The 72,089-nt window shown below is 43.4% G+C and overlaps 1 protein-coding gene and 1 long non-coding RNA gene across 2 annotated transcripts; both read left to right on the forward strand.

The window, feature by feature from the left end:
* Positions 1 to 278: 278 nt before the first annotated feature.
* Positions 279 to 10,881, forward strand: KCNJ2 (potassium inwardly rectifying channel subfamily J member 2). The gene is made up of 2 exons (XM_051634856.1): positions 279 to 407; positions 5,373 to 10,881. Exon 2 carries the CDS (start codon positions 5,589 to 5,591, stop codon positions 6,870 to 6,872), a length of 1,284 nt encoding a protein of 427 aa, XP_051490816.1. The 5' UTR covers positions 279 to 407; positions 5,373 to 5,588; the 3' UTR covers positions 6,873 to 10,881.
* A 9,020-nt stretch (positions 10,882 to 19,901) lies between these two features.
* On the forward strand, positions 19,902 to 22,547 carry LOC127391757 (uncharacterized). The gene is made up of 2 exons (XR_007891118.1): positions 19,902 to 20,186; positions 22,055 to 22,547. It is a non-coding gene; the product is annotated as an uncharacterized LOC127391757 (long non-coding RNA).
* The last annotated feature ends 49,542 nt before the right edge of the window (positions 22,548 to 72,089 follow it).

Below are 72,089 nucleotides of genomic sequence, written 5' to 3' on the forward strand. Positions count from 1 at the left end.
TACCGGCCTTTGGGCAGCGGGCGCTGCATCCCCGCGCATCCCCCGGGACCGTCCCGGCGGGTTCCCCCCCACCCCCCGGGACCCCTCGTACTGGGCACCCGCACCCCCGACCCCAGCGGGGCACCCCCGCCCCCGCTTCGCTCGGCCGCGCTCTCCCGGCCCCGCAGCCGGCCCGGCCTCCCGCCTGCCATTGGTGCGGGGCGGCGGCGGGGGCGGGGACGGCGGAGCCGCTATTAAACATCACATGGCAGCCCGCAAAAAAGGGGCAGACGGCTCATTGAGTGGCTCAGTTGCAAGCGGTGCGGCGGCGGCCGGCGGGCACCCAGGATTGGCTTGCTGCGTCCCCCCAGCCGCTGGATCTTACAGCCCGGGAACTCTCGAAGCACGTCCCGTCGGGCCACCGGCAGGTAAGCAGCGCCTTCTCCCTGCAGGCGTTCGCGACGCCCCCGGCAAGTGGTTTCCAGGGGCAGGGGCGATGCACCGGTTGCCGTTTCTGTGCAGCGAAATCCCCGGGATGAAGCTTTCCTGCTCCGACAATCTGTTGCACTCTTGGGCACAGGCGTTTGGAGGGGGAACTCCTGCATTTCTCATGCACCATCCCCGAGCTATTCTCAGTGCCTAAAATAATTAGATAGGTATGCTGGGAACACTCGAGCATCTGCTTGCAGCATCTGTTTATGTTCATAACTTTCCATGCACCAGCTGCTCCCCCCCTCTCCACCCCCGGGATATTTTATTCTGGGGAAGGGCTGGAAGTTCGCATGACAACTCCGTGTTGCTGAAGTCGCATCCCTTTCCATTTTTCTTGCCTGTTGTTTCCTGGACAAGAGAGAGGTCAAAAGTATCAAGTGTTCGAGATCAGATGCGTGTTTTTGAAAGGAGCGTCTGAAATGTTTTAGACGGGTGTGAAATTAACCTGTAACTCCACTCCCTGATGTTATGGAAATGGGGGAAATTCTTTATCTTTAGTCACTCTGCCCCAAAAAATAGGAAGAAAGAAAGAAAAAACACCAAACCAACATTGCAGCTGGGGAGCTTGTGAAGAAGCTGTATTGTTGCAACCTAGTTCATGACAGTGAAAGGAAAAAATACTGATAAGGAAGGGCAGGTTGATTCGCGGGGGTGCGGCGGCTGCTTTGCCACCTTCCCGAGGCCGCGCCGGTGGCCCGGGCTGAGCCGGGACGCGCATCTTTGTCCCCTCCCAGCCTGCTGCCACCTTCCCAGCCCGCAGGCAGCCGGCACTTGTTCCGTACTCCAGCCTTACCTTTACACTTGTTTGCTTTTCCATCCCCACAGCCGGTGCATCAAGTACACCCCCTGGTGATGGCTGCTTCGCTTGTAGATGTTTTGTCATCAGCTAGAAATACCCTGAACCCGTCCCCTTTGCGGGACAGCAGATGCAAACGCCACTTGTCCTTTCCTTTTTCCTATTTCTCCGCACCATCATCCTCTGCTTTTTTTTTTTTTAATGTTTTATATTATTTGTTTTATTTTATATTATTCCTTCCATTCCCCCCTCCCGCTGCCCGATCGCGAAGGACAGACCCTTCCCCAGCAGGCAGCTCTCCGCTTTGTGTAACTTGAGTCCTACCCAAACCCGTGGAGAAGCCTTGAGCAATGACTTTTAGGTAACTCCGGGGTCTGAAGGAAGGTTCCGGGGAAGGCTGGGCCCAGCAGTCAGGGAGCAGGGATGGGGGGATCTGGCAGCTCCTTTGTTCTGGTTACCCAGGGCAGCAGGGGAGGCTCAGGGTGAAGGTAAGAGCTGGAGCTCTCTTAGCAACATGTGCCCGGCTCACTGCGTGGCGTCAGCCTGGGAATAACTGCTCCAAGCGCTCGTTAGTTCTCGTCTCTCTACCCTCTCTGCTCTTTTTTTTTTTTTTTTTTTTTATTTTTTTTTTTTTTGCACTTCGGAGTTTTTTTACTCAGTATTAAACCTTTTGCACAGATTCCAATTGAGCTGCTTGTTGTAGGGTTTAGCCGTGGGATGTGAATGTCTTTCCTGGGGGGAGGTCTTGAGAGGGATGCTTGCTAAGTAGAAAGTGGGGGTCTGGGCTCCTCATCACGAGATTTGCACAGGAGTGTGTTCAGAAGTGCTGCAGGTGCTGCACAGCCCCATTTTTCTTTGCTCCTCCAAGCACCCCCTTGCAGCAGAAGAACCCCGGGGCTCTCCCATCCCATCTCATCCCTTCCCAGTAAAGCTGTGTCTGTGCTAGTGCTGGTAATTACAAGCTGTGTTGCTCTAGTCTTGTAGCCTCTCCAGGAGTAGCCTGGATTCATCAGAATAACACACCTAGTGATTGATGAGTGAATCTGCAGCTGCGTGTGTGTTTGGCTGCAGTGGGTTGGGCCCAGTTATACAAAGACTTGGGTTGGTTGTGGGTTCTGGATTGGCTTCTTTGTTTGGTGAGCATTGCAGGGCTGGTCCCATGCTAGCTTGGCATTACCAACTGATAATGGGATGTACAGAGGGGGGAAGCAAACTTGTTTTGCCTTGGAGCAGCAGGTGGATTAGCAAAGAAGTACCATTAGATTTTTGTGCCAGTTTAATTATTTGTAGGATTTTTGAGCAATCCTGTACTGAATCTAGTTGTGAAAGTCAGGGTGAACACCAAGCTGGTGTGTGAGCATATAGCCAGTGGATCTATAGGGTGTTTTACCTGGCCTGTGCTGCCATGAGCAGACCAGACCTACTGCCTTGCACTGACTGGTCCCTCCCGTCCTGGCATCCTCCCCTCTCCAAGCGCTCCCAAGGACGAGAGGCAATTTGTGCCGTAAAAGAAAGATGACAACTGTGCTACTTGCCAGAGCTGGATTGCATAAACTTCAAGCAGTCTGTAAAGGTAGCACAGGGTGCCCCCAGGCCCACCTCCCCCCCTGCCTCCGCTGAGAACGTAGGGATTGTTAAAACCAAACTGGTGCAGGATTGCCCAGGGCAGAGCGAAGGCACGAGGCTGTGCAAGGTGCAGTAGGTAGAAGGTGCTCAGCCATTCACAGTAGGAACATGACCCTGTACGATACCTAGTTCAGTTCCCAGACTTCTAAGTGCAGCCAGCTGGCTGCAGGAAGCTGCCATTATGATTTCAGTGATCTGTAGGATTCAAACAAAGAATTATGTGGGGTGAGCTGCATATTCAGACATTTGAGGCTTTGCAGTTTATCTTTTCCTCCACCAAAAATTTTCCTCTACAATCCAAGAAACAATGCAGGAAAAAAAACACACCAAAAAAAAGTAAAATAAAAACTTCAAAATGAAGTGTTTCCTATGCTGGGTATTTCCACTAACTTGGAACAATACAGATTTTGAATGTGGAAGTCAAACATGACTGTGATTCTAGGATGTGGTTTACAGAAGTGATTGATTTGCAGACCAGTGCAGTGGTTTGTCAAGAAGTTTTTTGTGTGGAAAGTAATTTCACTTTCCCCCTGTGTTCAGGTTTATAATAGAAGTTTTCTTCAGGGAAAAAAAAATAAAAAAAAAAAAAATTAAGCAAACATTTAAATGATTCCTTTGTATTTTTGAGAATTATTTTCTGATGGGAATGAGAAATCCCATGATTAGAGAGGTGTGAGGGGGAAAAAACTAATCTATACAATGCAGGCGAGACAGTCAGACCAGTAAGAGAGTAGCTACACCCTAAAGCCTCCACTGCTGAGAGCCCTGCTCCAAACCAGGCATTACCAAACCCATCCAAAACTGCCAAAATGTCTTGTACGGCACTGAAGTCACAGATGAGTAATCTGGGCAAGTAGGCATTGGGCTGCATTCTTGCACAGCAAACAGAAGAGAGGGAAAAAGAGAAGGTAAAAGTAAACCCTAAAGAGATTCTAGAGGGAAAAGCAGCCTGACTGCAACTGCCAGTGCGGTGGTGTTTTCTGTGTGTCACCTGCTCTTTTCCTGACAAGTGGTTGCTGACCTAAAGCCCTTGCAATGTGGCTGAAGGATGTGGGAGGGCTGAGAAACTGTTTTGAAATCCCTCAGGTTTTTGGAACAGTTCTGCAAGGCTTTGGGAGCTGCTTTTGGGAAAGGAGATAAACTCTTATCTCTATCTGTTGTCAGATATGAATCGGAGGAAGAGACTCAGAGTAGTGAAGCCACTTTGTGGGCAGAGGTCATGCTCTGTGATGGCTGCAGTTTTATTGGGTTTTGGACCAACTGAGATGGGTTTTGATAATATTTATTTGTGGAGAGTATCATGATTTCATCTCCCACTCCTGCAAACTGTACTGAAGTCTCCTCTCCTGTGACAAATGGACAGCAGACCGTCCTCACCACTGGGTTTAATTTTATTTCCTCCATGGGGTGCATGTGTGGATGGAGCAGTTGCATTAATGCATCTCTTCTCCTCTGCAGTGTTTCTATTACATTTCCTGATATACAGTACATGACTTAATGGATGACGCACTTGTTAAAAGCTAAACCTGGGTCTAAGCCAGACCTCCCTGAAACAAGTTTGGTGGCTTCTACCCTCAGGAAGAAGGTTTTTTAGCCTCTCTGCTGAGTCTTAATTGCTGACTTTTAAGACCCACGGGACACTTGGAACTGTTACTGGCTGGGAATGGAACTTGCTGCCTTGGGCTCCCAAGGGGAAGGAGCTGGTACTTCCTGGCAGAGGTGTTAGGAAGACACTCAGCTGGTCCAACTCCAGTGTAGACTTTTGCTGGTTGCATTACCAGGAGCACATGAGGGTCATTATTAAGTTTACTTTTCTTCATACGACTTAAGCCTAATGTGAGTGTAAAAACTGCCCAGATCTCAATGAGTTTATGGACTTAAAGAGGAACTAATGCAGCCTTAATTCCTGCCATTTGCAGAGGATACACAACTCCTTTTAAAAAACTTAATTAAAAAAAAACCAAAAAAACAAGTTATATGCAACGTAGTTTCATGGAAATCGCTGACATTTGCATTTTCCAAGTTCATTGCTTTTCTCAGTACATGTTGTCTTCCCTTTTGCACACTTCCTTATTGTAGTTAAAACAGTCCAGGAGATACATTGAATGTCACTAAAACCTGCTTCATTATTTATATTTGAACAGATGGATGTTAAGGCTCATTGTTTGGTTCTAAGTGAACCGAAAACACCGCTGGAAATAGTAGATAGATTCTTTGCATGTGCAGCTTTGAAGGGAATATGGCTTGTGTGACACGATCACCTCAGTGCTCTTGCTCACAAAGACTGAGGCCTTCTTTCAGTAATGATGTCCCTTCTGTCAATGCACAACTGCTCACATTGTGCGTTCCAGAAACACATTGTGCGTTAAGAATGGGGAATCCTGAAGTTCCACAGGAGTTGTTTTACTTAATTCTTGCAGGTTTGATTCCATATCCTCTTCCTCCCTGATCTAATACGACGTTTCTCTTTCTCTTGCAGACCATGCCCTCTCTATGACGGTTACTTGTTAAACTATCCCTGCATGCCAGAAGACTGTCCTTGGTTGAGCCAAGGGCTTTTGGGGACTCCAGCCTCTCCCCGGTTTTTCTGTGTGTGTGTGTTCCTCTAGAACTTTCAAAACTGTTTCTCCAAAGGGTTTTGCAGAAACTTAGACTGTTTTCTAAAGCAGAAGCACCTCAGTCCACAGCAGTAGTGATGGGCAGTGTGCGAACCAACCGCTACAGCATCGTGTCTTCAGAGGAGGACGGCATGAAGCTGGCGACCATGGCCGTTGCCAACGGCTTTGGGAATGGGAAGAGCAAGGTACACACCAGGCAGCAGTGCAGGAGCCGCTTTGTCAAAAAAGATGGCCACTGCAACGTCCAGTTCATTAACGTGGGGGAGAAGGGACAGCGATACCTGGCAGACATCTTCACCACTTGCGTGGACATCCGCTGGAGGTGGATGCTAGTTATATTCTGCCTGACTTTCATCCTCTCCTGGCTTTTTTTTGGCTGTGTGTTTTGGTTGATTGCGCTGTTGCATGGGGATCTGGAGAACCAAGAAAATAACAAACCTGTTTGTGTCTCTCAAGTGAGCAGCTTCACTGCAGCCTTTCTGTTCTCCATCGAGACCCAGACCACGATTGGCTATGGCTTCAGGTGTGTCACAGACGAGTGCCCCATCGCAGTTTTCATGGTGGTTTTCCAGTCTATAGTAGGCTGCATCATTGATGCCTTCATCATTGGTGCTGTCATGGCAAAGATGGCGAAGCCAAAAAAGAGAAACGAAACTCTAGTCTTCAGCCACAATGCCGTGGTGGCCATGAGAGATGGAAAACTGTGCCTGATGTGGCGTGTTGGAAACCTGAGGAAAAGCCACTTGGTGGAGGCACATGTGCGAGCACAGCTCCTCAAATCCCGGATCACCTCGGAAGGGGAGTACATCCCTTTGGATCAAATAGACATCAATGTAGGGTTTGACAGCGGGATAGACCGCATATTCCTGGTCTCCCCAATTACAATAGTACATGAAATAGATGAAGACAGTCCTTTGTATGACTTGAGCAAACAAGACATGGACAATGCTGACTTTGAAATTGTGGTAATATTAGAGGGCATGGTGGAAGCTACTGCCATGACCACCCAGTGCCGTAGCTCATATCTGGCCAATGAAATCCTCTGGGGCCACCGCTACGAGCCTGTACTCTTTGAAGAGAAAAACTACTACAAAGTGGACTATTCAAGGTTCCACAAAACATATGAAGTGCCCAACACACCCATCTGTAGTGCCAGAGACTTAGCAGAAAAGAAATACATCCTCTCAAACGCAAACTCCTTTTGCTACGAGAACGAAGTGGCCCTCAGCAAAGAGGAGGACGAGATTGACACTGGGGTGCCTGAGAGCATGAGCACAGACACCCACCCCGACATGGACCACCACAACCAAGCAGGGGTGCCTCTAGAGCCACGGCCGCTACGGCGGGAGTCGGAAATATGACTGACAAACTCTTCCTCTCTCTTTTGGTTGAAAGGAAAAAATAAAATAAAGAAGCCTATCGGTCAAAGGCACGTTGACCTGAGAAGTTGGCCCAGAAAAGTCTCCAGACAACGGTACTGTTGAAGAGTGGTGTGAAGGCAACCAGACCTGAGAAACCCAGGCTGGTTTTAGGGCTGTCCTCAGAGGAGGGACGACAGAAAATGAACTCTAAACACAAAGCACTAAACATGTCTAAGTATGAACAGAAGGCACATATGTTGTAGAATAAATTATGTATATATTTTTTTACAAAACTTGAACTTGCAGGCAAGCTTTGGTTGGGTTATTATTATTTTTTTTCAACTTTTTCCAGAATGCTTCTCTCTAGGGAACAAGAATGTTTTTAATGGCATAACAAAGGCAAGGATCTGCCTTATTATTATTATTATAATTATTTTTAAAAAAGCTGCTGCTAACTACATGAACACAAATGATTATTTTTGTTGCAGTGTAGTTTTTATTTTCTCTTGTGTAACTTAAAAAAAGAAAAAAGAAAAAAAAAAAAGTCAGTGTTGAACTTTTGGGGTTGAAAAGCTTGTGATCACTTCAGAGAGGCCGATGTTGCCAGGAAGTCTAAACTCCTTTTGAGGCCAGTAGTTTGATAGCTAGAATCAATTTCTCTTTCCAATTACATAAGGGGCATTATGTAATATTAGGCCAATTGGTAGCCTCTGGCAAAATTATGATTTTTGGGGGGAGAATTTCATTCTCTGTCTAAAGGAAAAAAAGGAAATAGAAAAGATGTATGCATAGGAAAAGTACTAAGTTAAAACTACCTAAATGGATACCAAAGAAAATGCACAGTTTTGCACAGTGGAGTTTATTTAAAAAAAAAAAAAAAGAAAAATGAAAAAAAAAAAGAAAAAAAGAAAAAAAGGAAAAAAACAGGCTGCTTTAAACAAAAAAAAAATTTCAAACCTCAGACACTTTTTTTGTTTTGATTTTTTTTTTTTTTTTCATTTTCTTTTTAAGACCTTTATTTTGCACCTTATTCTAAAAGTTTAAGACTCGGATCTAAAGTGAGGTAGGAGTCCTCCCCTTTCCCCTCTGCCCTTCTATGGGGAAATAAATTTCCTTTCTTTCTTGTAAGGTGAAATGCAGCTGGGGGAAGTAAACAAGCCAAGGTTTGTCCTCCCCGGCCGCTTGCCCAGCGGTGCCGCAGCAGAAGGTCAGTGTTGGTGCCCACGTTTCCTACTCGGTGTTGGATCTCAGCCCTGCCCTGGCCTCCTGAAAACTGAGCCATCCTCTCTGGCTGCCCCCAGCCCTTGGCTGCCCTCCTGGTAGCTCTCAATCCCCACCAGAGCCCCCTCAGCTGCTGAGCCAGGCGAGGGGCTGGGTGGGCAGGGGGACACAGCCCAGCCCAGCCGTGGAGAAATCCCTGGGAAGGGGTTTTTGAAGAGGAAGGGAGAGGGGTAATGGAGAGGAAAAAACCTCCCACTTTTACTACACAGTGCTTGGGAATGGCACAGGGATTGTGGCATTTTGTTTAAAAAAATGCTTCTCTTCAGCAGGGCCTGGGTATCAGAAAAAGGATATTTTCCAGCTCACTGGGAGAGGGATGATCTGGGGAGGATGAGGCTGCCAAGCAAGGTCCATCCCCTGCCTCTGCTCCCCACCAAGCACTGAGCAGGCAGTGGATGAGATGTGTCACCGAGCTCTGAGCAGACTTGGTCACCTTCTGTGAAGCTCTGGCTCTATAGAGGTGTTTTGGCTGCTTCACCCAGAAGGCTTTAAATTCTCTGTGCCTCTGAGATCAAGGAGAGTGCGAACCTGTGCTCCCTGAGGAGCAGGTGGAGAGAGGTTGTGGTGGGGATGAGAATCCTAGTCAACTCTTGCAGTATTGGATCACTGTATGCCATTAAAAAACAGCTTGTTCTAGGTCTAATGTCTTCTGCAAATGGATATCTGTGAAGGCCTCTGGCCCCTTCCAGCCCTGCCTAAAAGAAATGCCTGCAATGAAATGGTTTCTGATAAGATGGTATCTACAGTGGGTGGGTTCAAAACTGTGGAAATTCGACATTGTGAACATAGATTTGGCTACTAGAGAGGGCAGATGATGAAGTGCAAGTACTAAGGCTGTACTGGGGTGGGGGGACGTAAAAGAAAGGAAAGGCTGAGCATATAGAGGAGATTTGATTGCAGTTTCTGGGCCAACAGTAGTGAAGACAACCGAGTGCTGCTAGTGCTGCTATTGTGATATTCTTGTACACAGAAAATAACTAAACCAAAGAGTATTCAGTGAAACAGAGGTGCATGAAAACACGATGGGAAGGGATGGAGAAGGGAGGCTGAGTGGGAGAAAGGAAAATTTTCTCCAGGTCAGCATCCCCCAGGTGCCCAGTGCTCCCACTAAATGATACTTGAGATATATGAGGGAGGGATGAGAGATGGGGGATGGGGAATGAGGGATTCAGCTTGTTTCTTTAAAGCAAAAGAAATTCAGAGAAAAATAAATTCCCCTCCCCCCTTAACATTTCTGGTGCAGAGGTTTCGGGGTTTTTGTTTCGTTTTGTTTTTCAAGTCAGTTTTTCAGAAATATTTTTAAAATGTAAATTTTATAAAGTTTATCAAGTATTTTCATATTTAAAGCCAAATGTAAATAGAAGTCTGTAAAGGTGGACAAGGAGATGAAAAAGAAAAGGCCACAAAGAGTTAAAGTTCTGCTCGGCAGTCTCGGCTAGCTAGTACCTAGATGCTACCGGTTAGCATGATTTTTAGCAAACACTTGCAAGCCTTATAGGATTCCTAATGCTATGAACTTCTCTTTATTTATTTTTAAGCATGGACTTTTAATTTGAAACCATGTTCTAGTTACTGGCATTTTTAAAAGTTACCGGCTTTCCAAGTGCTAGTCTTGTCGAGGGTGTGCATTGAGGTAATTCATTACACTCTCTGCCACATTCTTTTTCTTTTCTTTTTTTGACAACCCTTTGTCTTTGCCGATTGACTCTTACATTGCAGAATTGCACTCAGCCTCTGGCTTCTGGAAGCTGCTAGAAAGAGACCTGCAATGTAGACTCCATGGTACCCTTCCCTCTTGTCCGTCATTTCCGTGTTTCTCAACACGCGGTGGTAAGCCTGGGAAAGGACAGACTCTTGTAGCACACTTCTACAGCAGCAAATTGGGTTAGTCTTTTTTAAAAAAATGTTATTTTTAAGGACTGCACAGTGACTGACTGCTTTTCTTCAGTTCCTGATGATCTTGGGCCAAGCTGATGCTTAATAAGGGGCCCTTAAAACTGACTGAGCTCTACCCGCAGGCTCCAGCAGGCGTTGGTTTGGCCGCTTTATCCAGGATGAAGCTGGCTGAAGTGGCTCGCACAGGAGGTTTATACTGTATTTTGCTTAGGGTCTGGGGGGGAATATGTTATTTCTGCCCTTCCCTGAAAATACTTGAATGAGACACATTGTCTAAAACATTAAACTGCGTACAGTGACGAAGAGCATTTCTGAGGCAGGTGGGGATGGATCTCTTCTTTCCTCTGTCTCTTCCGTGCGAGTTGTCCTTGGTTGAGTAGCAAGGGTAGGAATCATTACTTATTAGCTGTGTTTAATGATACTCTTTCCCAGCCACAACTTGTGTTGTTAGTTTAGCACTCGCTCCTCTCGGAAAAGGCAAAGGGTCCAGATGTTTTATTTGTTCTCTTAGGTCTTCTTTTTCATAATGGATTACAAGGTAAAACTGAGAAGTACTGTAATGTCTTTAAATTATGGCTGCTCACGACCATTGTAGGAGGGTGCTGCATAGTTGCCATCCCACAGCCAACCAGAAACTGATTTTGTAATGACTTTTGGCCTGCAGCTATTGTAAGGTGAACAACCTAGGCATCTGACAGTTGTCCATTACTATTTTCCTGTTTGCAGCCTTTTTGTATCAAAGTCTTCCTAATGTACTGCACAAATTGTGGATTGTACAGATTTTTATATATTATGTCTTATTTTATTATTTCTAAATAAAAAAAAAAATTGAGAATGATCTGGTGTGTGCAGGCTGTATGTAAATGAGCTGGGGGGCTGGAGGTTATTCTATAGCTGTGTTTATGGCTGGCTGAGCAGAGTCATTGAGGCACTTGAGGAAGAGACAGGTCGTTCTCTCCCTTGACAAAAGGCAGGAGGAAAGGTGATACCATCATTATTTCCCAGATGAGAAAGGCGACTTGCACCAAAGCAAGATCAGCCCCTGGGAGACTGAGGGACTTCTCTAAGGTCACACCTGGAACAGCAGATCATGAACAAATTGTCTGAAATAGAAAAAAAGCTAAAGTTTCTATGAGCTCTAAAGCAGGGAAAGGGGGAGGGGGGGAGGGAAATGAAAGCACAGAGCATAAGCAAGTGCATGGAAAGATTTGGAAAAGGATTAAAAAATTAAGCAGGAAACTCATCTTCAAATCCCCATGCTTCAGATCTGCCTGGACCATCCTGTTATTGAAGCGATGCTCCTCAGCTCGGGTCGATCCCAGCCAGGCTGGCTCTGATCTTCAACCATGCCTCCCTTCTGTGAGTCCTCAGTCCAATGTCACTGTGTGGAACTCGGTTTGAGTGGGATGGGACAGAGAAGTGGAATGGGAACAGGCCTGGAGTGACCCAGGAGAGCCTCAATGCCCTTATTTGTCAGGGTTGGAAAGCTCCTTTCCCACTGCTTCTGTGTGGCCTCCAGGGCAGATATCGAGGCTGCACAACTGTGACTCAGCTGGAAACTGCTGATCTACCAGGAATCTCCGGCTGGGATGGCTGTGAAGCATTTCAATGCAGTTCTGACTCCACTGCAAACTTTTTCTCAGCCTGTAATGCTATTAAATGATGCCTTGGCTGGAGCCCTGACCCCATCTAGAAGGACTCAATTTATAAATCCAAATGTAGTTTGGGAATCTAATGGCCTCTTGGAAAGCTTATAATAATAATAATTACAGGGCTGGATTTAGAGATACAGATTAGCTGTCACAGCCCAGATCTGCTTATTCTTCCTACCAAAAAGCATCCTCTATGAGAGCCACTCACTGATCTGCCCCTGGCTTTGATGTTTGCTGCAGGGGCAGCAGGTCGGGGGTCACTAGCCTTGTATTCTGCCTGGCTCCACTGCCTTGCCTAAATCTGCCTCCTGCCTGTGCCTCTGCCTTCTCCTGCTGGCCACTCCTACGGGCAGGTGGAGTCAGCATAAACAGCAGCAACACACAGAGGGTGTATTTGGGCAGTGAGTGAGGGAACAGCTAAAGTCTCCTTCCCATCCTACGTGGATGTATCAAGTACCTGCTGCAGGACACAGGCACGTACCACCTGAACCCAGGCAGTGACGGCACAGAGACAGTGTTAGAGTAAGCTGCATGAACCAATTGTTTTTTATTATTCCACAGTTTTCTCATCAAACTAGCAGTGCTTCATTGCAGAACCAGGAAAATGTCACATTTCCAGCCAAGGGAACAGGAGCTGGGATTTGTGAATTGGGCAGCTACACAGGAACTGCAGACAGGTGGGACATGGCTGCTCGTTGCCTTTTCCTTCCTGGCTTGGGTTTCAACCCGTAGATGCTGGAAACAGATTTTTTGAGTCTTCTAAAATGCCACACGTTACAATGTGAAACTGGTTGGGATGCTGTACAAAAGGGAGTCAGGAGCTGCACCACAGCTCTCCTGTCCTTGCTGGACACCCTCCTCCTTGGACCTCCCACCTACACACATTTCAGGGTAACTCAGGAACCAAGGTCAAAACCAAGAATTATGTCTTGTATTCCCAAACTTGGCCTCGCTCTGGTTATTCCTTATAACCAGGCAGCAAGGGGGAGGATCCCTGGGGAAATCCCATTCCCTCCTGCTGGAAGAGGCATGTTGGCTCCCTGAGGAGCCCTTCCCTGCTGCAGCAGGTAGGAATCCGCAGGCACTTGCTTTCCAGGACTGATATTTTACTGTTTTGTTTTTTAAAAGCAAAATGTCTTGCAGTGCATAAGCTGTATTTGATATGCAAAATAACTCATTAATTATTTAGCATCAAATACCATGCTGTGTCTGTGTCTCCTCCAGGCTCCCACAGCTGCCTCAGGACCCCCCCTGCTCCAGCCCCAAAATACTGCCCCTCAGCTGGAATTAAAGAATAATCCAGAGCACGTTGAGGTCACTACCTGGGAAATGTATTGATTACTAAGCTTTGAGAAGAATCTGGTTGCTGGTGTTGTCTGATACTGATAAACTCAAAATGATGATCAGTTTCATTTCATTGATACATAACAGGCTGTTAACAGGAAGGACAGATTTCTACAGTTTAACAGCACAGTATTTTTATGAACAGGGATACATCTCAGCCCAGGGCAGAGAGATTACCCAGGGAACTAATAATTCTTTAGCTGTATTTTTGAAGTCTTTTGATATTCTTAAATGGTGCAGTAGCTGTTGGCTGCCAGGAGGGATGTCTACCTTTAACCAAACCTTTTCCAGCTTTACCCCTGGATTTATGCCTGAGCCCGTTGCATGCACACCCGGCGTTCAGGACAGACCAGCACATTTCTTTTTTTTTCCTCTTTTTCTCATGTTGGTACTTGCACTGCCTCCACTCTTGCTGGAAAGGTAGGAGCAGATCAAAAGTTGGTATTTTCTCTGTTTGTACCTTAGGCAAGAAAGCGTTGGCTGTCTGCAGTGGAGTCAGGATACCTCTATGATCTACAGCTGGAAACACAGGGAATTCCATTATTCCCTCTGCAAGAGAGTTTGGCAGAAATCTACCCTCTAATAAGAAACCCAGCAGCTAATTGAAGGTGGGAAAACAAAAAGACTTTAAAGGAAAATAAAGTGAATATAAAGTTATGGAGCAGCTCAACTGCACACACTGCCTTTCAAAGCAAACGGGGTGCAAAAATGCTCCATCTGTTCTTTCTAGCAAGCTCAGTAGCTCCACCCAAAGGACACCTGTCTCCAGGGATTTTAGGTGATTGCAACAGCAACATCTGGACCAGGAAAGCAATTAATTCAATTGAGAAAGGCAAACTCTCAGCTGCATCTTGCTTTGCCAAGGCAGTGCTGATGGAGGCAGGTGCTTCTGCAGATTCTTGTGTCCTTGGCCTCCCTCCACCCTGCAAATCTGAAAAAAAAGCTGTGAAAAATCACCTCTGAGAGCAGCAGCAGAGTGAGGAGGCTTCAGACCACACCTCCTTCCCAGGCTCTCCTCCACCTGCCCCACTCCAGCTCGGGGCTGCACACCTTGTGCCTGGTGCTCCTGTTTGGAAGAAGCCAAGGGGATTAAAAGCAGTTAGGGAAGGCCTGATTGATCCTAGTTAGAGCCTGTACTAGAACTGCATTAGTCATTACCTTGAGTTTTCCAAAGCTATCTCCCAGCAGGCTCAGGAGTTTATTTCTGCCCTTCTCACTCTTTCCCCCTTGTTTTCTCTCTCCTCACAGTGCTCACCAGGCTTTGGTCTCCAGGACCCTTATGGCTTAGTTATTTACCTTTATAGTGGCAACATTTTAACGTAGATGGAGTGTCTTGGAATTTTCAATATTTATAGCTTGTTAACACCTGTGATGAAATCCTTCTGCAGTTCTTTACACTCGGTGTTTGATGAGGAGGGGCTGCCAGAATTGCTGTGCCTGTCCCTTGGCTTTTTATCTGACAGTTTTTCTATTGAATTAACTCAAGGTATGCATTGACTAAACATCTTTAGACCCATTGGACAAACAGACTATATAACATTCATAAATTAATGAAAATCAGCTTCAGATATGTCAGACTAGCTCCCCCAGGAATCCCTGGACCTCAGCATGTTGTGACAGTTCTTATTTAAGCAAATCTGGATCTTTCAGTGTGAATAATGAGAGTCCTTTCATCCTGAGCAGTATTACCAGTGAGACTAATGTGCCATTCTCCTTCTTAAAACTGTAGTCTCATCAGATATAAATTAAACCACTGGGAGAGCAACAAAACTGTGAGTAGCATTTGCATGTATTGTCCCTCCTTTCCATCTGCTGCAAGAATCATATCGTGGTGCCTTTTTAATGACAATATTGCAGCAAATGATTCACCAGTTGCAGTCTTTCATGTTCTGGTTTTTCAGACTTGGGGATTGTGTTACGTGTGTAAATTATTTGCGTATATTTGAAATCTATTTAATTATGTACTGCTTGAGAGCCTCATGCCGTGCTCTTCAAATCTTGCAGGTTTCCTTCCATGGATATTTCCCTGTTCCTGGAAAGACCACTTTGGAGGACAGTTGTTGCTGATGGCTGCTGAGGAGGAAACCTCTCAGGATGTTTACAGGTAAGTTTATCCGCTCTAAAGGCTCATGGAGTTTTGTTGATACTTTGCTCATCATCCAGGGGAGTGTGTAAACCCTGGGAGCTGCTGCGTCCCTGGTGGTTGTGCTCTGCCTTGCTGCAGACCTCCCTCCTGCTCTGCTTGGGTGTGTGTCTTACTCATGTGGCAGGCTGCAGATGTGCTACTTGTTACTTCCACCAGAGCTGTAAGAGCCTGGTGTGTGACTGCTGTTCACCAGGGCAGCTCCGTGCTGTGTTAGTTGTGCTGAGACCTGTGAGCATTACCATGCAGGTATCTCACTGCCCCTAACACACCTCCCTGACTGAACACGTTCAGCCCGTTCCAAAGTGGCAGATTCTGTTTCAGATAGGAGATGTCCACATTCCTCCCTTGAAGTCTGTCTCCTCCACATATCAGGAATTGTTAACAAATAGGCATAATGTATGTGCTGCAGAGCAGAGAAAGCTGCTTTTCTTTTTCTTGGCTGGCTTAATTCATGCTGGAGTTGTGTGACTTTAATCTCTGCAGTTGGAGGGAAAGGCTAACTCGCAGTGCAGTAGTATGATAAATTGTGGAAAAATAACTCTCTGGCTTTCCTAAGAAACTCTCCTTTCCAGCTCCTCCTCTCACTGTGCTCCTTCCAGCGCCCCAGAATTCATTGCATCAGTGCACGTTATGGCACCTTTGGGATGCGTTAGTCATAGGAATGGAGCTACTGGTGCTTTGCAGGCGTGTTTTAGCTCTGGCTCTCACACCAGTGCTCTGACACATCCATGTGTCTGCACAGCTGGGTAGCATTCCTTGCAGGTGCCTCCTGAGATTCCAGGCAGCTTGAGAAAGGAAACATCTCATTTATATTTGCTCAGGTACACGGGAGGTCCTTTTGTTACTCTTGGTTGGTGGTGAAGGCTTTGGGTACAGGGGTAGCGTGGGGTGAAGGCAAGAGTGATGACTCAAATGGGAGCTTTGGGTTTGTACTGCAACGTCCAGTCCTGTCCTTTCTCTTCTGAACACTGCAGGGTGGCCAGAGAGAGCCTGTGTTTGCTCAGCCACTCCTGCTTGTGTGTCCCAATGTACTCTTTTCTGGACTGGGAAAGCTCAGGTTATCCTTCTTGGGCTGGGGCAGCCCCCTGGCCCTGCTCCCTGGGGACACTGCTCACTGCACGTTGCTACTTCTGATGCTGCCTGTGACCCACAGGCATCAGGGACCAGAAAAATGCAGGTTCTAAGGGTCTGCAGGGACATGAGGAAGACTTGCTGCTTGATCCTGACTGTAACCACCAGGTACCAATTCCCCTGCGTAACTCTGCCCTTTGTGCACCAGGTGTGAACTGGGCTTGGTCTGATTCTGAGTTTTCTTCCTTTTAATTAATTTGGATCTCAGAATTAATCTGCAATTGCATAGAATTAACTCCTCCTTACAGGGCTTTCAAGCTGAGAGCTAATCAGGGGGTGCTCTATGTTACATTACGGACATTTTCTTCTGGTTGCTGCCTTGTCAGGTTCTTTTGCCTTCAAATAATGTAACTTGGAATAATTTCAGTGGTTTCAGGTTTATAAGCAAAACAGCGAGATCAAAACTGACTCTCTGACTATCTGCTTTTGTATATAGAGGAATTCCCAGTTTACCTCTGCAGGTTTAGTACCAGCCCAGCTTTGGAAAACTTGTCTTGTGCTTTTTAGGCCTGATCTAATGTAATCAGCAAGGACTGGTCACATCAAATCTCAAGGTTTATTACTGAGCAGCGTATTTTCCATCAGCATATATAGCAAGTTCAGTGGGACTTACAATACCAAGGTGTTTTAAATTAAAATACTCAGGCACTACATGCATATTTGGGCTTTTCGTGCTAAGCTTTGGCAGATAACCATGATGATTTTATGCAAAAGGGACAGGCATGGTCTGAAGTCAAACTTCTGGCCTGTCCACATGAAATGTTCTGATTTAAGAAGTTGGAGCACAGAGAGCAATCTTTTAAATTTTTCTCTCCCCCAGAACTGACCAGATAGAGACCTGGTGCACAGGCAGAGGTACAAAAATGCATTAAAAGAGCAGTGCTGTGGTTAGTAAAAGCTGTGTTAAATGAAGTGCTGTTTTTGGCTTTTTTTGCCCTTAGGGAACAATAAGAAAACTTCTCTTTGTACGTATCCCTTTCTGAAACAAGCTCTGTGACTGGTCACAACCTGTAATAAAAATGCCACATGCAGGAGAATGTATTTAATATTGGGAAGGCAAAACAGAATGATATGATCTGTTTGGGGTTTGAAGGTAAATGTTTAGACATTTTTTTCTTTTAAAATACGCTGTGATAGATGCTGGTTAGCTGACTGGGAAATGAAATCACAGAGGATTTATGCTGTTAATGACAGGCTATGATGTCAAAGACATTTGGCCTGTAGCCATAACCTTTTGTGTGGTTCTGGCTGATTTTTATAAATAAACAGGACTGCTCAGCTGCTGCCTGGGTAGAAGTCCCCATCACTTGGAAGCACTGGGAACTGGGCTAAGGAGAGCACTTAAAAATAACAAGCAAAGAATTGAGGGGAAGGGGCATCCTGGAAGAAGTGCTTTATCCCCTTAATTTCTCTGCTTGGTTTTTTTGGATTTTTTTTTTTTTTTTTGCAGGAGGGCTTGGTTAATGTTTCAAGCACCAGGTTACTGCAATAACACGGAAACCAGTGTCACTTTCTGAAACTCCACTGGGTCGTGTTGCTTTACAATTAGTCAAAAGCTCGGACGTGTTGTCAATAGTGAGTCTTGGTCCTCTCATCCCATTTGTGGTATAAAAGCACAGACTGGGCTGGCTTCTAGAGTCATGCCAGGGGCTGTAGAACCCAGCCAGGAGAGGTGCAAAACCTAGGACACCTCATTCCAGTAACCTCTAGAAGAAAGCTGAAAGTCTGACCGTAGAGAGACAGAGAACCCCCCCCCTCTATCTCATATAGTGTATATATAACTTTATTATAACTATATATATATTAATATAGCTATATTTATACATATTTATGTTTTTATGTATTTATTATAACTCTATATGGTATGTATAACTCTCATATGTACCAAATCTGTCCCCTTAAGCAGCTTAAAGGCATAATTTTAATTGTATTTTGCTAGGTAATGCACAGGTTTTACTTGTAGCCATTTCAGGTGTTTGAAAGGTGGGAGGGCTTCTTTACAGTGTCTCTGGTGTAATATTGCTTCTCACACAGAGCTATTTTCCCTTTGTATTGTATCCTCTGGGGGCTGTGTTTGTGGTTGGCTAGTCACCAGCCCCTCGGCTGGATAGGCTGTGTAGCTGCATTGCTTTGGATTATCTGTCACCCAGTTAAACCCTCTGGGGATCCAGGTCCTTTTACTGACACACGAGCAGCAATGTGCTGGTGTTACAGAGCATCTTGCAAAGGCTGAGCTAAGCAAGCTCTGGGTCCTGCAGGTGTTTGGTTCCTAAAGCCCTGGTGGCTTCAGCAGAGGTTCCAATTGATGCAGCACCATCCCAGTCTTGGAATTCAGATGAGGACCAGGCAGGAACAAAGCAAAGATGAAACAACAACAAAACAGGAAATGTTTATTGCTTCAAGGATCAGTGGAGATGTCAGGACACCTGCAAGTCAATCTCTTTGGTTAACTGCAGGCTGAAACTCTCTGTTTTGGTGCAGAGGGAGCAGGGTTGGTTATGGATGTTGCTAAGGGCTGACTCAGCAGCATCCTCTGCTGCAGAGGGGACTAAGACCAGCTCTCCCAGGCTGGAGGGATGTGGGAGCATGGGAGCTGCTCCCTTCACCCCCTGGCCATGGCTCTGGGCTCACCAGCTCTCTGCAACTGCCTGTAACTGAGTCCAGATGTCAGGGCAACGCTGCAGTTTGATGATCATATTTCAGTATTAACATATTTGTTTTATGACAGAGTAGGATCATTACAGTTGTCACATTATTCTCTTCCCTTTTTTTGCCCCATCTCCTACTGGAAGAGACACTTATTATCATTTTATTGGGGAGAAACAAGTTCTCTATGTTCTTTTGCAGTCCTAAAAATACAGGACTCTCTTTTCCAGAGGAGCTTGTAATTGTAGATTTAAATATCTAGCTAATATGCTCTAGACATCAAGGAGAACAAGGGAGTCATTATACCCAGAGGAAGGTAGGATGCCTAAACTGAATTATAATAATGTAATTATTGGTATTTCAGATCTTACAATCTACATTATTTTTAGGCACTTGTCCAGTTCACAAAAACGTTGCCAAATAATTTGAAAAGAACTTAACTTGAAGACTGTTTGTTTTCAGCTCAGAGAGCAATAATATTTCATTTGTGTTGAAAGGAGACAAAGGCTTCTTGAATATTATAACGTGGTTTACAGTGTGGGTTAAAGTTTCTCTCTCAAAGTCCTACAACTTTTCCCAAGAGATTAATTCCTGAGAGAGCACAAGTTTCTGCATAAGGGCTTGAAAGTAAAAAAAAAAAGATATTCACAGGGTATAAATCTGCCAATATCCAGGATGCTTTCTGTCTAAAATTCTGCTGTGACATTAGTGATAATTAATGGCATGAACTAATTAATAATAGTATATAAAGATGACCCCTGGTGTGGTGTTTTGCTGAGCACAGGTAACGTGCTCATGCAGGGCAAAAGGACCCAACTCGTTTCTGTGTCAAGCTCTTATTTTAAACCCCCTGAGGCAGAGACTTGCAGTTGTGCCAAGGTCAGACCATGACATTAAAGACTGAAACTCCAAGTATCTGTGGTGAGAGAAAGGAAAGAGCTGGGAAATGCCAAGGGGCAGGTACTGCGAGAGAAAGATTTAATGAAAAGGGAAAAAGCAGATCCTAATCAGGGGAGGTGATGTGCAGAGAGGAGTTCTGAAGGAAAGTGAGTGGGAATTGTGCCTTTTAAAGTCTGTAGAAACTAATGGTACATGATAAGAATTGGATTTCAGCTTCTAAATCACTCTAAGACTTTTGGCAACTATAACCCACAAGTCTTTGAATCCACAGAGATGAGGAAGAAGCTTCAGCAGGAGATTTTTGCAAAGGCTCGACAGGTAGGTTGGCATTTATTGAGTATTATCAAGATTTTTGATAGCACAAAAGTGACTTCCATGCTGTCTCATTAGCTTTTCTGAGGTGTTTTGAGCCTTATCCAATTAGAGACTGTGCAGCATCCTGAGACAGAGAAGTAATTTGTGAGGGGAAGGGAACATCATATTTCCACCTCTTTATACCATGGATTTGAGGGGGGAAAAAAAGAAATCTCCTTGAAGATGAGATAATCCTGGGGGAACAATCCTGTAATATCTGCTGAAAACTGTGTGCAAGACTGAATTGTGAACTTCCTAATTGGAATGTTTCTGATGGGAGCAGTGTCTTGCCTCTAATTTAAATTCCACTAATTCTATTCTTGAAGATTTTGGCCCTTTAGACTTAGAAGGCAGAACTGCTTTTTCTTTGTGCTTGGGAGACAAGACCTTGACAGTCTCAAAATAGGTACTTTGTTTTTTTTTATCTTAAGCAAAATATAATTACATACAAACTGCAAACCCCTCTAAACAATTCTCATCAATTGCCTTGGTTGAATTGTAAATCACTATAAAATGCACACAAAAAATAATAATAAAAAAAAGAACAAAAAAAATATTTGGGCATAAGTGAGTTTTGGAGCTGTCTAGTCTGGGGTTCTGTTAGGTAATTAAATCAAGGAGACTTTCTGATCTATAGAAGGGTCAATGTACCAGGGCAGTGCTTCGAACCATGGTCTCATTAAGACACAATTACCTTCTTCATGTCCCAGATTGTTTATAGTGGGAGGCTTATTCCTAAGCAGTCAATAACTGGAGAACATAAATCACAGCTCAGTTATTCCAGGTTTATGGCCCAGATCCTCAGCTGATATAAATCACCAGTGCCCCAGGTTTTATTTATGAGCCAGGCTTTATTTATGCAATCCAAAGATCTGTCTCATACTGTTGTCATATTATTGCTTTTACTGACTCATCCTGTAGGCACAGGTTTTCATATAGAAAATGAAGGTGGAGATAACTGAGGTATGTAGAGAGTAATTTCGTAAAATTTTCAGGGAAAAAATCTGAATTGTTCCCTTCATTCCTTCCCCCTTCCTTTTATTAAGAAATAGTTGCCATGTGAATTTTTGTCAGCTCGTAACCATGGCCCTGGGGCACTTTGCACACTTTTTTTTTTTTTTTTTTCCCTCTCCAAAATGTTCCAGTGGTCTTTGTATGATTTAATGCTGCTGGTTCTAGATTTTAATTCAATTCAGAAGGGACGTCCCCAGGCTCAGAACCCACAGAGGCAACTATGGCAGCAGAGCCCAGGTCTGTTGTTCTGCAGGGGGTTATGCCCAGAGCCTTGGACATGTTTGAGTCTGGCTCTCCAGGAGTGTGTGTGTGTAACAGTGGGGACCAGTGCTTCTGTTTGGGGGCCTTCCTGTCACCTGTGCTTAGCTATAAAAGATCACAGAAAGGTGTATCTCCAAAAATCTCCTTCAAGAGAGGAGATGAGCCTTTTGAAGCTGAACATTCAAAACTTTCCTTGAAGCTGAAGAGGAATTTTAATTAGACATTAGGAGGAAATTCTTGGGTGTGAAGGTGGTGAGACCCTGGCCCAGGTTGCCCAGGGAAGCTGTGGCTGCCCCATCCCTGGCAGTGTTGGAGGGCAGGTTGGATGGGGCTTGGAGCAGCCTGGGCTGGTGGGAGGTGTCCCTGCCCCTGCAGGGGGGTTGGGACTGGATGGTCTTTAAGTTCCCTTCTAACCAAACCATTCTATGATTCTATGATCATGCCTGAGCAGCCCAGCACAGACAGTTGGATGGCTCACCCCACAGAGATCCTCTCACAAACCCTTAGTGTTGATAACTAATTAAACTTACAAAAGATCCTTTCTGTTTTTGTTCCAGTGGTTGCTGTGAGGACAGCCTGGCAGGGTGAAGTCATTTTTATATGTCCTGGTTGTATTTCATCATGCTGATGTCACCAGTGTCAATATGGTATTTATGAAGCTGGAGGTCAATATTCAAACTGGGTTTAGGCTCCACTGGCAAAGCTGTAGCTCTGGCTGCATTCGATCCTCTTTGGCTGACATGGAGCCAGAGGGGTTTTTCCATGTCATTCAGTTAAAGGAGTTTCCACTGCCTGGCTTTCTGCTCTCACTGCACCATAATGCAGTGACAACATGCTTTTAGAATAACAAAAACAAACCAAAGCAAAATAATTACAATAAAAAAATCCTCTGAGGAAAGAGTAGGAAAAAAACAACCACAAAACCAAAAAAACCCCAAACATCAAACCAGCAAAGAGACTGAATGTGAGAAAACAGCCAAGGAATAATGTGAAAAATTGATGAGCAGAGCTACAGATACTGGAAAACAATAAACAAGCAAAATCTGCTTCCTAAGGGATGATTGTAATGTTACTGCTCTGGGTTAAACATGGTAACTTTTTTATCCACCTGGGATTTTGGCACTTGAGTAACGGAGCGTCCAGGCATTTCAGTTCTCTGCTTTTCTCTTTGTGACACTCAAAAATTATGTCCACTATTTTTTCCATGAAAAATTACCAGCCTTTTATTCCAAATTGTTTCACAAACCAAAACTGTCACTACAGCGAGGGTGAAATATCCATTGGAGCTCTACACTGTTCTCCTTCTCCTGTGCTCAGAGTAGGACAAATGCATGCTTTTAAGAGCAAATATTAATATGTTGCATTTGACTACCTTTATCTGGCACCATAGGTCTGTACCTATGGAGAAAACCCCTCTGCCCTGTGTCTCCTCCAGCCCTCTGCCCCCCTCCTTACTGACCTCTTGAAAAGGGCATGGCCAACTTCATCCCACTCTGTGTTTAAGGTGACACCTGTAGCTTCATCTCATGTGATGCCTCTGGTTGATGCCACATAATAAAACCTTCAGAACAATGACCACTGATTTGGTTCTCTAAGTAGACTTAAGTTTATAAATTCTCCTGGTGATACTTTATATTTTTATATATATATATATATTTAAATATACACATACATACACCCATGTATAAAGGCTGTCTTCATGCTCACCATCTGTAAGTGCATCACCTTCACCAATCTATCCTTTTCCCATCAACTTTCTCCAACTCACCCAAGTGATTTGGAAGACTCAAACCCTCACAAGTAGTAGCCATTTCTTCCTGAACTCATGACAGCACTTTCCCTTAACTTCCTCTAAGCCTGAAGATCTTTCTTATGCTCCTAATCTTCCTCAAACCATCATTTCTTATCCAAAGCTGCTTAAGTAGTGGGAGAGAAATGTCCATTTCCAGGCAACACGTGTGCAAAGTTGGATGGGGGCTGGTTTGCAAAAGGAGCTGCCTGTAATCCGGAATAAAATTAAACCTTAATCACTATGTTCTGAAGGAAAGATTGGTCAGTGCCCAACAAACATGTATCTTAATAAAGACATTAATTCTTGAGGAGAACAAATCCATCCCTATCCCCTGGCTTAAAAGGACACGCATCTACGTGCAGGAACTTTGGCTTTGCCCGATCTGAAACAGTATGGTGCTGGTAAGAGAGGCTTATATGTAAGTCCTGGGCACCCTTAAATGAGGAGATGTCTTTACTGCTGTCTAAATTCCCTGAGGATTAGGTGGCCACCAAGGGCTGGCTGTGTAGGTCACCTTCACGGAAAGAGCTGTTCCTGTGCCACGGGGAGCCTGGGCACCCAGCAGGCAAAGGGCAGCTTCATCCCTGCCCTGGGAAAGGAGCTGAGCTGCAGATGGATTAAAGGCTCTTTTTCTTGTGTAACACTGGAGCAGGACAGAGGTTAGCAGTCAACCTAGGTCTCCTGAGCCACTGCCCTGTGCACCAACCACCAGATCTTTTTCATCCTCTCCATTTCTCAACTGCTTGTAATTACACTTAGAAATGCTCTGGAATCCAACACAAACAAGCGAGATATTTCCAAGTGAGCTTTCAGTTTGTTATTAATCCTTCAAAGACAGTTTTGTCCACAAAGCAAGACAGAAAGTTACCATGTTGCTAAGTCCTCTCCTCTGCTGTGCGTGTTTGTGGCATCATTTCTCTCTGATGAGCAAATTTGTGTACATGCTGACATCTCCCTTTGTGGACTGGCTGTTTTTCTCTCTCACATGATAGGAAAAACAAATTCCATGCTGAATCAGAACACAGCCTGCACAACGAATATGATCTGGATTTGGTTCCAAGGCCAGGGATTTTGGTCACTCAGGACCTACCTCAGAACCAACTGGAAGTGATTTTGTGCATGTTTTTTTTCCCCCACCATCCAATGAAGTATTACCTCATGAGTGGAGCATCCTGGGGTGACAGTAAATATCCACAGATGCTGGGTATTTTCTGCCCCACACTTCCCATTGCTTATCTCCAGTTTTAATAAAGATCTGTGGGGGGGAAAAAAAAAAAGAAGAGGCATTTACTGGATATTTCTGTGTTACATTCTATTTATATGAATGTGAACATTCCAGCACCTACTCACCCTGCACTGACTCACTGGAATGTGGTTATCACAGGTGAATCTGCTAAGAAGGTCATCCCCACTGACACTTTGCCTTCTCCTTGGAGACCATTCCTGCATGACCTCATGGAGCTTCACAAGAGCTGGCTGGGCACAGTGTCCCTCTAATAAGCAATATTATCTCACCTGGCATCATAATTTACCATCAGCAGATGTTCTCTGGGAGTTCTAATTCGAGGGAAACCGATGGGAATATTTCAGCTCTGTTATTGACTTTTCTTCTTGAGCGTTGTCATGAATTCCTGCTGCCTCGGGCGGCTGCAGCAGCAGTGACAGATGAGCTGTGCTCCTTCACAAACCAGGCCATGTTCAACTGGGCATCCTACCCCACCACGGCTGGTGACTTCTGCTGTCTCTGATACAACTGTGGCGTTGTAAAGGCAGCACATGGTGAGATGTTTCCCAAGGAGGACCAACAACTAAGGGAACTCCAGTCCACAGTAGCCTGGCAGTCAGGAAAGACCCGTTCACCTCTTCTTGCCTTGTCTTCAAGCCTCACAGATTTCTAGGAATGAAACATTCAATGCCATTCTCCGCAGTTTAAAAGACTATTTCCAGCCTTTCAGGGCAATCACTGAAGAGCTAGTGAGACTTGCAATGTCTAAGAAAGAAAATTTTCACAAGCAATGCAGGTTAAACAGGAGGAATTTCTGCTTGGCTTTGAAGTCCATGAGTTGGTTGAAATGATTGGGATTTAGACCTGAAAGTCCTTTTGAAAGAACTAATGGCTTTGTTAGGCTTATTAACTAAAGATCTGGGCTGCAGGGTTTGAGACCAGCCTGCTTGGTGGATGTCAGGGTTTTCCCTTAACTCAACTGAGCATTCCAAGTGCAGAACTCATTATATGGCAGAAAATTAATGTAAAACCAGATTAGAGCCAAATAAACCTTCTAAAACAGAAACCTAACTACAAGATGATGCCCAAATACCTGCATGGCTATTTAAACCCACCCTACTGTACATGTTCCACATCAGAAATGGCAACCTAGAGAAACGTGGAGGTGACTCAGATGCCACCATGTGTCAGCACTGCTGGTCTGCTCAGCTGCACACCCAGCAGAGGACACACCGTCCCACTAAGCCTACTTGGGCAGTAGGTAGAGCTGGTCCTCAGCCAAAGCTTGAAGACACACAGAGCAAGGTTTCAGATTCCTTCTACTAAGTTCAAGCGAGTTGCAGTGCTGGCTCATTCCTAGTTTTAACTGCTTCTCCTGATGAATTGGGTATAGCTGCTGTGAAGTGAAGGCTGACTGGCTCTTATTTATTTTTTAAAACTCAACTAACCAGATTATTTTTTTATCTGACTATGGGCCAGTCCAACCCACATGAAGAAAAGGCTAGAGCACAGATCAAACATTTCTTGGCCAACATGGCACTGCTATTAGGGAAGATTTCCAGCAACCTCTGTCACAAGTTGCAAGATATTTATCAGAAACAAATGGAGTTTGAAATTTCATGACATTTAATTTTTTAAGACAGTAATTGCCTATTTCCTTACCAAAATTAGAAACAGAAAATGTTTTCAAAAGTCCCCTCTCCAGCAACCTCTATTGTGATTCAGTTCCTTTGCTTTGCAGCTAAGGCATTGATTGCCTTTATAACAGAAGCCCAGTACAGTCTCCTACCCCTTGAGCTCAGTTCAAGTGCAGTTCAAGTTCTCTTCTGCTGCTGGAGGAGCGAGGTGAGCATGCTTTCAAGAGAATGACTAAGGCAGCTGCAAGATATAAGTTTCACTTTATCAGTCTCTCAAGGAGAAAACAACTTTGCTTGCCATTAACGTCCTTCTGAAAGCTACAATACATATCCTTAAAAATAAAAGAGTTGAAATGGGTTTTCTGGAAAATTTCTTCCAGTTCGCCACTCAGAAGCTGATCAGCAGAAGGTGAAGAACAGCTGTTTGAAATATGTGTGTATATTTAAAGATATATAGTCAAAATCTGGACACAACCTCCACAAAGTGACATGCAAAACCATGTGAAACTCTTGCAGAGTTAGGTTGTCTCTCAGTCCACCAAAATTAGAGAGAGGAAGGGAGTAAGAACATGGACAGTTTGCGGGAGCTGATAGTAGGAAAAACCAGATAAATTATGCAATTTAATAATCTTGCTGGTGTTGCTTCCCATCTCCTTACCTGTCTTGACTATATATATATATATACACACACACCTAGAAAGGTACCAGCCACTGTGATGGATGTGCAGCTTGGTTGTCCAGTTGCATGTGACTCCATCTGCCTGCTTGAGGTTTCTTTAGAAGACTTTAACTGTGACTGCAACATTGTTTTCCCAGCTGTCAGGGAAACTGCCTCCATCTGCAGGGTAGACTCCTCTCATGGGTGAAGTTTTAACTAGCACAATTATCCTTTGATGAATTAGTAATATTAAATAAACTTCATTTCAATGATATCTGACTTCCACCCCTCTCTGCCACACGCCTCAGCTGCAAACATTTGTAAAATGCCTCAGTAACTCCTAAAAATGATTGTACCACAGTTATGAGAAATTCCAGAGTCCCGCATAAAATTGTGCTTGGAAGGGAAACTCAACCTACTGGGCAAAGCAAACGAATTATCATTGTTCTCACAAGTACTTCATGGAGCAATCCGTGCTCCAGGGACCTTGCTGTACCTTCTGAGCTTTCAGAAGGACATGAAGTTGTATTGCCCCAAGCATGCATCATAAAACCTTCAAATCCCTGCAGGATAAATGTGGGTAAACACTGAGAGACGTAATTAATTGGCATAAAGGCAGGACCTGCAGATCTGACTGGTAGGAGAGCACAGTGAATACATCATGTGTCTTCTTCTGAATGGGATGTGACTTGCTCTCCAAAGCAGTTCTTAGAGGACTTAATTTCAGAGGAAAATGATTCTACTACAGAAAACACCCTGCCCTGAACACATCAATAGTGTTTCTGATGCATGGGAGCTGAAACCAGAGGCAGGTTTAAGGAGACAAAGTGAAAATTAAAGTAACGCCTTGGGTGGGATCCTGTGGGTACATCCCTTCATCCTGCTGCTGGGCTGTCTGCATCCCACCCTTGAACCCTCTCTCAGAGTTGCTGGTGGCTGTCAGATACTGCTGCATGTTAGGACTGAAAAGCTGTTTTGAGCAGAGCACAGGAAAAAGCTGAGCAAAGACCCTGCTGTCCACTGCCTCAGCCAGGAGCCAGGCTGCTGACCCTCCCTGCTCCTCTGTCATAGAGTCCTAGAATGGTTTGGGCTGGAAGGGGCCTTAAGATCATCTAAATCCACCCTCCCTGCCATGGGCAGGGATCTTGCCTACTAGGCCAGGTTTTCCCTCCTGTGGAGCCTCTGGACACAGATGGTTTCTGGGTCCCTAATCCATGGACCAGCCCACGTCTCACAGACAGGATAAAGTAGCAGGAGGAAGAGGCTGAGGTCATGGAACACAGCATCTCCTGACCCTGTCACCAAAGGTATGGAGGTCTCACGTGATGGAAAAGTTACCCATTGAGGGGCCTACTGCCAATAAACTGAGTCTACCATCTGAGCCTAGGTTTCCAGCAGCTGAATTCCATTCAGCCCTTAAAAAAATCCTTTCAAAGGCTTTTAGAGGTAGGAAAGCAGGCAGTGGCTGCACAGGTTCCCTTACACCTTGTGACTGGCAGCAGGCAGTTAGTCATCCCTTCTGCAGAGTAATTACAGCTCCACAACCCCTGAGCGTGTTTTGGATTTGCTCCACAGATTCTGGGTTATGACTACCCTATAGATCCCAAGGCTTTTCCAGGATCCATTGGGCTGGCATGTGGTACAGCCCGTGGAAAAAACAGCAGCTCAGGCATGATATAACAGGTACACTACTGTGTATGAATTGCCATGGAAACCCCTGTGGGTAAACTGATGCAAGACCAAGCAGAGCATCAGCTTGCAGTTGTGCTGAGATAAGTGAGCACTTGCTGCTCAGTGCTCAGGCTTGGGCTAAAGGTTTCTTTGTGAGGTCAGCTAGGATGAGATCATTAGTGTTCTTTGGGGAGCGCCTCGTCATACCCACAGGACTTTTGTGGGAAGAAAAAAAAAAATGAACCCTCGTTAAGTAAAAGTGCTAAAAGATTTTTACCAATTGCCTGCTGACAAACCAGGGGAACATCTGAGTATTCATCACTTGGTGCAGCTCTATCAAGACCAGCAAAACCGCACAGGGTTGGACTTAATTTGGCCCTTTTGAGCAATTCAGCGTTTCCTAATTTCTTCCCTCTCTCATTTTTCATCTTTACTGTGACTTTCCAGCAGGCAGCAGAGACAAGGTACATGCTGAGGGATCATCCTGTTTGGTTTCCCACATATGACACTCCAAAAAAACCCAACAGCAACTAATGAGTATGTGGCAAGGAAAGAGTGGGTTGCAGTGAGTGATAAGGGCTCTGCCTGTTGCTGCCATGGGGTGATGCTGGTGGGAGGCACGTGGGCTAAGGGCACGCTAGGGAAGAGGGCAAGTTTGGTGGCAGAAGACCATGGAAGGCAAAAGGGATGGGATGTGCAGCAAGTCAGTGGCAGAGCAGGAGCAGAGCACTGGCCAGGGCTGCACAAGGCTCTGTGCAGCTGCCTGGCCCCATCCCGGGGCTGCTGGGGTGTCATGGCATACCTGGGCTGAGTTTCAAGTCGACCTCAACTGATTTATGGGCTGGATGGAGACCTATAAAACCTGCAGCGATTCCGCATGGGGGTTCTCTGTGAAACTCAGCAAAACTGTGAAACTCCAGCTGAGCTTTGTCCTGATTTTTCTGAGGCTGGGATAAATGTAAACCAAAAGCCTCAACCCAAATACTGCCAAATTATGGGGAATGTTTCAAAATGGAGAGTATTTTTAAACATCTTCCCCTGTTTTGTGGCTTATGGGGTGGGCATAGGGATACTAAGCAATAAACAAAGGAATACTGAGACAGTGTTTTGTGAACTCTGTACGTGACCTTTTCCACGAGGTGAAGTTATTGTATAAGACTTTCCTGTCTGAATGGGAAGGGAATGATCAGGACAACACAATAAACGATCTCTCAGTAAATGCTGACGACTCAATTATGAGGGTATGGCCTAATTTCAAGGTTCCAGCCAAACTGAAGCAGCTGCTGAGCCCCAGTTGGGTGGAAGGCATCACAGGACCTGTTCCCCTTGGATCACAGGGACAGCCAGCAGTCCAGGGCTGTCCAGAAAATGACAGTCTCCAGAAAAAGTCTAAAAAACCTCAGATGCATCAGTCTAACACCAGGGGATAAGTCAGATCTAGGTAGAGAGATCCAGAGTGATTTATTGCCCAGAAAATCTGTTTTCTCTTAAAAGACACTTTTTTTTTTTTTTTTTGTCTAAAGAAAAATCTGTCTTCTAAATAAATAGCACTTGGCTCAGATTGGGCTCTTTCTTTACTGTCTACCAGTGTCACTGCTCCCAGAAAGCAGGGAACCACAGGCAGTGAAAAGAGGCCTGCAGAGGTAGTGGGGATAATTACCCTCACTCTAAGCCTGCAAGTGGGAAACCAGTGCCATTTCTGCCCAAAACTCAGGATGCAAAGCTGGAATGCTCAAGAAGTGCTCAAGAAGCCTGGGAAGTTCAGGGGCAGGTGCCCACACAGTCTCCTGCAAAGCATCAGTGGCTGGACCTGGACCATCTGCATTGTCCAGCACTTGGAAGGAAGGAGGGAAAGGCAATTAACTCTTGCCCAAGAGAGGAATAGCAAGAAGAGCAATGTTTGTCCATAGGAAACATGAAAAAAAACAACCCAAACCCAACGGTCCTAATTCCACCCATCAGATAAGCTAATGGAGCATTAACACTTCTCCATTTCACCCTTCCTGCCCTGCCCTGCAATTTGCCAGTGGGCAGTCACTGCAGCCCTTTGCTCTTGCTATGCTGCTCATCCTACCCCAGTTATCTGCTGGAATCACAGCACACGTAGCAGTTCCTGTCATCAAATCCACAAAGAAGGTGATGTTGATGAGTGCTGGAGCCCTGGAAATTTATCAGGGTGTGGTGATGGGGCAAAGGGACTGATTGCTGGGACTTTCTCCACTTACCCAGCAGGGTTTGTGGCCCACATCCTTTCCCATTGGATTGCTCAGGGACTGGGAAGAAGGCATGACTAAGAGATGCTGAATGAAACACAAAGCAGCACCTTCTCCTTTGCAGGGCTATCAACAGATCTCCTTATGCCCACCCTGCAGTCTCCACAGGTCTGTCAAACTCTGTCAGGTGTCCAATCTTGTGAATTCCAAGGGAGTAAATCTGGTTTTCACTGGTTCATCAAAGTTTATGGTGTGAAGTGTCACTGAGCCTCTGCCAGGCCCCCTTCCCACAGGTCACAGTCCTCTGAAGCCCACCCAGGATTTTAGCCTGGTGTCCCTTCTAGAAAGGCCTCTAGCCTTGCTAAGGAGTGATAAAAACATCCACTGACTCCTGCAGTACTTTCTTTCCAAGGATTATGTCACTCTGCTGTTAAACGTGTCCATCTCATTCCTTGTTATAATTGTATAATCAGTAGCTTCCAGCTACTGACTCTTAGTACAGCCACCACAACAGAGCACAGTTTTCCAGGATCAGCCTCTCCTGCCATTTCTGTCCCTGTGTACTCCAATATCTGTGCATTATTCTGCACTTTATGTGTTTTGTGGTTATTTTTTTTGATACAGAATGCATTGGACAAATGTTGTAAGATGGAACAAATTGTCCATTAGTGCCCTTAGGTTATGAATTCCCCTCCATGTTCAAAGAATATAAAAATGAGATGGGAACAAGTTCAGGAAACACTCCTGATGGATGCTGCCTGAGTCCCTAGCACTGGGCACAGAGTTCCCTTCCTGCAAAACACTCTGTCTTCCCCCTTGGAAATACAATGGATGTAAAGAAAAGACCTCAATGTGGTTGAAAGAGAAGTGTTATAAAGACAGAGAGCTTTGTTCTTATCCTTACTGCTCCAGACATATACCAGAGTGAACTGGAGTAGGGTTTGGGGCCAAAAGTAATATTATTTTTGGAAAGAGAATGATCCTGGAAAGTAAGTACATGAAAGAGGAAGAGAAACAAGGGATTGTTAGTTAAGGTCACTTTGAGGTCTGGCACACATGACCTGAAAAAGCCCAAAAGCCTTGGATTCGATCACCCCAAACAATGAAGGAATTGCCTGTGATTACAGAGTTACAAGAGTGCACGGGGTAATTTAACAGTCGGAAATTGGATACAAAAGCTCTAGGATATCCACAAACAAGATGCACCCTGCCATGTTATGAAGGGTTTGACAGCAGCTATAAGCACTTTTAGGTGAGCCTGCTGTTAGCATCAGCCTGCCAAGAATATGACTGTCCTTGGGAGTATGGGAATACTGTAAACTGCTGGGATTCTGTGGCTGGACACGTAACTCTACTTTCTCACCACTTCCTTCCTTCACAGCAAATGGAGCAGTAAAAAAAAAAAAAAAAAAAAAAAAGGAAAAATGTGGGTATCTGGGTAGGCCAAATCTGCATCTAGTTTCTTTATGCCCTTTATCTCTGTTACTAGAAAGTGCCTGGGTGTTTGAGCACGTAGAGCTGAGACTATCAGGGAACTGAGGACTGTTCCCAATCCTCTACATGTTGCTGGGAATTTCATTGAGGCTGGGACAGTAGGACCTGTGGCTTGATTCAGCTTCGTGCACTTTCACCCAGTACTGGGTTATTTACTTCACTTTAGTGTTGTTTTATAGCAAAATAATAAACCAGGAATCAGAAAGGCCCCCGATCCAGGAGGGAAACTTTCCTTAGTTGGACCATCCTAACAAAGACCTGGGAAGTAGAAATATTGCTCTGTCTTCCCCTGGGCTTTGGAGCTGTTGTAGGCAGCCCTGGCTATAGAGTAAGGAAAACCATTTTGCTAAAATAACCACTGAAGCAGCAATACATCCTCTTATTAACAAGAGCAGAATCCATCCCTGAACAACCACAACAGGCAAATAAATGTCACAGCAACCTCTAATAACAAACTCCTTTGGGGCTTCTTTCTAAAGAGTGGGCAAGAAACCAGTCTCCATAGACATTTTTTGCTGCACTTTCTCCCCATTCTTTAAGGCCCTGAGGCTAATTAACACCTACCAACACCTCGAGAAAGGTGAAACTTCATTCAGGGCTCATTGCTTTGACACACAGCTAAAGGATCAGGGGAACAGAAATGTTTTCTGGTATCTTATATCCCACAGCCACAGAATGGCTGGAAGATGAGAAGAATATGCTTTGCTTTAAGGGGCTTTCTAGAATCTGCAGACACATTCAACAAGCACACACCCTGCCCAGCTGGGTCTGGTGTCTGACTGCACTAGACATCAGCTCTCAACTGCTCCTGTCTTGCTGGGCTGAAACCTCCTGGGGTTTGGAGGGATGTGGGAAATAAACCACTTGGCTGTGTACAAAATAGATAGAAACTAAACTTCAGAAGTGAAGAAGGGGGGAAGAGAAGGGAAATGCTAATAAAGCTACATTTCATTTAAATAAAAAAATATATAACAATATTATCAATTAAGTATGAATTCTCTTTAAAGGTAATCAGCAACACTCTACTGAGAGAATGGCAGACTCTGTTTTAACTCCATGTACTCAAATTCCTTATTTCATATCCACATACCTGGTTGCTCCTAGAGGAAGTCCAGCTGCTGGTGCATCCAGAGGGATGGCAGATCCTGAACAGGAACTGAGCTCCACGAAGCTTCCACGTGGAGCATCATCTAGAGCCCAGCAAGGCCTGGCACCAAATCCTGGCAGAGCTGCTTCTTTGGGTGTCACTTCCATGCTGACAAACCCTCCCAGCTGTACATGGTGCATCCCTGATCAAGGAATTCAGGTGGATAAATACTGGGAGGGGGTCCTGGGAACAACTGGATTAACTGGGAGCAATGATTATTGTAACACGTTTCTGTCAGCCTTTAGACACAAGCTGAAACCCTCTGCAGTGGAACTCTATGTTAATTAGTTCCCTATGTAAATTTGAAAGAAAATAAGTTGCCAGGCTCTTGCAAAGCAGTACTTGGTGTCAGGGTCAACACCCTCCTAACAGACCTTGTGTGTCAGGTTGAGAGGAATTAACTCTAACCTGGAAATAAAACATTGACTGCAGTGAAGAATGCTTCAAACTCCCTGAAAGAGGGTTTCCTTTTATCTTCTCTGGCACTAACTCTTTAAGCATTTTGTAATCCTGGACAATCTCTAGCCCTGAAAACTGCAGTATTTCTAGACACGGAATTGGCAAATGCTCAACAAGAGAGAGAAAGTGCTTTTTCCTCTTTTCCCCTCAAACTTGTTTTTGTCGTCAAACTGAGCTGATAATGAGCTGAATTTTATTTGCTTCCTACATTTCAGTGGGAAGACATACAACAACTCAAAACATCTGATACAATTGACATTTAATACTGCTCATTTGTGATGAAGATCTCCTGTGACTACTGTTCTAATTCCTGTTAACACAACTGCCTAATGCTAATGACTTTCACACTTGGCTTAGGAGTTTTTTATAGTATGTGTGCAGACAACAAACAGCTAATAGTAACAATAGTCATAAAACCACGGTCACCCACACCATCAAAATACTTTCTGTCGTACTTTCTAACCTAGGACTGTTTCACAAACCTTAAATAATCAGCTGAGGTGATTTGCATGTTTTGCAGACTTAATTAGACCTCAATGTGGATGAAGATCGTGAAGATTTTTGTTCTGGCTAATAATAGTTGTACTTTGTCTTGCTTTGCCTTTTCACTAAATGTGCCCTAATTGTGTATTTACATTTGCTGGCATGTGCAAAACATTTTAAGTAGATGGGCAAAGCAGCTAATTAGTGTTGTACATTCTGTCCTTGCATGGTACACCAGAAAATTGTGTAGCAGAAGCAGGTGAGCAGGCAGACAGTGTTATTCATGAATTCAAGAACAGGAGATTTATACAAGGACCCCACGTTAGTGTTCTGAAACTTTTATCCAATAGTAGGGGAATTCTTATAAAATCTTTTTATGAAATCAGATGCAGAAATTTGCAGAATTAACAAACAGGAAAAATATGGGTCTGTGCCATAGGTTGTGATTCTACCTAAGGTTTCTATTTACTGCTCTGTTCCCATTCCCAGTCAGAATTAACAGTTCTCCACCAGACTGTATGTGTCCTTGTTCCTTTGCTTTTTCCTCCTCTTCCTGTGCTAGACATGATGTACAGCACCCACACATGTAGCAAAAAAAACCCAATCAACAAATGTTCTGTGTTGAAAATGAGTATATTTATTGTTTAAGCATTAGTGTGATTTCTGCATAAAATACCAGGAACATCTGTGGGCTTTAATGCAATGCTTTTAAAATACTAGTTAGAAGGAGTCAAAGATTCCAGCTCTCCCTCTAGAGACTACAGCAGAGTGTTCCCAGTTGTGCAGGAGTGTAATGGAGATTACAAGGAGCTGTATTTCTTTGTAATGGGGCTGAGGATAATGCAGTTGGAACCCAGGGGCTGTGTTTCGCCAGGCAGGCAGCTGCCAATTGGGGGCTTCAGCACCAGGGAGGCTTATGAAGGCAAAGCTGAGCAGCAGTTGGGTCTGTCTCAGAGATCCAATGGGTCATTCATGAAGTTTTTCTGCACTGGCCATAGTGCTTCATTGACAAACAGGATTTCAGGTGTTGGTGCCTGTGTTAGGCAAAATGCCCCAGGATTTACCCCCCCGACAGAGCCTGGAGAGTGTGGGGAAACTGGAGAGATTTCACAGAGCAGCTGGAAATATTGTCTTGTGCTATTATCTCCTGTCAGTTTTCTCTTTTTTCTTCCCATATTCTGTATTAGAAGGTCTGTTACAAATTGACTACTAGCTTTATTTAATTAAATTGACCTTGACTTGTGTCTCTGATGAACACAAAGGCTAAAAGCATAACAAGCAGCAAAATGGGCCTCGGGTTGCTGCAGGTCTGGCAACTCCACTAAAAAGAAAATCTAGCAGGTCCATTAATAAGAATGCTAATAGCTTCTCTAATAAACCTGCCAGTGAGCCAGTATGTGGGTTTTGCTCAGACTTCTGTCTTTTCCTGCATGTGGAAATAAGAATTCAGTACATAAGAAGTGATGCACTTTATTATAAGGATCTTGTTTGGGCTTTTTTCTTGGTGGTAGACCCAAATTTAATCAAACTACTGTAAATCAAGAGGTGCTACTTCTAAAGAGCTTGCAAGCAATTACTGATACTCTTATAGAGGGCACACACATTTATATACTTCCAAATTAAGTCACCTAGGAGATGGGATCTTCCAGATGTTGTTGGCAAAGGTTTTGCCAAATCAGGGTCTTCAGTGTGCAGACATTTCCCTGCAGAGAATTTCTGTCCCTGCAGCAGCATAATGTTTACTGAAGATCACAGACTTAGTGCTGCTAAATTTTAAATATATCTCGTGGACTTGCGGAAGAAGTAATTATTTTAAAAATGTCTTTATTTGTATATGATGATCCATACTGTGTGTGTAAAAGGTCACCCTTCTAAACAGCAGAAATCAGGTCACTGACTATAACAGTCACTACTGTCACAGTTCCTCTAATCAGCTTTTTTCCTGACTTAAGTGGTCATGTACAACAAGGCACAAGTTTGGAGCAGCTTTTCCAGCAGGGACTACTGTAATAGTAGATGCAGTCCAAGTTACAAGGAAACATAAAAGTTGGATTTCAGAAGAGAAGTCTGGCAGGTGATGGGCTGCTCAGCTGCAACAGGTCAGGAGTCAGAGCTCACTTCAAACCAAGATTAAATCTGAGATAAGGCTCAAGTTCAGAAGTTTGATGAGCAGGTTTTATTTCTTTTATGAGATTTTTACACAAACTGTAGATAAGAGCCAAGCGAGGCATGTTTTCTCAAAAATAAAATGACCATTAGCTGCAAGAAACCAAAGCCAATAAATAAATGTGCAGTCTCTCTGAACTAGTGCTCCTTCAATGCTTCCAAAACCAAAAAGAAACAAAGCTCAAAAAGATAACTTATCCCATCAACAAAATTATCTCCCAAAAACCTGGCAACTTTCGTGAGCTATAAAATTCAAGTAACATTTTTTGCTTTGTGTGTCACACTTCAATTAAGTAGAAAGGGTATTAATCATATAGAACAGGAGTGTATTTAACATGAGATAATGAGTTGGCTTTCAGGACTTTCTGCTCTGGGTCTGATTCAAACCCATAATGGTTTGTAGCTTGTTTATGCCTTTGGAAATGGAAGGGATGGGAGGCATCCATGGTGTATTTAGCAGCTGGAAAAAAGATACCAAGGTACCAGACCCCCACAAGTGCATCATTTTTAAAAGCCCAGTAGTCACTGCCTTAGAAAATCTGCCCCAGGAGATGTGAACCAGCAGATTATTCCTTGCAAAGGGAAGAGAATGATGCTCTGGTGATGCTGGCACTGGAGGAGATGTCAAGAGCTCTGTTTTCATTTTGATTTTGCCATTGTTTTTCACAAATCATTTATACTTGTGAGCTTTGATTGCCTGTCTTTAAAACTGCCCCCACTCCCCTGGCTTCCAGAAAGCTTTGAGCAAATAAAAAGACTTACAATAAAGAATGCTGTTAAAATGTGAGTTCTTCCAGGCAAAGGAGCATCTCTGCATTGGAGATCTCTGGAGGGGCCAGAGGAACCAGGTTCCCAGCAAAACCAAAGGAATGTTACAACATGGAAAACGCTCTGGGCGGTGCCTTTCGAGTGAGGAAGCAGAACAGCTCGTCCATCCACACCAACGAATAACACAGGTATGAAAAGATTAATTTAGGTACCTTTCCAAAATATCCAGAGCTTAGCCTTCCAGGCTGCCAAAATGGAACTGGGAATCTCACAAGAGTTACAATGCTGACCACTTCTGCCATTTCAGCACTTCCAGCTTGAGCTATGAATTGGAACCTTAGCGTGTAACAGGGAAAAAAATAATGGGATTTGTCAGAAACTTCAAAGCAGTTTGGTTCTATAAGTAATAAAGGATCCAAGATTGACAAGGTATATATTTTTTTCTCTCATTCAAGTAGTTTCTTAATTACAAACCAAACGGAAGTAGAAAACAGCAAGAAAAAAGCTCTTAAATGTAGAATATGGTCAGAAGTAGCAGGAAAGAAAAGTTTCCTCCTCATGTTTTAACTGAATGTTTTTATTTATTAGAGATCATTTAAACCCTAAAAGTTTGAAAAGATTAGAATAGAAAACAATAGTGGCTCTATTTGTCAACTTTTCAGGAGACCAAAAATAAATAAATAAATAAATAAATAAATTAGAAATCCTTCAAGCATAAACCAAATGCTGCAGTAAATCATTGTATGTGCTAAATAAATCAGCATGATACTGATAAAGTTTCTTTGGCTGCTTTGAGTCACATTTCAAAAGGGTTTTCAAACTGGTGGTTACATCCCCTCTGTGATATGTAGTTGTGTAACTGATCAGGTGGGCCAAAAAAGTACCAATAAATAAATCCTTAAGCAACAGAAAATGGGCTTTGGCTCCGGGAATGAAAGGACCTGTGCAAGAAATTTCCACATTAAAAACCCATCGCTCTTCCTGAATCCTGAGGTGAAGAAACAGTTTGAAACGAAACAGACAATTCCATAATTTTAGGGGGAAAATATTTATTATGAACGAGACAAGTTCACCGAAACATCCAGTCCAAGTTTAATTTAGCAAAAAAAAAAATAAAAAATATCCCTGTTCCCTGCTCAGCTTTGCTAACAGTTGTAAGCTGGAACACGATGGATTCAAGGGCTTGGAGAAGGTTTAAGTGGTCAGTGTAAGCCCTGTGATTACCCATTTTCTTATCCAAAGTTGTTTTAGTTTTTAATTCTTCTCCAGAAAATCCAAATGCTAACTTGAACATGGAACCTCTTTCTTTTTTTTTTTTGTTTTGTTTTGTTTTGTTTTGTTTCAAAGATCAGTGCAATAGGTGGCCAGGCATCATTCTCTCCAAACTATTTGTAATTCCAATTGGAAAGAGAGTGAAGAGCAAAGATATTTTCCTAAGATCAGAAAGTGCCAACAGAAACATCCCAAAAAGGGCAGCTGGGCCTTCTGTGTTGGACCATCTTGGTCAGAGATAAACCAGCAGGCTTGCAGTGGAGCTCTGGCATGAGGTCAGGTCCTCTTTGGAGGACCCATTTCAGGTCCTCTCACAGTAGGTCCACCAGGTATCTCATGCACTTCATTTTATAAGGTTAACTGCAGGAGGAGGGACCACCCAGCCTTGATTTGATGTACTCCCTCCAGTTACCTTCTGAGGCACAAAATGTGAGAGAGGAGATACTTGGGACAAAAGAGGACTACATTTTGGATGTCCAGCATGAGGGTAAGTGGAGGGCCTTCTTCAGGCAGGGCCATGGTGCTAGAAGGCTCTCAATGCCATGGGGTCAGCATGGAAATGCCAGTGGCTGGTATATCCCTTCAGACTGAGCTTGTCCCTGCTCGTCGTGGGGCAGTGCATTTCCTTCCATCTATTCAACTAGTTGTCTTTTTCGTTGGTTTGGGTTTTCTTTAGGTGTTTGGGTTTTGGTGTGTTTGGTTTTTTTGGCTATGTGTTTTTTGTTTTTAACAGCAAAAAGCTACATTTTATCCAGCCTGCCTTCTGGCTTTCCAAAGCATCAAGTTCTGCTCAAAACATGGGAGCCAGCACATCCTACAGATAGTAGAAGAGTTCCCCTGTCCTGGGTTCCTTTATTTTTTTGCCAGCTTCGTAGCTACTTTGGAACTGAAGAAAACCCACACAAACAAAACAGTTAACAAAGAGAATGGAATAAAGAAGCTGCAACAAGGCTATTAAAAACACAAACACTGAATTTGTGTCCAGGTGTAGTCTTCTGTAAAAATTTAAGTTGGTTTATTGGCTAATCAAAGTCACTACCCCTGGCACCAAAGGCAGTTTTCTCTTGTTTCCCTATTCCCACCATGTTGGTGAACAGTGCTTGGCTATTTTTCTGTTGATTAAGCACCAGGAGAAAAAAATAAATAAAGATGAGAAGCAGTGCTGGATAACTGCACGTTTCGTGTGCATGAAAAATCTGTGCTGGCCTGACTCAGTGTAGTGTTTTGCAGGCCAGGTCATTAAAACAGCAGTGCACACCTTCTGATCTTGACTTTTGGAAATACATCAGGATTGTAATATTGTTCTTTCTCACTTTGTATTTTTGATGCCACTGGTGACCAGCGTTAGGTCAAATCCTGTAAGCTCAGTATTACAGACCAAGACACGGGGCTAGTGATCCAGCATGGGGAGGGTCTAGGGATGGGAAGCCTCATGCTGCCAGGAGACCATGCTGACAACTTCCCATTTTGGAGACTTTGATGAAAATTCTACTTTCAAGACAGTAAATAATAAACATCCCTGGAAAAAGATTTGACAGAAGTTTTGCAAAGTGCATGTTTTGTCTCCAGTTTGTCCTATGAGAGACCATTAGAGCCAACAATGGGTTTTTGTATATAATTGACTGTATAATTTTATGACCTCAATTATACCAAATTGTAGTTATATGCACATGGTCAAAACCAAATCTCTGAGCATGAGACAGTCCATGAGAAAAAAAACATTCTTGCTGTTTCTGCTCTTGCAGGTTAGGAAAATGTTGCTGTAAAAGAAGGTCCTTGCCTGAGCCTGCTGGGATAGGTCACCTGCAGAGAGGGAAAATTATGACTGAAGGTGCTATATCCATCTTCTTGTGCCTGTTTAGATGGTTAATTTATACCCCAGTGGTGATAAAAACAGTCTTTGTGGCACAACTTTGGGAAAAAAATAATTTTAATTCTGGAAAAAAACCTGCCAGATCTTTAGATCTGTATTTTATCTCCTGAACTAGAGACTGACTCTCTGCAGGTCTTCGTAGCAATTAGAAATAAATCAAATGCTGATGAAGATGTCCTTAAAATTTTGGATTGGGTCATTCAACAAGGAAAACAGGTTAAAAGTCTGGATCCAACTTTGAACTTCCTTTGGTTAGTGTGTTGTTTGGGTTCTGGGCTTGGTTTTGGTCCATCTTAATAAACAGAGCTGACAAGCACGACCTGGTTAATTCATCATACATCTGAGAATGGAACAAGGAAAAGAGCAGATCTATTTCTATTTCTTCAGAGAATGCAAGGTTGAGATTAAGAAGAATAAAATAGCTAAAGCTTACTTTAAAAATAACAGAAGGTTCATCATCTTCTTTTAATCCATACCCAAATGTGACCTAGACTCAGAGAGAACATGAAGCTTTCAAGACAGTTTCAGAGTTTCTATGAGCTCATGACCCTTTGTATAATTTGTATTATATGTGAAATTGTTTTGCAGTGAACTAGGAAATGATCAGTATCCAGCATGTCACTAGGGACTCTTTCAAACTGTATAATTAGAATAATTTCACTTGTATTGGGCAGGGCAGGGATTCAAAAAGCAATTCAGAGGCAAAAGGGCAAGCAGCCAGACCATGCTATGTGGAGCTGAGTTATGTACTTTGCATTTTATTACTCTTCCACGTAGAATCTGGCAGTCATGTATTTAGCAAATGCTGCTATTTGTTGTCTGCACACTCTTCTGAAGCAGCACCAGTCTGCTCAAGCTTGACACAGTCGAGTGTCAACTGACTAGGAACAGTCTGGAGGAAATATAGTGCAGAAAGTTACTGTTTGGAAACTGTTGGACAGAGGCTCTCAGAAAGTAAGGCAGCTGGTGCAAAGGGGCCCTTTCTAAGCTCTGCTGGCAGGAGAGGAAAGCCCACAGACACCATTGTCACCAGGGTAAAAGTGGGAGCAGAGGGATGCTCTGTGTCCAGGGCATCTATTCCTGGTTTGGCCACTGATTTTCTTGTCATTAACATTAAGGTTACTAAACACCATTTGCAAGGAGTTTACCTGCCCCAGTGCAACTGTGTTATCTTCATTCCTTGAATTTTATAAAAAAGAGGAATATTTGTAGTGTAAGGAAGAATATATTTTGTGCAGAATTCCCAGGGGCAAAGATCCATGTTTCTGTGAGATTTCCTTCAGTTTTGCGGAAGGTTTTTCCCCAACATCTCAGTTTTCTGCCTCCTTTCCTTAGTGCCTTCTGGCAGCAAAGTGTTTGTTCAGTCACACTAAGCCACACACCTCTCCCTCTCAGGGAATATTTGTCTTTTACTTGTTACAAAGAAGACCTGCAGCCTTAGAGGAGAGATATAAACACATATCAATCCCTCAGGGATTACACTGACTGCCTTGGTGACACAGTTTGCTTTAGAATTACAGTTCCTCCTATGCTGGACTCCTGGTGGCATGAAAAGGGTCTAGAATAAGCAAAATCTTTGTACTTTAGTTCATATTGTTCCAAATACCTAAGCTAATCTTCCCATAACAGTGCAATAGGTATGGGAGATGACAACTGGTTCATTTGAAATCTAGAAATAGTTGAAGACGTAGAGACAAAAATCTGACTTAAATCTAAGTCAGTGTGAAGGTACCTTCTCCTCGTCCTTTGTTATATGCAAATGAACTGGGGCAGAAAGATAAATTCTGAGATCTCTCAGTAAAAGCAGCCTGTGTCGCTGCACTAGTGTGAAGATGCTGAATGGTTTATATAAATTTTTGTAGTCAAACTTTCTCCATCTTCCTAAAGTCTAATGGTCCTTTGCCATGGAAGGCAAAGAGCTCTTCTGAAGGGTGAAAATGCAAGAGATGCTGCCAAATGACCAAATCTACTGAAGTCAGAACTGACTTGGGTACTTGGGACCTCAAATCCTTGTAAGTAACTTCATCTTAGTCTAGCTAGCCTTAGTCCAACCTTAACACTGCTGTTTGGCTGCCACTCTCCAGGGAAAGCCCATCCTTATGTTCCTGTTTCCTTGGTGTTCTGTCTGATGCTGGACAAACTTTTTGGCAAATGCAGGAAGCTTCTGTGTTTAATCCTGAGTACCTGAATCCGAGGATCCCTTTCAGGGTATTCATTCCATGCAGATCATTCCTCCTTTTAAAGATACACTGTTCCCTGGTGGGCTGGGCAGACAGAGCAGGGGCTGAACCATGTGTTGCCAGGGAATGAACTTTCAGACCTGAGTGCCTGTGGTGACCTCTTAATTCCTACTTTTCCTACCCCCCTCCGTGATATTTTCTCCCTGTGTTAACCTGGGATGAGTCATGTCTGCCTGAGTTTTCAAGTGTGATTCCCTGACCCAAAAAATCAGGCCACCAAGCTCCTTGTAGCTCATTCCCTCACCACAAAGGGCAGAACCACAACACAGAGTTTGCAAGAACATTTTCCAAGGCCATGGATCTTGGTGAAGGGTTTTGAAGAGGATCAGCATTATATAAATGCCACCTGACAGATGAAGCAAAAGATTCCAACAAAGGACGAATTAAAACCAATTAACCTAGCAAGAAGTTAGTCCTTCCATTATGATAGCAGCTTTGCTCTGATAAAAGCAAGAATTCAAACAAGTCGATGATTTCATCTCCTTGGCATGGAGATAACTGCACAGCTGCGATGTCACAACAAAAGCAAATGCTTACAAAGGTTCTTCTTTATGTTTTTGGCTTGTAAATGCAAATTGCCTGTGCTACCCATACATGCCAGGAATGTCAACAGTGGCCTGAGAGCACGTCTATTCCCCTCTGATCCATGACAATACCAGGTTACAAGTGATAAATCCTCTCACTTTTGGAGCTCAAAGCACCAAAAGAATTGGTATTTGGACAGAGGAAACTTTTATGTTGGTTTGGACAATATGTATGGAGAGGAGAACAAACTTACTGTGCCAGAGGAGCAGAACAGGTGAACTGTGTTGGCTTTCCCCTCTCTCCCGTTGCGATGACTCAGGAGATGGTGAGTTTTCTCTCTCCATCCCTCCCAGATGTTCTGCAGAAAGAAAAGAATAACTGGAACCAGCAGCTTGTGGGGTTCAATTTAAAGTGCATTTAATGTGTGGAGGCCTGACAAACAGTCATGTGTGCTAGAAGGGGAAACCTTCTGAAATGCCTGGAGGGCAGGAGAGCAGCTGTGCTCTGTGCATTTGTGCTCCACACTTGTCCTGGAACTCAGGCTTGTCTTGCTTGGCAAGGCACTAGTGCTGGTGGAGAGCAGGAATTCCCTTTGACTTCCAAAACCCACATGTTTGCATCGAAAGCAAAGGATCTACAAAAGGCAGAGAAAACATGCAGGTTGGGGCAACTTCCACTTTGTGGAGATGAGATGGATTTTTCTCTTTGCATAGATGAACTCGTATAAGTTTTTCTCTCACCTTTTCTGAGCTAACTTATTTGCTACTCTCTACTCCAGAATTTAGACCATGACCAATTAATTTCCTTCCATCTAAGCATCACCTTTCCAGTTTGTAGGTGTCTTCTTTTGTAGTCTTTGGTGTTCCATGGCTGTATCAGGCAGGAAGAGTCCAGCCTGCCCCAGGCTTTGCAGGTCAACTGCTCTTGCAAGGTCTAGGTGAGCTATTTGCCTGGAGCTATAATTTGCTTCTTGATTTTCTTGGAAATGTATGAGTTTGGGTAAGGGAGAGGAAAATAAAAAAGAGAATACTTAGATGACCTGAAAAGTCTTACTGCCAATTTGTAATGTGAACCTGAAGTCTGTAAAATGATGACAAGTATGTGAAATTGTAAGATGCTGGCTGACATTTCGGAGTACAAATATCCACAGCTTCATCCAGATTGCAAAATATTAATGATTTCAAATGGAAAAATCTAATGGGCCAAACACTGGCTTCTCTTTTCTATTTTAGGGGCACCTAAAATATGCTTCTTGTTGTTTTCTAAGAGAAACTAACCGTATTCTGGAAATGAAACGGCTCAAGTTTAAACATATGTAGTATAAGGAAAAAAAAAAAAGCCAAACCAAACCTAAAGAATATTCACATGCGTGGTCGGTTTCAAGAGAAAAATGCACATCAGGATTCCCATCAGGTGGAAATTGTCTTTATTTTAATTAAGAATCTGGTTCCATATTCTTCAAATTATAATACTTTGGCACTTTCCTGGCACTTTTGATCATTAACCAGTAGATAGCAGCCTAAAATTTATGTTCTTTCCTGTGTTTCTGCTTCACACTCTGCTCCTCGAGACAATCCCAGACCAGTAAGGATGGGTTCAACACCACCAGATACCATAATGACATTTAAAGTAACTCAACTGCAACGTTTCTGGACTTCCTGAAGAAAATTACTAGCTTCCCTAATTTTTCTTAGCAAATAAGGATGGATCTCCATTCTCCTCATTTATGTTCCTTCTACATTTTCACAGGTACTAGAATTTCTCTGGACTTTTTTTTAATGAGTCTTATTTTTTTAAGGCAGAGCAGGCAGTGTGCCAGCCCCCTGGTCAGGTGCAGTAATCCAATGAGTGTCTAATTTTCAATTGCACACTCACAGATTAAACTGCAGCTGCTGCCCACAGTTAACCTGATCTGCTCACAGAGACATCGTTAGGGAAAAACCAATTAATTTTTCCATTCTCCCAAACGGTGCTGAAGTTGAATAGGAGGAGAAGGAAGAGAAAAGGGGGGAAAAAAAAGGACCTGTGTGTCTATTGTGTTGGAAAGATAAAACCAATGATACTGAGTAGCCAGGTTAATGCAGGTCAGTTACAGCTAGAAAGAAAGGAGATACAAGTAGTTTGTATAATATTTTATATATGAAAGTGAGAGCTGGTCAACCATGAAACAAACCTGCTTGAGGCTCCAGAATGAGTTCCTTGCTTTTTCACCAGGTACTTTTTCCATGTACTTCTGTTTTATAACCGTGGGTCGAGATTAGTTACAGGTGAGTGGAAAATGGTGTATTAAAAACTAGAGGAAAGCCTGCCCTGAAAAACCTGACACAGGCTTCAGACTCTTGAAGGTTCAGGGATGTGTTGTAATGCCTTAAAAATTAGCTGTAAAATAAGTCTGTGGAAAATGGCATCTACTACAGTAGGAATTTTTCTTTTTTTAAATAATGGGAGAAAACAAAGATGATGCTTAATTGAAACTCATTGTATAGGGCAAAGGATGGGCCTCTGAAGAAAAGTCCATTAGGATGGCTTTTATGAAATTAAATGGAGCTGAGTGCATTCCAGGTTTTAATGGAAACTAAAAAATATTTTTTAAGCATGGACATTTAAATTTGGGTATGTTCATCAATTTTTAGAAATGCTGTAGTTCATGTTCCCTGCAAAAAACTTTTATTTGGATAAGAATCTTTAACGCTCAACTCAAGACCCCTGTTTCTGTAAATTTGTGCCTGAAGATGGGCATGTTCTGATGATCATCTGGAATCATCAAGAAGTGAGTTGGCCAGAGAGAATGAATCCTATTCAGACATCCATATTGCAGCTTTAATGAACTGTTTGTTATAATTATATTTTCTTATGGAAAAACTAGCTGAAAGCAAAATAAGCCCAGACAATTTTAGGAGAAAATAACCTTAATACCTATATCTTTTCTAAAAATATTGCACTGGAACTTGAACTAGTTAGATGCTATGATGGGTTACGTTTTTACAGGGGTGATATAAACAAATGCCTCCTAATCAGAGCACAGTTACTCATTAAATGTTTCAAGCATCAATCCATGGAGTTCCAGACTTTTCAGACAACTGATAAAATAGTGTTTATAGACAACTATAAGCACCAACCCCCAAAACATTGGATGGTAGGATAAGAAAACCAGAAAGTTTCCTGAGTGTGGAGCAGCTCCCAGGTTGTGCAAAAGCACAAGCAAATGAATCAAGGTAATTGAGGGGCATCTCTGGTGGTGTCACCAACAATGCCAGAATCTGTAGGGAGGCATCCTACTCGTGGGCATTTTAACCACAGAAACATAAGAAACTTGGAAGCAGAAGGGGTTTTTTTTGGTTATGGTTTGTTTTTGTTGTTTGTTTGTTTGTTTGTTTTGTTTTAATTAAAATAATGAAAACTCAGGGGCATGAGGAAAAGGAGCAGACACTCAGGATTTGTGGGTTGGTAGGAAATTATACCAAACAAATGGGTACATTAGTACCTTCCTACTTTACATAAGTTTTCTTTTCCTGCATCATAAAGTAAAACTTACCAAAAGGTTTCAAAATACAGACTTTGGGAAGAGAAGCAGGATCAGACTGAGGTTTGGGGAATTCCTCCTCCCCAGCCCAACAAGTGAACACTCCCACCTTCCAAGCAGAGATACCAGCAGCTACAAACCATGCACTTAAGTCAGAGATCATTATCAACCCTACCAGATGCCATAATACACCCGAGTGATCACATCACTAAGTAATTAACTAAGTAATCAATCAATTAATTATAAGGGAAAGTTACTCTTGTAACACAAATCACTTCAGGAGCTCTGGTTTCAGGAATAAAGTATTTACTAAAAGAACTAAAGGGACAGAACCACTGTTGTTTGCAGGAGAGGCTCTGTTATTCTTAATTAACTTTTGGGAGAGTAGGCAGCTCTCAAATGATCAAAGACAAAATCATCAGCTGGTGTGAAGGAGCACAGCAGTGGTGAAGGTGAGGATCACCTAATGATGCTCCTCATGATGGTTAACAGCCTGGGTCTGGTTTTCCAGCAATTAGCAAAATAAATGGAGAACAGGTGAAGTTTTCATTACTTTTTTTTTTTTTAAAAGAACAAAAATAAGATATTAAACCAGACTTTTAATGACTTCTCAAAGCTTGATGTAAGCTTGCTACTTTTTATATTGACGTCATTGTTTTGCCTCAGACAATCTGACAGAGAGGGCTCCTGACTGCCCCATTCCCACAGCTCTGTGAGCACAGAGGCAGCTCTTTGTATTGCTTACACATACAGGTACTTATTAGGAATTCATTAGCTCTTCACTCAATTAAATGAAACATACATCTGGGAAGCTCTAATAGACTGCAACAATAGACAGGAAATAAATTTAAGTATTTGCTCATATCATAGTTTATGTGGGGAAAAGGCTCAGACTAGAAAATATTACCATTAAACACTTTCACAAAGTGGTGCTAAAGCAGTACTGAAACTTCTATTTGTACACTGAGGTTTACTGCATTGTTCTTATTGACAAGTCCAGGAGGGGAAACACCTCTTCAAATGGCATCAGTCCGAATAAATCCGATTTATCAGGGTTTTCGTGCTTCTATACAAAAGCAAAGCTGGAGATAATACATTCCTGGCAACTGATGGACTTGGGCAATTAGCTCCATTTGGCCAATGAGAAGGATCTGAAGAAATGCCTGATTTCTGAAACACTTTTGCATAACTGGAGGATCTTCCATTGGGTGTGTCCTTCCAATCTTGTGGTTCACACGGAACACAGTCCTGCCCTTTGGAGATTGACACACCAGATTTCATGTTCTCATGGCATGCTGAAATGGAATTCTGCACTGCTCCTTTTGGAATGCAAATACTTCAGTTTAATGATGAGTGACAAGTCCCATATGAACAGAACAGAGACAGGAAAAAGGAAAGCAAAGGAGGAAAAGGGAAATTAATACTATTTCTGGGCTATAAAAATACGTCTGTGAGAGCTGAGGTCCTAAATGCAGCTTCATTTTGAGGACATCAATGTAGGCATCTGTGTGACATAATATGGAACACCTAAGAGCTGGACACTGTGGTCTCCCAGGCTCCATCTGGAGTGAGCTGGGAGAGACAGGGATGATTCAGTCAGGTTGGTGCTACAAATCACTCTCTGAAGATGCCTTTTAGCTCTCAAGTGACCAAAGATGTTGCCTGGATGGTCAGCTTAGACCTGATACACAACTTCTAGATGGAACAGTGAGAAGAACGTTCCCCTGATTTCTACAGCACCTCAAATCAGGGTATGGCAGACTGAAGGGAACAAGGTGAGAGTGTAATTCCCCTTCCAGGAGGAGGGAAAAGTTTAATAAACGTCACTATTTTATTTCTGTGATGGAAGAAGTGTCCCAATTCCTCAAATGCTCATGATCCTGTTTATAGTGAACAATGTTTTAAGTTTCCTAGGAAACATGAATATTTTGTTCCTTAGGAACAAGAAATTTAAGCTAGCAATTTGTTCTGAGATGGTGGAGTTGTGCCCTTTCTACCAAATGGTCAATCCAAATTCAGACCAAGAAGGACAAACAAAGCAGAGGAGCACTGGTGTTGTGTACCAAGAGATGTAAGGACTGGTCTCGTATAACAGCTAGACAGCAATGTGAAAAATGGTGTTAGATCAATAAATACTGTTCTCCAGGGACCAAGCAGGGCAGCACTGATCTGGCATTAAGTGACTAAAGGTGCAAAGAACCTCCTGCAAAAATCAGACATTCCACACCCAGACTCCTAAGCAGGAAATGGGCTACAGCAAAAATAAAAGGTCTCAAGGAGGGATACAAGCAGAGAATTCCTTCCTTCTGTATCTCCTTTGAGCTGGTTGGGCTTGGTGCACCTGTGGCTTATCAACCAGGCATTTGCATTTTGCAAGGCTGGCTCAGGCTGTGTTGCCATGGGAGCTCCCTGGATGTTCTCCCAGTTTTGCAGAGCCCTGGAGGAGACGTTCCTGTAACGGCGTGTTTGATGGTATGTTTGACTGCTAACACCAGTGTCTTCCAGCACTTCCAGCAGGAAAATCCATCTGCACAGACCCAATCAGTGACAAACCTCTTCTCCTGACAGCAGTGAAAAAAAGACCTGCCAGGATTGCTTTACATGGAGATGAGCAAAAGTATATAAAAGCATATGTCAGTTATTTAATTGGCTTAGCCTTTTGTTCTCTGCTGAGTCAGACAAAAAGCTCAGAAATCTGTCATTAATGCAGCTTTTCTTATCTGTGAAGCCTGGATCTATTATACGGAGGTAGCATGTTATTAATCCCCTCTGTTTGGGATGACCTCATGGCTGTGAGGTTGCATTGTCGTATATAAACACTTAATTGTGTGGGCTTCGTGGAGACACCAGGGGATTAAACGTGATGGATTTGAACGTGAGATTGCTCCGTGCTGGCTTTTGGCCTCATCTTTGCTTTCTTTCCAGAGACAGGACACTTAATGCAATATGTATGTGGCGCCGAGCAGCTCCCATTTTATCTAGTGCTGAACTTAATCCTTGCAGAGGTACCGGATTTCTTCACAGTTTGTAGCTGTTGTAACAAGGATAGAAGGTTTGGAGCAGTGCAAGAGTTTCAATTCAGATCTACTTTTCTCAAGTGATGAATTATGCTGAAGAAGCCCAGCTTGGCTTTGTTAGCCTTTCCCCTAAAAGATCTGGTGTAGAAATTCTCTACTTTTCTAAGCTGTGCTGAACGGGGGTGAGGGATGATACAGCTGAAATGATACTATGGTGACATAACAAAGAACAGTAAAGGTCAGACCAGATTAATTTGCTACAGGATCAGCTGGAGAATATTAAACCTCTTAACTGTAATCCTTTGATAGCCAGTCCTATAATGTAATCATCAGTGTACATCCAATAACACACATGTTAATTACTTTAGTATTGTATTTTTCATTTTTAATCAAAAGACAAATTTTAACGGATGCCATCACCAACCACCCAACAGCTAAAATAACTACTTTCAAATAGAAAGAGACTATTTTTATGAGGTGGTTGGGGAAAAGTCAGCCTGGAAAATATCCTTACGAAGGAAGCATCTGTCACAAGTCAAAATGTTATCACTGGTCCCCGGGGAGATCCAGCCTAGGTACAAACAGAAGTGAAATACTTGGTGCTGAGTTTTGACAGGAGAAGTGTGGATTTTGCAATCTGGAAGTTGTTTTATGAAACTGGGTCTGAGCAGTTCACCCCCTTCTTCCTTGAGTTAGTGTAAGAAGCCCTTGCAATTCCAAGTTTGGAGGAAAAGGAGGAAGGGTTTTTGTGCACAGTGAATTCAACATTCAGAGAGGGGGCAGCTGCTTTGCAGGAGTCCCACAGGAGCAGTTTCTCATTAAGAGAAGAGCCATGTCCCAAATCAACCACCTTGTGCCAGCTCCTGCAGATCTTCTCCAGCAAAGCCCACCCTCCACAACCCCCTGGAGTCTGCCAGAGGAGAGCTGGAGCTTTGTGCCAACTGGGCAACAGGTCATCTGCTGTGAGGACAAACCAGCAGAAAACATCGGGCTGTGACCCACACATTCCTGTAACTGGTCAGGAGAGAATTAACCACCCCATAAAAGCAAGTGCACTTGTGGGGGTGCTGCACAGCTTGTGTGAGCACAGGGCTTCCAGAAAGGTGAAAAAATACCCTTAAAAATGTCTTACGTATATATATATATAAAAATAAATAAAAATGTCCAGGAATTGATGGAGACTTCTCTCCAAGCCAGAAGGTGGGTACCCTGAACCACTGACTTCCCTGTGGGCAGTGAGGTGCTGAGCTGTTCTGAAGTCTGTCCACTTCTTTCCTGACTAAACAGGAATTTTAAGGTGTCATTTAAGCAGTAACAATTGGTAAAGTCTTAGTAAACAAACCCGTAAACCCCTCCCTCCTCATTCCTAAAGGGCAGAGATCAAGCTGGCCTAAATCTGGATGGTGTGGTCCAACTTCTAACAGAAAGGGCAAATGCTGTTTTCCTTAAAGAAGCTTGTAGAGTCTTAAAAGTCCTTGGGAAAAAAACAATCCCTTGGGTACTCTGAGAAAGATTATTTATACATAACTTCAGTTCCAAATGTGCTGTAAAATTCTGGATGTACCCAATTATAACAATGTCTTTTTTGATCCTGACAATGTCACCACTTCACAGGAGAACTTCAGATTTCCATAACTCTTTCTTTGCTTTCAACATCCTTTCCAGTGAAATTTCCTAATGGGAGATGGAGGTGGGTGAACAAGTTCAACAACAGTTGCTCAGCCAAGGCATAAAGCTCCTCTAGAGCAAAATAACAGCTTACATTTCTTAAGGTGAATATTTGAAGATATCTGTGCCATGCTGCTCTCTGGATGGGGGCAGTATTTTTGGGAGGACATCAGGTCTTGGGAAACCAGGGTTCAGCTCATTCCACCAACCTTCCCCTGAGAGCTGAGGTGAATTGCCTGCAGCACGTTTCTCTCTATCCCATGGCAAATAATGTGCTGAATCCCTGCTTGTGCTGAAAGAACTGAGCCAGGGGTGAAAATGAGTTTGGGGCATCTCCCCGAACTGACTTGCAGCTTTTGGTGTGTTCTAATTTTCAGGTCCTCCCCCCCTTTCAAGAAATCCTATGTTCTAAGAAAAATGCTTCCATCAAAACCAAAATCTTTTGGACAAATTCAGGAAGGACATGCACTTTCCACTGACAACTGATCCCAGTATATTATTATCCACAGAAAATGAAAAAAAAAAGAAAGGACAGTTGACCTCAGGGGCAATTCTTGCTCTGGGTTGTGCTGTAATGCAATATGATTTATAAATCTTTAATTGCAGTTGGTTTGCTATAAATGCTTAATGAAAACATGATGTCCAAATGGCTGTTGGAGGGTATTAGTGAGGGGGCAGAGTTACAAAGCTGCAGTGCTGTAAGTAACCTGGCAATGAGCAGAAGCTATGAAGGGATTCACATTTATTTCTCTTGCATCTGTTCTAAAAATGTGGCAGGGATCAGAGGGGTGTGATGTGGGTGTGGGTACGTGCGTGTGCCCGGAACTGCACGGCTATGGCTCGAGCCACTCACCTGGGAAATTTTAGTTTGCATGGGGAGGCAATTACATCATTTGAAATTGCTTTTAATTAAGCCTTTAAAGGTTTTAAAGGTTTAGTCAACGAAATGCTCAGAGCTCCCAACTCATTCCTCTGCAGAGGACTCGCTCTTAGTGACTTCACTGGTGCCTTGGACAGCGCTGGGCTGAAGGGGAGGATGGAAGGGGACGGGGTGTCCCCCATTAGCACCCCCAGCCCCTGCCCGGGTGCTGCCCCATCACTCTTCAGCCTCCCAGCTGTAGGCCAGGCACACATGACCCTGGAATTCCACCCTCAACAGCAAAGGCTTTTGTTAATCACTTGTTCCCTTTCTCATCCTGCTTCCCCTTGGAAGTGAAGAGAGGAGCAGAGAGAGAAGAGAGGACCCCACCAGATATGATGTGTCCTTTTGGGCAAGGGTTGACTCCTGGATGCAGACCAATTAAAAAGAGACTTCAAGTAATGTTTGTTGGGTTTTTTTCTATGAAAGAAGGGAAAGAAAAGCAGCACCAGACAAGCTCATGGCTGGTCTCACTCATGTGGCTTCCTGAAGCTTTTACTCTGCACCATTTACCCTGCATAAATCAATTGCCAGAATATTAGTGCTTTGCTTCCTTGTTTACTCTGAAAGATTATGTCCCATTAGCAGATTTGTCTTGTAATTGAACTGAAGTGTAAAATGCCAATGTCCTGACAACCCGAATGGACAGGATTAACTGCTGCAGCCATTTTTTTCCTCTTTTGAAACATTTTGATTGAGCACTATTAATCCAACTGAACTGATAGGAGGATGGATGCTTCCAGCCACAGTCGTTTGCAAAGTGAAGCAAGGCTGGACATGGATATCCTAGCAAGATAAAGAGGCAATGACAGGCAGTGGCTTCTGTTCTTACAGTGCTTTATTGTAGTTTTTTTCCCCTCCATATCACTACATCTCAATGGCAAAGCACAAACCTCACTTAGTGCCCCGTTTCAGGAGAACCTACTAGTGGCTATTCATTTTTGCAACAGCTGGAAAACACATATTTAACTTTTCTCATCTGCTGAAGTGTCAGGTCGGGGTCTGGGTCTAATCCCCTCCAGCAGAAGCAGCATGTGGGGCTGCCCCTGGCCTGGGCATGAGCCTTATCAAGTCAGATTTTTTGTTGCTGCTGTTCTACCAGGCACATCCTCTCCTCAGGGTCACAGCACACCGTGGGCTCAGCCAGGAAAAGCTCCAGAAGAGGCAGGACACATCTTTTGTACACTGAATTAGTCCAGAGGTCAGAGGCAAACTGACGTGGTATAAATGGGGGTATGGCAGAGTAAACACTGACCATTGCCATTTAACAACAAAAAAAGTGAGTTCAGACAATTTCCATGCCCAGTCCCATCGTTTGAAGAACACAGAGTGACCCCAAAGGAGGAATCGGAGGGGTTCTCGGAGCTGTCTGACAACCCCAGGGCTCCTGCTCTCCTCCTGCCCAGCCTGGTTTTTGCCATTGCTGTTTAGTTACTATTTTTATAATGTTGTCTGCCACATCTGCTCTGAAGGCTCAGGGCCAAAGCAGTGATTGAGGGCTGAAGTGGAGTGGTTATAATTCGTGGGATAATGAAAAAGGAGACACTAGTCTAGCAGGTACTGAGAGGCAGGGTAAGCATATAAGAAATGTCCTGGCTTTGCAGTTAGCCTGAGTTATTTGGATTTCTTCACCTTTTTTCTCCTGTTTCTTTTAACCCTTTTCTATAAACAAAGATGAAAGGGTTTAAGAAACAAGGACAACTAGATGCTTTGCAATTCTTCAGGGCACAGCCTTCAAGTTCAGTTCACAGACGCGTCATTGTTCTAGTTTACCAGAAATATTTGAGTTTCTTGTCCCTAACCAAAATTAAGTTAGAAATCTTGTAAAAAATGGTATTATTGTGGTTAGTTCCTCTAACTGATCCTAGAATTACAGAAGCATGAAACAATGACTAAAAGGAAAAAAAAAATCAGAAGGTATGTGTTGCCACGTGCCTTTCTTTTCAATCACTAAGAAGAGAACATGATTTACTGTCTCTCTCACATGTGAAAACAACACCTACAGTTTGACTCAACCACTCGGGCTTCTGCAGACTCTTGCATATCACACACACCTGGCACTAGAAAAAAAGGGGCAAAATGAAATTATACCTAAGGAGATGAAAGAATTTGGCTGGGTTGGATTTCTGAGCACAGCCCTGGGCTGGCCAGCCAGGAAGGTCAGCGAGTGACTCGCCCAGGGACTCATATTCTGCTTTATTATATAACTCCTATCTCCGGAATTAAAGCTTAATCCCAAACTGTGGCTTGGAGTACAAATCAGAAAGGACTTGCTTACATTATCAGTAACACAACCACCCTGTTTTCTAATGGTAAAGTAACAAAAACAGAGCAGACAGGGATGTTCTTTTAATCTGAGCCATCATGTAAGGGAAATGAAACTGCTGGTTCTCCTTTGCTTCAAGCCTACAGCAGCTGTCCAGAAAATAAAGGTTCTTGCCAGTGCTTTGATGGAACACGCAGAGTTTTGTGTGGCATCGGGTGCCAAACATGCTGCTGATAGAAGCAATAAATCCACATCCAAACCCTAAAAATAATATTGGGATTGTTTTAAATTAAGGTTACGGAATATGGATTTCATTAGACCCTGCATGGATTCTGAATAGCAATTATTACATATTTGTTCAGGTTTAAGTATTTTTACAGGATTTTATTTTATTTTATTTTTTAAATCCTGTTAGAATATTTTTCCTATGGGATGGGGATCATCTTTGTGAGAGGAAGAATGGTCTTGTGGTTAAGGCTGGCCTGAGACTTAGGAGATCTGGGTTCGACTGCTGGCTCTGCCACAGACACCCTGTGTGAGCTTGGGCATGTCATTTAACAGCCAGCTTTTTTTTTTTTACTTAAAATAAAAGTCCAAGGCCCATTTAAGCATCTAAAAGATGTGGCTGCTGTGAACTGCTGAGTGCTCAGCATTAAAAAGAAGAAGAAAAAAGAAGGAGAAGAAGAAGAAAGCTGGCTGCCTAACTAAGAGTTGTCCTCTTTTGGTCCCTTCAGCGCATGCTGAGAATTTCTGAAAATCTCCCCCTTCATGTCTCTGTTCTTCATCTGTGGAGCAGAAATGGTAACACTTCTCTAGCAGACAGAGACCTGGGCAGTCCTAGCAAAGCTCAAATGGGATGTATGGCTGGGACGAGGTTGATATTATTTTACTTTGCCTTTTATGCCAGCACTGGGTGAAAAGATGAGAAACGTCCTTGCTTCTTGCCAAACTGGTTAGCCTGCTGCTCCAAGCAACCCGTGGAAAGGAGGTGGTAAAGGACAGTCTTTCTGGCATGAGCCCATTGTCTGGTTTGCACTGAATGGACTGGTGGCATGAATTTTGGGAGTCATGTGTGTTTGTTTATTCCTCCTTTAAGTAGCCCAATTTTTCAAACGCATCATTTAAAGTGTTGACTCATTCTGTCCCTGGTTTGAACCAAAGGACAATTGTGGGTGATGCCAGGAGCTCAGAACGAGCCCCATGAACCTGCAGGACCAGCCTGGGCTTGGGCAAGGTTTGCACTTGCAGCTCAGCACCATTTTGTGTGGTATTTCCCAACATAGCTGCTGTGCCTGCCACCACTTCTGGCTGCTGAACCAGCACATGCTGCTCAGGGTCCTTTCCTGGTTGCTTCCCAAGATCTATGTATAACCATTGAGCCAAACATTTCAGCTGGGACATCAAGAGCTCTTCACTATATGTCAGCAGTTTGACACCAATCGATTGTAACGGGATAAATGAAATTCAAAGAAGATGATGAAACTCAGGCACACAAGTATTTGGTTATATAGGATGGGAACAGAAAAAAATACTTTATGGAACTTTTCAGAACAGGTTACCAAAAACTGCTAATTAAAAATGTCTTTACTGTGACAATCTCTTTCCATCCATTAAAAAGCAGTGAGTTCCTTGGTGCTCACAGGAGGGAATTTGATCTTGTCTCTCTGTTTTCATTGATTTTTTTTAAAAAAGTATATGTGTTTTGACAATACTTTCTGCATATGAAAGTTCACACAGAGGATGGAAGAACTGTTGTGTATAATACATGTGCTATTAGCTAACCCAGGGGTGAGGGAGGTACAGGGACTGGACTAAGCAAGTACAGATTATACAAATGCAGTGAGCTCAAGGGAAATATGGGTGACAGAGGCTTTGGTGACAGGTAATTAACAATAAAATTATTATTAAATTAAATCAGGGTGGCAGGAGATCAATAATGTAAGGTGGGCAGTACATTCATTCAGAATGTGCAGCCTGATGCAAAAGAAAATGCTCTTTTTGAGGAGGAAGGCAGCACTCAGCAAGTCTCTGGAGTGAGGGAAAATAGTTTTGACTATAGTAAGCTTATAGAACTTCTGCAAAGTCAGAGATCATGAGTATAGGTTCATAAGGTCCAAGCCTAATTCTGGTTCCCTCAAAGCAGAGGGAACTTCAAAGCTAGACCATGTTGCTCAGGGTTTAATATAATTGAACTCTGAATATCTTTCTGGGTGGGAATTTCACCTCCTTTCTGGGCTCCTGTTCAGTAGTTAAAAAGGGCAGTTAAAGCTGTCTTCAGCAATTAAAACACAAAGCTCTTATTCCTGAGCAGCCTTTCAGCCACCTTTCTCTTTACTATCAAGACACCTCTTACAACCACCCCGTGCAAGTCACCACTCCTGTTCACTGGCTGTGGAGAAGCAGCTCTGCATTTATTAATATTTTAAAATAAAATTACGTTACCAGTGGCCCCAGCAAGCACCTGACCCCTCAACTGCTGGGGCTGGAAGGTGTGCAGAGAAAGGATGGTGATGAACATGTTGAGCTGTCCTTGTTTCTGGTGCTTGTGGGACAAGGTGTTGGGTTGGGTGAGCCCTTGGGCTGACCTTGCAGGGAACAGCTCAGGGGTACCAAGGAATCTGTCTTACTCCTTTAAATTTGTATAGCTGCTCCAACCACATATTCAAGCCAGGCAAGACAAAAAACAACTTACCCTTTCTTAGTGTGGATTTGCCCTTCTGCTGGGCACAGGGGCTGGCACCACAATATGCTTAACACAGGTTCTGGTGGCACTGGGACAGAGGGGAAGGGAAAGTCTTTCAGTGCCTGCCTGCAGTGGAAAGTTTTGGGACATTTTTTTCAGTGAGCAGCACGTGCCCCGGAATGTGAAGAATGTCCCCGTGTGGATTCCCACCCGGTGCTGCTGGCCAGGGCTGCCGTGTTTCGCTCTGGAGCGTGGCCAGAATGGAACAGCTTTGCAATCTATTTCCTGAGTCACTCACAGGGGTTGGGTGAGTTTTCCTCCAGCAGCTGCGTAAGAATCAAAAGATAAAACCAGAGATCAGGTCCTCATGCCCAGCCAGAGCAGAGACTGGGAGTGGTACACACAGAAGGTAACTATTGGCACATCCCCTGTACAGGTCATGGATTGTCACTGCCTGGAGCCAGTGACATCTCCAAGTGGAAATTCCTCACGATTGTGGAAGGGGTTACACCTGACACTGGTCAGATTTAACTTGTTTTAATGGATTTCCCCACAGAAAGCAGACAGAAAGCACAGTATGAAAAGCTAGAAAGAATCATATCATGCTTGTTACTTCTGTACTTTGCATCCACTCTAAGCAAGGCTTTTAAATTTTTTTTAAGGAAAACAAACTCATATTCATAAGCCTAATTACACAGATGTTGGAGATTTCATTCACCATACTGAGAACAATGTAAGACCTGGGGAATATTTTAAAACCTTCCATCAGCTCCGATACCGATTTCTCTTGGAAGTGTAAGGCAAGTTTGTCATATTTTCTTGTGGTTTCATCAGTTGTAAACTTCATGCTTAATGACATTGATTTTTTTCAATGTGCTTTTAGATAAACCTTTTGGGGGCCTTGGCTTAAGAAAAGTTACAGTTTTTCCAACATTTGAATGGAAAGACTAGAAGGAAACCAGGAATCTCTGAGGGCACTCAGCTTCCTGCAGGGCTGGAGCTTTAATTGGGATCTTAAAGGACAAAAGTGGTATTTTATGTATTGCTCAGTGTTAAATGCAGGGTTAGCACCAAGCTAATCATCTGCCTCCAGGCAATCCTACAAGGACAGTGTCAGATCAAAGAGATTTAAAAATGAAGAAGACTGTATGAAAGCTTAGGATTGCCAAGGTACTCTGTTGATGTGGGCAAAACAAGAGCCTGGTCTTTCAGACATGAGAACTACTGAGAGCTCCCAGGCAGGAGATGTGCTGCCCAATGGTCCATTCTTCAGAATTGCCCCCAAAGCCTGTTACTACTAGAGAGAAAGTTGTGGGGGAGGGAAAAGCTATGGAAGTCTGGCTACATCCAAAATGCTGTTTAAATTCTTCAAACTACAAGGTTTAAATGAATACTAATGTATTTGAAAAATTAACTAATGTCAGTAAAATAATTTCAATAGTCATCAAGCTCATAGCTGCCAATAATAACGACTGGCTGCTTCTGAGTTAATATTCTTTTTCATCTCTGGCTCTTGGGCTCTGTTAGGCTATAAGGAAAGAAATTATCTTGTAAGACTAAGAACCACATTCCAAAACCTGTATGTCCACAAATCTAAACATTTCCAAGGACATCTTACTCTCAGCAAGCAATCTCCCCTTTTGCTCTAGGAAAGGTGTAAGATGAATCTCCATCTCTTAGTTCACAACTAAGGAAAAGCCTAAGATGGGCTACCTCCCATGCCAAAGGGATTAGTTTTCTTTTCTGATTGATGTCCAGAAAGTTGCACAAGATTTACTTGCCAGAGACAGACACCTGAAATGAGGGTGTCCTTGGTCAGCTCCAAACACCTGAGAGGAGCCACAACAGCAATATTATCACCAGGCACTCCTCAGTGCCCATCAACAGAATATTGCAAAGTATGTATGCAAAAGGTTTTCAACAGGGATTGATCAGCTCATACAACATGAGGTCAGTGTTATAAGTCCCCGTTTAAAGTGGGGAAAATAAAGGTGCAGACAACTGAAGTGACACTTGACAGAGCACTGGATAAAGCCAGGAATTTATTTCCATATATCATATCAGCAGAAGGAATGGGGCTTGGGGGGTTTGTGGGAAGGTGGGTAGTAAAAATTGTGCTACAGACAGATTACCCATCTATAGCAAAGACTGGTGCTTAGTGTAGATTCACACAGGCACCCAGAGATGTGCAACCGGTGGCCCCACAGCATTCTTGGGCTCTCTCAGGACAACCATTCCCTACTTCTGTCCATTCCTGTGGCTGGAGGTTCAGCCTTTGTCTGGTGGCTCACTGCCAGTGCATTCCTGACACAGGAGTCTCCTCCCTTTGCCTTTGTGCACGATGTGCACTCATTCTTTTCCACATCAGTAGCGTTTCACACAAAGCAGCATCAAGTGTAATTCCAAGAGCAGGGGGATCAGAGGTACCAGCAGTACCAAGCATAAACACATGCCAGGCAGGATCACAGGTTCAGGCAATAACCAGATGCAGACATAACAAGAGGGCATGAGTGGTGTGGTAATGGACTTAGGAAGCTAATCTTAATTATTTGTTTGAGTGTGACCACAAAAACGGGTTGAAAGAAGTTTTGTATTTTGCACCTACATCATATAAACCATTTCGTGAGCTGATTAAGTCCTACCTTTAAAACTATTAGTCCCAGTGCTTCCAGTGGAAGGTTGTTCCGAGCTCTTCCTGCTCAGGTTACTGGAATCTACTTGATATCCAGCCTAATTATACTGATTGTCATTTTAGTGCCATTTGCTCTTCTCCTAATGCTTTCTTGAGCTGAAACACAGTTAGCTTTCTTACCTCCAGTCTCACCTCTGTAATTCTTCCTTCAGAGCCATTATTTCAAGAATAAATAGGCAGAGGTCTTTAATCTCATAAAAGTAATCCTGCTGTTAACAGCACATCTTCGCTGTTCTAGTTTGCATTTATTGTCCCTGCATGTAGGTACCACTAACCCTCCTCATCTCACCACTTACCAAGACACTGCCATTTCTCTCTCCTGGGGAGATGTCTCCAAACACTCTCTGGAAATGATTTGAGTCTCTCATGGATAATTCACATAGATATAACATAATCACACTCAGATCTGAGAACTCAGTTCCTGTTAATGAGGTTTCTGCTGGTATCACCACCCATGAGTTTCCATCCAAGACAAACGCCTGGTTCATGCACCGTGCACAGAGCAGCTTGAGACACACAGTAAACCTGACTGACATTGATTCACTGCCCTCCTGAACAGCATCCAATTATTCTACAAAAACACAGGATTTCAGCTACACCCTCCCACTGAACTGCAGATAGCTTCTAGTGGGGAAGATTGAATCCATTAAATACAACTACCAGTCATATCTGACAAGAAGGAATTCACCTTCTCTAATGGAAAGAGAAGTTTTGGGAGGCAGAAGGTAATGAGGTTTGCTCAGTGCACCGGTGCTGCTGAGCACAGTCTTGTGAAACATGCCATGGGATCTTTAATGACGTGTTGTTTCATGAGGAAGGAGAACCTCTCTAAAGTGACAGCTGAAGGATGCCAGATGCTGCAGCACAGAGCTCCCTCGCTGCACACCCGAGTTTTGGTCCTGACTCAAAGAGAGTAGTGCCACCTACTGAGACATCACCACCACATGGTGCCACCTACTGAGACACCACCACCACGCCCTGCAACAGCTGGATTTTAACACCACTTCCTAGAGTGAAGCCCATGGGCTCCCAGATGGTGCTCTTCTCAAAAGCAGCAGATGCAGGACTAGATTCCTCAATTTAATGATGCAGAGATGTACCAATGGTGGAAGGATTTAACCTGCTCTGTGGTGCTTTGGTTACCTTCACAATGAACATGCCCATAGCCTCCTTGTGAGAAGCAGCAGAGAAAGCTGGAGCAAAAGAGTAACGTAACACGCTATTGCTTCCTCAAGAGAGGGCAGGTTTCAAGACAATCATCTCCAAACCCATGGAAGTGTCTATCAAACTGGAAGCTAGATTTTATTTTTTTTTTTTTTAAAAAGCAATCCTGGAATTCTCTTCACTCTCTTCTACTCCCCCAAAATAGTCAGTCACACAAGCAGCAGTGCTGACTACAGCTGATATTGCTGACAGGTTCAGCTGTAAAGACAGTAAGTAAGCATGATGATTCTGCTTTCCATAGGAAATGGAGGACACTGTAACTCTTTTATCTTGCCATTCTTTGGATAATAAACAAAAGTAGTTTAAAAGTTCTATTACAGTTGTCACTATTACTTGTTTTTGTTATTCTTCTACCTTTAAAGTATCAGAAGTGCCTTGTCTTTCTGGCTTTGCTGCATGCATTTATTGAGAAATGCTCTAGCCTCATTTTCTGAGCTGATTAACTGACAATTAACCCAAATTAGCTTATACATTTGTAAAGACTAATTTAGCCACCCACAAGTATTTGTTTAAGGAGACCATAATTTGTTCAAAATGGAGCAAAATATCAAATCTAGCTACTCTTGGGGTTGATTAAGAGGTAGCAGCTCATCACTGTTGAAGATGTAGAGATGGTTTGAATATTTTTGGAAGTCATTCTTTTTCCACAGAACCCAAAATTGTTTCATCTGATGTATCTTGGCTATGTCAAGCTTTTGGTGAATCAAAGGCTGGTTTCTGATGGAACTATGCCTGGATTCCTGATGGGTTTCTGGGGATCCAAGGGCTTCCAGTATTGGCGATTCCCAGGCAGCCTCTGCTGCCAAGCTCATCCCAGTGTGGCCATTTGAAAGCCCCAGGAACACGGTTGGTGGTGGAGAACCAGAGGAGAAAATATAGAAAAGACATAGAAAGAATTTGAAACAATCATAATTAAATTTAGGTCATCTCAAATATCAGTTTTCTCATCCAATAATATCTCTGACATCGTAGATGTATTTGTTCTCCAGCCATTCATTGTCTCCTGTGGCACATGCTGCCAAACTAAGAACAAGCAGCTCCCTGGACGGAGCCGACGGGTGGACATGGCTGGGTCCAAGCTGAGAAGGTGCCATGGGCCCAGCTGAGGTCCCTGGGGAGGCAGTGACGGGGGTAAGCTCTGTGCTGGAGGAAGTGAAGGCTTTCCAGCTGGGGAGAGGACTAGAGGAGGTGGTGGCTTTCCAGCTGGGGAAAGGGCTGTTGTTCCACAGCCACTTCCACCAAGCTGTAGGGGCTGCCTTTAAGCACAGCTTTGGTCTTCCATGAAAGAGGTCTGCAAGGCTTTGATAGACAAAATATGCTTCTGCCTCTTCCAGAAGCACAGCTTTTAGGCTTTCTTCTTCCCTTATAAGGAACCAGCAAAGCCCTGTGAGCATTTCCACCTCTGAAAAATTCCATTTTAAGCCTCAGGAATTAGTCAACACCCGGTCTGGTGTCCAACAGAACTAATAGCACCTTATCAGTATCATCAGACTGTGATGGAGACAAACGAACTGCAGCAGCTCCAGACCCCTCCATCAGCTCCTGGCAGGTACCTCCCCCCGGCACCTCCAGGAACATCAAAATGGCTACATGAGTCTCAACACATTCCTTGTAAAGATAAATCACCCACTGCTCTCCAGCAGATAACGTGTACTTGACAAATGCAATTTACCACCGAAGGAGGAACAACCTCACAATATTTGCTACTGAGAGAGCAGTAACTGACCACATGGATCCACCTGAAGTGGCTTGAGGAATCTTGCTCAGGGATGTGCTGTTACTGTTGGACACAATGCAGCTCTGTGGAGTGCTAACAAGAAAGGATATTCAGTATCAAATTCCCTCCATTCCTCATTAATTTACTGTTGCCACAGGTGCAGGTGAAGGAGTCTCAAGGAAAACTTTCAGGAAGGTTTCTCTGGGACCTTTACAGCTGTCCCCAGAAGGAAGCAGGGGCTGGGAGCAGTGGTGGTATTGCTGCCTTCCTCCTGCTCCCTCCACTTGTGGGACCCTGCACGTTTACTCCAGATGGCTGTGTGCACCCACCCTCCCTGCCACCCCCCTGTGCTCCAAGGCTCTGTGTGTGTCTCTCCCAGAAAGAAATCCACTCCTGGCCTCCTGGATTTTATGAGTGCCAACACAAAACTTTGCTTCTTCAGCATTATTTGGTTTTTGGTTTTGTTTTGGATTTTGTTTGTTTGTTTTTAGTATATTTTGGTTTTCAAAGCTGCTTTTGCTTCTTCGTCTTTTTCTCTCTTCATTGCATTGTTTTGTCATTCAATGGGGATAATTCTCCTGCCCTAATATCCACAGAGTAGATAGAAATATACAGCAAGAAAAAACGTAAAACTTTCCAGCCTAGATTGAGTGGATTTAGGCAGGTCAGTATGGTAAAGTTACTCATGTCAGAAGCAGGCACTGTGATGAGCTATATTCCTGTAAATTGCTCAGGCTTTGGTGAGTTGATGGTTTCTGTGTGAGGAAGCAATTAGAAAATAGTATCTTGGTCACATCTGCCAGACCTTCATACCTCTGCAGTTCAATTGTTTATACAACTTTGTTTGCATTCTTATCTCCACTGTGATTCATACTTTTTCAACAAAGCATTGTCTTGTAAAATTGTTTCAGGCTATAGGTGTAGAATACATTTACTTTAGGATGGTATGACAAGAGGAAAAGAAGCTTAAAGTATTTGCAAAAACATGTTTAACTATCTGGCCTTTGGATTCCCTCCTTCTGGAGTGAAGAGTTTGCAATAGAAATTGCCAGAACACGGACATAACAAACTGTCAGCTGAAAAGGAGGATATGGAAGTAGGAGATATGGGAGAGAAAAAGCACCATTTGGCAAGAGTCCCTGTGTAAGAGCAGAGAAGGAGAAGGTACAAATGTACCTAGCATGACACAACCCCCCATGCCATTCACAAAATTCATTTTGAAGAGAGCGAAATGTCTTACAGGAGCACAGAGACTTAAGACAAGTAAAGACGTCTAGATAATTGGCAGTATTTTTTTCTCCCCAAATTTAAGAGGAAAAATTAAGTAGTTTATTCTTCTTTGATATTTTGGGTGAGACATTCACGTTGCATTGATTAACAGTGTGTAAAAATCTCCTCATTTCTACCAACAGAAGTTGTCGTAGGAGGGAAGGAATTCAAGGAAAGGAATGTTACTTCTTGCTAATGGGGTCTCCTGGAAGGAGGAGTCCAGCTACAGCAGTGAAATGCTGGTCAATAGAATTAAAACATGTTGAACTGTGGGTGTGGAAAGGGCCAGGTCAGGATTTGCAAAGGAATATTTAGTTTGGGAGAGGTCATGATTAATTACAGTAAAGTGAGGGGTCATCCCAGCTAGACAAGAGAGCAGGGATTTGGCCCAAGAAGTACAGTGATAGTTATTCATTTCTCCTGCTCTTTGGTCTGCTGCAAGAAAGAAATCAAATTCCTGCTGAAGTCACCAGTTCCTTTCCTCCAGTTTGAGTAAACCAGAATCTGACAGAGGGTTTCAGGACTTGTTTCAAACCAAGCTCCAGAAAGGACTTTTTTCCCCCCTCTCTCTTAATCAATACATTTGTCCTTTGTCACAGGGCAGTTTTCTGTCTTATTTTGCTGCTTCATAAAGAGAAGTTATTAGTTCTCTCTGATACCAACACTGGATATAGAGATGGATCTATAATTAATGAGGATGAAAGCAGTGGCATTAGTAAGAAAACCTGTAATAAATTAAGCTATTAGGCTTTTAAATGAGCAGTGATGGCAGTGGGGGGTTGTGGAACATTTATTGCAATGCTAAATATAGGGATAATGCTGAAAGGTTTGCATCAATACATGTTAAGAACAAGATACTGAAAGTACATTGAGCTTGATTTTCTGTTTTCTGCAAGTTGTATTAATGGTTTCTTTCCCTTTGGTTTTGGTTATTTTAACATGTTTTTCTGTCTGATTTTTAAGGGTGTTGCTTTGCCCTTTGAAATCAAGACTGTTTCTCTTGCTCCTGGGAGAACAGCTGCCCTTTGAAACTTGGACCCTTCCACTTCTCCCCCAGCAGCATCCTTCAACACAACAATTTCAAAGAGAGGGTGGAAGGAAGGGGCTGAGGCTGCTTCAGGGATGGTCTTGGAGATCCCTCACTGGACAAACAAGTCTCAGAAAAGTACCACGGCTCTAAGAGGAGTGAGATGGTGCCAACAGTGCAAAAGGGGCCAAAAAGGGATCATGCTCTCCTACAAGTTCTCCAACTGTTTCCATATAAATTCACTTTGTAGATGTTTACTGGTGTCCCAGCACACACAGTCTCAAGTCCCTAATCCCATCTGACCAAATGCTGTCACCACTGACCCCACTGCAGATGTGGGGTATAGTTGATGATGTCATAGCAACCTTTGATTTGTTCCAACCTGATTAGGAAGAAAATGTATCCAAGTGCCTTAAACCAGCAAAAGATCAGGATTTTACAGCAATAAAAGGGATCAGGAAAAGAGATCATAAGATGAAATATGAAAGAAAAATAAAGCTGCAGCTTCAGTTTGTGTAAATCACTTGGAGCCCTGCCTGAAGCTTTCTATTTGAAGCTCAATACGATAGTTTGCTGTGGGAGTTGAAAAATACAAAAGTTCTCCTGGGATATTGTAAACATCATTCCCGTTGGCTCAGGCAACGCCTGACATCACTTCCGCCTCGCCGAGAGGCCAAGGCACTCCATGTGCTGGGCCCGGGTTATAAATAGCAGCTTCATAAATCTGGCCATTCCTTTAATTAGGCAACCCTGATGACAGGATTGAGATTGAATGCTTTCACTTCAAATTGGTTAATGAAGTGCTTTGGAATACATTTGACGCCGCGTCCAACAGGCTGCCCTGGGAGGGATCCTCCCTGCCGGGGTGTGCTGTTATTAATTGCTTCAGGTACAGCCAGGCTGGAAAAAATTCCTTATCACCTGGTACAAAGGGAAGATTTTGTAGTAATTTGATTATCTCCTATGGTGTTTGTAGACTACAAGCACTTTGCAGAGAGATGAGACTGCCTAGATTTTTTGTTGTTGTTGTTAGTTACCTAATAGAGTAAACATTTGATCGGGATCTAAGAACATTTTTGTATTGTGTTTTTCTCCCCTGCCTAGTTTCTACTGAAATATTAGAAAAAAACCCAACAACAACACTCTTCAAAAACCCTTAAAAGATAAAGTCATAGACAAACACAGTGTTTCTATTTTGTGAGTTAATCTCCCTGTGATGAAAGAGCTGAAATTGGTGCATCTGGGGAGAGCCTAGCTAGCTGCAAGCAAATTTCCACCGATCCATCCTGCCAACTGTGCTCAAACCACCCATAGGGACTCAGAGAAATTTAATTGTCCATTCCTGCTAAACTGGTGTCCAGGGGATTACAAGTGCCAGGCAATTCCTCTGATCTATAGAAGATCCGAGTTACCTAATAGCTGAGCTGTCAGCACTGCCCTATGTGAGATTGGTGGTTGCTGGTGTGGCCAAACGGATTACTAAGCATGTGCTTAAATCCTGTTCACTACATTCACTGGAATTCTCTCCTCGGACCTGAGGAGTATTTATCACTTGTGTGTTAATAGTGTTCAAAAACTGCTCTGAGAACAGAGGGTGCAGAGGAGGAGAAACGGCGCTTTGCTCTGACGAGTTCACTGACTGACGAAGGAAGAAGTCGAGGTGCTTGTAGGAAATAACAAGGAGTGAGGCCAGAGCAAAGGAGGGAAAATCACTTTTCCTGCTCCTGAGCAAATGCTGGTGGTGGCCAACTTCTGAACATCTGGTCTCCCAGCGTGTTTTCTCACATCATGCCAATACCTGACTGGAATAAACAACTTTATCTAGATTCTTGTTTCTTACCATCAGAGGCTGATAAGGAAATTTATTCCTATCAGCGTGAGATTCAAGCAGGGGGAAGAAAGATTTATGCCTGTTTTAAACCAGCCTCCACCCTGCTTAATTGTTTAGTTCTGTGGAGAAACGTGAAGTTAAATCAGGCAGATTTTTCTTTTCCAGGAGGTTGTAGATCACAGCACCAGGGCTGCTCTCGCCACCCACCAGGCAGTCAGCACACAGCTCCAGTTTGTTTTTACATGGCAATGACAGCATGCTTCCCCTCTGCAATTTACTGTAATGCTGATATTTTGTATTTCTACAACTCCCTCCCCTTCTCTGGGCTCTGGCTGCTTGGAAAATCCAAATATATGAAGTACTAAGCCCACCAGGTGCTCCAGAGGTGAGAATAATTTCTATTCTGATGGGCCAACCAGAGCACATTACTATTCTGATGGCATATTGAGATGTTTCCAGCCTCATTTGTTGCCACCTGTTTCAGAACTGGTCCCCATCCACTTGCTTGGATTCAGCTAGATCCCATTCAGCTTGATCCACACTCACAGCTTGAGACCTGCTCTCCTCTTTCTCCTGGATCCTTCCCCAGGTCCCTTTCTTGGGCAGCTGAACTGGCACAACTGAAATGGTCACTGGTGCTGATACAAGATGGAGAAGGAGATAGGAAGGGATCAGCTATAATAGGAAGAACAGGTTTAAAAATTTCCCTGAAGAAACGTAAGTAGCTCCTAGGGGAAACCACCACGACACCTGTAGGACTAGAGCCCAGCTATTCTTGTTTCTACTCTTGTCTTCTAATCACCTTCAGTCATAGATACCCGCAAACTTCAGTTTATTTGCAAGTCCTTTATAACCTCAGCTGTTTAAACAGATGTACTACCTTGGAAGGGGAAATAAACTTGGATAATTACCTATTTTCAGCACTTACAAGAGCATTTGAGCTGTCAAAAGTCTCTTGTCACTTACTCAACTTTATAAAAATTCCTTCCTGTAGGTGTGCAGGTTCTTTATAAGAGTTTGGGAGCTGGCTCAATTCTTAGAGTAGGCTCATCGTTCAGCTTAGAGCACCTCCCACAACCACCTGGAAGAAAAAGTCACACTTCATAGCCTTGCCTTATTATTATTACCATCTTGCATTCAATGTAAGCTTGGAATATTCTACTGAATTTATTCTATTAATTTTAGTTTTCATATTTGAGAGCCTTACTATGCATTTCTGATCACTGAAACAGGATGAGAAGAATCTTTACGTTTGACATATCTTTGCTGGTCTTGTGTTGAGAAACTGCCTGGCCAGGCAGTGCCCATCCACCCCTAAGTGGGAGCACTCATGGGGGGTCACACATGTGCTGGCTCACTCAGGGTTTGCTGTAAGGCAATTTTTTGGTGTACACTAAAACAGGTTTTTTTCTTTATGTGCAGGCTGGCTCTGAAGCAAGTTCAGTAAAAGGGATGACATTCCCTGTGGTAAACCAGCCTCTTTCATATAAAACCAGTTTGATCTGGGGATCCCAGCTTGAACAAAAGCGAACTGGAGCAGTTTAAAAGTTCAGGGAAAGTGCATTAGGGAGCTCTCAGTGAAGATCAGCATGACTGATGGGCTCTGCCTCAGAGAAGTACAAGAACTGGAGTTTAAAAAGTTTTCCCAGTGCAGGCTTTCTCCTTTTACCACTTTCAAGACAGAAGATGTGAGATGCTAAAGAACCATCTCATGAAGCTTTCACACTTGGGAGTGCCTTGTCTTCATAAAAACCATGACATCCATTTGTAGGGCTGATTGCAAAGGGGTAACACATTACAAAATAATCACACAACTATTTATTTTAAGCACCCCCATTACTTTGACCCTACGTAGCAAAGTCTCTCTGAAGAGCAAGCGCCTACCATCATCCTCTGCCTTATCTTTTGAGCATGTCTGAACAGGAGATTAATTTCTATGATGCCTCCACTTAGCACAATAACAGAAAGAAAACAGCTACTCTAAGGGGATGTGGCATCAGTGTTTTGACATGCCTCTTTGTCTATAGGCTCTCACACTATATCCATTGCTGTGATATCTGGGCACCTTTTGACCTTCTAAAAGATGAAAAATCATACTTTCCTCTGTTGAGTTTTGGTGGTTTGGTTTTTTTTGAAATGTTAATTAAAACACCCTTTCAGTGCATGTCAAAAAATCATCTTCTAAGCAAGGGCCAGTAGATACTAGTTGGCAGCATTCCTTAAAAATGTTTCCCCAAAGAACTGGTTTGGTTTCCACTTTCAGTGACTGTCTTGCTATGAATCTGTTTTGAGGAAGAAAGATCTTCTCAAACCCTTTACAGGAACACAGATACATATAGACACAAAGAGGGCAAGGATGATGTGCTGTCACCTGTGCCATCTTCCCCCCCTTGGTACTTCAGTGCTATTTAGCAGTGGGATTCACAAGAATTACATCACAGTCTCATGACCTGAAATGATTAGAGAAACTCTTCGATGGAAAGTACAGGCACAAATCATGCCAGGACTCAAACAATGGCTTCTGTGGAAGACTAGTCTTCCAAAGGATTATGTATGACTTCCCAGGGTCAGTCCAAGTGACTGTCAGAGCTCTAGATTTCTGCTTCCCCTCTTTGTTTCTGAGCTCCTTTCTTGTGACTCCCACCCCATGCTCCCTACTCTGCACCCCTCCCCTGACCTCTTCACTTTTCCACCATGAGGAGACTCAAGGTGTCCAGCCCTCATGAAGCTCCACAAAGACCATTTCAAAGGGGGGTCCAGGGAACATTTGTCTTGGATTTCTTTAGGCAAAGGGCTAAAGTTCACCCTCCTTTGCCCCAGGCAGTGACTCTTAGAGCAATTTTAGGTTGAAAGTTTTCTTTCTGTCTCACCTACCACCCCTTCCCCCTCTGACTAATTTTAACTACATTAAGTAATTTTCCTCCCAGCTCCCATCCCAGCATGTTAGCTGGCATAGTTTCAGCTATTTGGGAGTTGCCTGGAGGCAGCTGACCCAGCAATCCAGCCTCACCTGCAGGTACCTGCTCCTCGGTGCTGCCTGGAGCTGTGAGCAGGTTGGGTTTTTTTTTCTTACAAATCTTTTCATTAAGAAAATATTTTCCATTAATTACAGTGGCCATACCTAGAGGACACAACGGAGTATCTGCAATAATTATTTTGTTTCTTTATTCTCTCACTTTGTGTTCTGCATGTGAAGTCATCCCTTTGTTCTCACCTGTTGTGATGCTTCCATTGGAAACAAGAGATGGATGGTAAATCATCTGAATGTGCCCTGTATTCAGTGATACAAATTAAGTAAAGAAAAGTCAGTGTCCTTCTTCTGTAAGAATGGTGATCTCATTCTCTTTTCCTTAACAGGTGAGTCAGAGATCAAGAATGCCTTCTATACTGACTTTGATCTGGATGGAAGAGACAGAAGAAAAACACCCTGTACACATGAAATGAATTCCAATCTCAATCCATATGGATTTACCTTAGGAGATACCATGAAAAGGATGACACTGTTATAACCAATTGTAAACTGCTACTGAAGTCCCAAGATGTCGGATTATTTAGAGACATTCAGAGAAAACTCATAATCAAAATGAACAATTTCAAATAAAATATTTATAAATAGGAGGAATGACACTGCAACTGCTGCACCTCAGCCCTCACTGCTCTTTGCAGTCTCCTAATGTGCAGTGCTATCAACTTCCCACCTGATTATATATTTTATTTTTTTTACTTCCACAGATTATATTAAGATAAACACTTGGATAGATCCCTGGAAATATTCCTTTTTAACGAAGTTTATTAGGCAGTATTTTCCAAAAGGCAATATTACCAGGAACAATTCAGCACTGTCCGCAGGGATTTAAAGCAGGTGACCTGCTCAGCATTTTACAGGTCTAAGTAGTTTGCTTGTTTGTTTTTGTATCTATCTTACTACAGTCTTCACTGTGGTGCTCCCTATGAATCATGCACTGAACACTTGCTGTGCAGCAGTTTACACATAAAAGTTATGTGGCAAGGAAGAACCAATTGCCTACCACCCACTTAAGCTATTTATAACTAACGAAAACACAAGGCAACCAAATTAATTAACATCTATTGAAGAGCATGTTAAACAGCTCCATAATCTGCTGATGAGAGAAAGGAGCTGGATTGTTGATGTCACTTCACATAGATATTAATAAGATAGTTCTTTTTTTTCAGGTAATAAATTGCTGAGAAGAAAAGGAAAGTGTCTTATAACCTGAAGCGATTTATTACTGGTTTTCTCTTCAGGCACATGTGAGCTACATGCTGCTTTTGTGATGTTTATAATTCTCTTTCTAGAGCTGCCAGGCACTATCCAAAAGAGAGAAGGCAGAAATATTAGAAACAAAATAAAACCACACAAGCTTTGAATTCTTTAAGAAACTGGTGAATCCAATGGCATGGCATGAAATGCCACGGCCTCAGGATTTTTGGTAGCAGCTGTTGGCAACGGGCTGTGCAGGGAGGACAAGGACAACTTTGTCAGCCTACATTTGGTCTATGTTCCCTTCCCATGTACCACAAAAACTATCATGCTAAGAACAAGTGAACATTGGCACTGTGAAGGAGCCTTTTAAACCTGCAATAATTCCAGACTTTTTGTCCTAAAACCTTGTCCCACCACACCTGGTTTTGGATTTATGCCTTTCAAGCAGAAGGGTTAATTTAAACAGGGATTTTTTTTTCCCTGCCTTTGCTTTTCCTCTTTCCCACAGTCTTTAGGGTTGCAGGTGATGAACAGACAAAGTGTGAAGGGTATTTGTAATACAGCCGGGGAGGTAAAGCCTTCTGGAAACTCAGAGTGATCCCAACCTGGAATAAAAATAGAAGCTGGGAGATCCTCGGCTCATGTTTCGTAAGGGAATCAACCTGAGCGCTGGGGAGCAGGAGGGACGGGGCAGGCTGAGCAGTGGGGCAGGGAGCAAGGCTGCAAAGACTCGGGTCTCTGATCTCCACAAATCCAGCTCATATTTCATCACTGTCCTGGTGCTTTCAGAGGGCTTAGCCCAGTGCCAACACTTTGGAAAGTCCCAGCTGTATTGCTGGCATGTCTTTTTTTTTGACTCCAGCTTCTGTACACAAAGGAGCAGCCTGTGGACTGGATGCTAAACTTGC

Source organism: Apus apus, chromosome 17, assembly GCF_020740795.1.
Source record: "Apus apus isolate bApuApu2 chromosome 17, bApuApu2.pri.cur, whole genome shotgun sequence".
Lineage (NCBI taxonomy): Eukaryota > Metazoa > Chordata > Aves > Apodiformes > Apodidae > Apus > Apus apus.

Bases quoted from the DNA above. Each gene is read 5' to 3' on its own strand.
- KCNJ2 (XM_051634856.1), top strand. From the start codon at position 5,589: ATGGGCAGTGTGCGAACCAACCGCTACAGCATCGTGTCTTCAGAGGAG.